The sequence below is a fragment of the Carassius auratus genome, chromosome 17 (genome assembly GCF_003368295.1).
Source record: "Carassius auratus strain Wakin chromosome 17, ASM336829v1, whole genome shotgun sequence".
In the NCBI taxonomy this organism is placed as follows: Eukaryota; Metazoa; Chordata; class Actinopteri; order Cypriniformes; family Cyprinidae; genus Carassius; species Carassius auratus.
The window spans coordinates 21,064,045-21,136,133 of NC_039259.1; the positions used below are offsets into that span (position 1 = coordinate 21,064,045).

The window sequence follows — 72,089 nt, forward strand, 5'->3', positions numbered from 1 at the left end:
GTTACGTATTGCTCAAGATTTGGCAACAGCGTAGATACATTGCATTTATTAAAATCTCCAAGCAAGAAGACTGGGTCATCGGCAGAATTGCAAAGCGCTCTGTTGTAACTAGCAGCTATGCACTCGGCAGCAAGTGCAAAGTTTGGTCCAGGCACATAGACTAAGATAATTGTTATTTGTCAGAATTCACGAGGCAAATAATATGGCCTAAAAGACACAGTCTCACAAAGTGTTTTTCACGTACCGTAATATTATTGGCCCACCTGCTACTGACGAACATACACGGTCCTCCTCCGATTGTTTTGGTTGACTTGGCACTGTCGCGGTCCAGACAGATTAATTAACATGCCCATTTTCTTGGGAGCCCCCTGGGCACCGAAGTATGGAGGGCCGGGATCTGAGATACGGCTGTCGGAATGGAAAGCCCAGGTCGAATATCTGGCTGGGATTCAAGGATTGAGCGCCCCCCAGAAACTGCAGTTTGTGATAAATTCCCTAGAGGGGGAGGCCCAACGGGAAGTCCAGGCTGCCCCAGAGACAGTCCGAGCTACTGCACAAGATGTGCTGGACTTCCTCACAGGAATATATGGGGATGCGACCCCAGTAGCGGTCCTTCGGGCCCAGTTTTTTAATTGCAAGCAAGGGCAGCAACAATCCTTAAGGGCCTTCACACTAAGGTTGCGGGAGCAGTTCATCAGGCTGCGAGGTAAGCGGGACCATGGCTTGGGAGAGGGGGAGACTCTCTTAAGAGACCAGTTCCTGTTGGGGCTACGAGAGGGCCCAGTTCGTCAGAGTCTACGTGTTCAATTTCGTAGAGACCCAGCTATGATGTTTGAAGACCTGAGTGCCGAGCCTCTGGCCCTAGAAGCGGATCAGGTGGGAGTGGTGGATTCCCCAGTGTGTGCGGCAGTGAGTGGAGAAGTGGCAGCTGCCTCTGGAACAGGGGATTGGAAACAGGCCTTACGTTCTGAGCTCTTGAAGGATGTCAGAGAGCAGATGGCAGAGTTATCTAAAACCCTCCTAGAAGAGATGCGACGAGGCCCCCAACGCTTACCACCAATGTCACGGGAGCGGTCGCATTCCGAGGGAAGACGAGGTCTGGAGAGACGTCCAGTACGGGAAGCCCGGGCCCGTTTTCAGTGGGACGAACAGGGACGCCCCATTTGTAATCGGTGTGGTGAGCCAGGGCATTATAGTCGCCAATGCGGCTCTCGACGGGGTTCCGAAGGGGATTTTTAGGTCGGCCGGCCACTGTGGGTCAAGTGGCTGGGACCTCTGTGAGTGACCCAAATTGGATGAGCGCCCCCAGGAATCAGCTGATCGGGCATAGCCCAGTGGTAGAGGTACGGATCCGTGGGGTGAAGATACGATGTCTGGTAGACACTGGGTCTCAAGTCACCTTAGTCTCAGAGAGCCTGTCCAAGGAGCTGTTTCAGGGTAGCCAGGTACAGGGAACAGAAGCACCCTGGCTGACCTTACGGGGGGCTAATGGACTGGAGATCCCCTATGTCGGATATCTAGTTACAGATTTGGAGATTAATGGAATCACTGTGCCCCAGAAGGGGGTCGTTATTGTCCGAGATCATTGCCTAGGAATCCAAAAAGCCCTGTTGGGGATGAACGTAATTGCAGACTGCTGGGAGGAGTTTCAGGCTAGGCCTAAGAAGACCCTACCACCGGCAGAAAGACAAGAATGGGAAAGGATAGAGGCCGATTGTCGTCGGGTACACATGGCCAAGGCACGGGGGAGTCAAGAAGGTTTCGGGCGGGTTGCCTGCCGATACGCAGTTTCTATACCGGCAAGGAGTGAGGCCATTGTCTGGGCAAGAGTACCATTGCACGAGTGCGGGTCGTCAGGCTGGGTGCTGGTCGAGCCCCATATGGACTGCCAGAGTGTAGCAGTGGCCCATGGATTGGCAGTGGTTTGCCGAGGCCGAGTCCCGGTGAAGATACGGAACGAGAACCCTTACCCTGTCAATTTACATCGTCACCAGCGGTTGGTCCTGGTGACCATGGTGGATGCCCACCAGGTGCGAGAGGGCCGGGAAGTCAGCTTCCGGCAGGTGTGTCCTACGGTCGTAGAAGTGACCTTGGCTCAGGTGGACTCATCCCTGGAACAGCTCGGAAATGAGGTGCCTGTTCACCTGACCAGAGAGTCCCTGCAGGGAGAAGGGCTAGAGGAAAGCCAGAGTAAACAATTGCAGGATCTCCTTACCAAGTGGCAACATGTGTTCTCCAGACATGATGAGGACTATGGCTGTACCGGTGTAGTGAAACATCAGATCCCCACTGGCGATGCCCTGCCTAGTCGTGAGAGATACCGTCCAGTACCACCTACTCTGTATTCGGAGGTTCGTACTCTGCTGCAGGGAATGTTGGACAAGGGGATTGTCCGGGAGAGCAGTAGCCCATGGGCGGCCCTGATTGTCCTCGTCCAGAAAAAGACGGGAGCTTGGAGATTTTGTGTAGACTATCGGAAATTAAATCAAGTCACAAAGAAAGATGCTTTTCCACTGCCGCGGATAGAGGACTCTCTTGCCAGCCTGACACGGTCTGTATGGTACTCCACTTTGGATCTTGCGAGTGGGTATTGGCAAGTCCAGGTCGAGGGGGTCGACCGAGAGAAGACTGCTTTCACCACTCCCTTTGGGCTTTTTGAGTGGGACCGTATGCCCTTTGGCCTTTGTAATGCACCGGCCACGTTCCAACGGCTGATGCAGCGGTGTCTGGGTGGCCAGTTGGTGGACTCCACGCTGGTATATCTAGATGATGTCATCGTCTATTCCCCATATTTTGAGTCCCATCTGCGACATCTGGAGGATGTGTTTCGGGCCATGGAGCAGTATGGGTTGAAGCTGCAGCCAGAGAAGTGCCACCTGTTGAGGAAGGAGGTGAAGTTTCTGGGCCATTGTGTGAGTGCCTCGGGGGTCTCGGTGGATCCCGAGAAGGTGGCGGCTGTGCAGGGCTGGGAGGCACCGAAAACCGTGAGGCAAGTTCGGTCCTTTTTGGGCTTCGTCGGATACTATCGACGATTCATCAAGGATTTTTCAAAAATTGCCAAACCCTTAAATCAGCTGTTGGCAGGGACTGGGCGTCCTCGCGGCCGTGGGTCTCCCTCCATTGCTTGGAGCCCGGTGTGTGAATCGGCGTTTCAAAGGCTGAAGCAAGAGCTGCTCCAGGCTCCAATCTTGGGCTATGCGGATTATTCACAACCTTTCATCTTGTACACAGACGCCAGTAACCTCGGGCTTGGGGCGGTGTTAGCTCAGCAGCAGCAAGGGGTAGAGCGAGTGATCGCCTATGCTAGCCGAAGCCTCCACCCGGCAGAGAGGAATGATTCGAATTACAGTTCATTTAAGCTGGAGTTGCTGGCTTTGAAGTGGGCCCTGAGTGAAAAATTCAAAGACTACTTATGGGGTGCGAAAGTACAGGTGATAACAGATAACAACCCCTTGGTCCACTTACAGACGGCAAAGCTGGGGGCAGTGGAGCAAAGATGGGTGGCCCAGCTGGCCAACTTCGACTACCAGATCCAATATCGGCCAGGCCGAGAGCACACAAATGCCGACGTCTTGTCCAGACTCCCGGAGGCACATCAGATGGAGAGTGAACGAGAGTTACCGATAGGCCCGGAGGAAGGGCTGACAGTGGGGGTTGTAGAGGTACCGGGGGCTCCGCAGGAGGCTGTGCCAGTGAATTGGGGCTGGGACCCGCAACGATGGAGGGAGCGTCAAGAGGAGGACCAGGATTTGAGAATGCTAGGTCATTGGTTAAGACGGAGGAGGGGGCCAACGAAGGTGGAATGGCGAGCCCAGACTCACAAGGTGAGGAAGTTGTTGGGGCAGTGGGCACGCCTTGGCTTGAGAGATGGGGTGATGTGCAGGATGATTAAAGACCCGAAGTCGGGAGAGGAGGTCCGCCAGGTGTTGGTGCCAGGGGGCCAGGTGCAGGCTTTGTTAGAGGCCTACCATACACAATTGGGGCATCAGGAGAATGAGAGGACGTTGTCGCTTCTGCGGCGACATTTCTACTGGCCCGGGATGGAGGCCGCTGTGAGTTTGTTCATTCAAGCATGCCCTCGATGTACCCTGTTTAAGGCTCGGAAGGAGGTGAAGGCCCCGATGGTTCCGATACAGGCCAGGGCCCCATTGCATATCCTGGCCATGGATTATCTGACCTTGGGCAGGCCCATGGACCGCTACCAAAACATCTTGGTGGTCACCGACCTGTTTACCAAGTATGCTTGGGCCATCCCGACTTTGGATCAGACAGCCAACGTGACCGCCACCGCTTTATGGAGGGCAGTGATTCAGCCTTTCGGATGCCCAGAATTCTTGCACAGTGACCAGGGGCCGAACTTTGAGTCCAGAGTGATCAGGGAGTTGTGTCGGGTGTATGGATGTACTAAGACCCATACTACCCCCTACCATCCCCAAGGGAATGGGTGCTGCGAACGCTTCAACCAGACTCTGTTGAGCCTACTGGGTACGCTGGACCAGGAACGTCAGAACGATTGGGTGAGTAACCTTCCTGCACTGGTCCAGGCCTATAACAACAGCGTCCACAGCACTACGGGGTACGCCCCGACCTACCTGATGTTCGGGAGACATGTGCGGTTGCCGACAGACTTGGTATTGGGGGTGGCCACGTTGGAAGAGACCTTGAGTTTGACCGAGTGGGTAAGATGCCACCACCAGCGCCTTCACTCTGCCTATGAGCAAGTCTCGGGGAGGATAAATGCTGCCGCAATTAAGAACAAACAGATATATGATCGGACGGCCCGAGAAGCCCCGTTGTTACCAGGAGAGAGAGTGCTGGTACGGGACAACCGGCGACAGGGGAAAGGGAAGTTGAGTGACCGTTGGGAGCCTGTTCCATATGTGGTGCAGCACCAGCAGCGGCTGGGGCAGCCGGTCTATGTACTTCGACCTGAGGGGAAGGCTGGACCAGAACGGGTATTACATCGCAACTTGATTCGGCCATGCCCGAACTACCCTAGACCTCCCCTAGAGGCATTACCAGCTCCGACTGTGTGCGCTCCGCCGTTGCAAGCATGGGCCATAGTTCCGAGGCTCCCAGAGGCTGAACCAAGGGGACTGGACCCCGGATCACCACCCAGACGGTCCCAACGAGAGAACCAAGGACGGCCCCCCGAGAGGTATGGGGATTGGGTTGAACAACCACGTTCTAGGGACTAGAACGATTTGGCGGGGGAGGATGTCACTGGGTGACTAATCCGGGCGGAACTGTAGTGTGGGAAATATTTCCGCCCGGACTATTTTAAGTGAAACACAAGTTCTGTTCCGGTTGGCCCAAGGCGGGGAAAATTATCCAAAATACATGTCAGGTGTGGGAAGAGGACGTGCCGGATACCGATTGGAGGATCGGGAAGGATGCAGTGATATAAAAGGGGCTGGTTTATGAACAGGAGGGGAGTTTTTTGTTCTGCTGTTGTTCCACGTGATACGGAAGTGGCTGGTGTGGCGTGGATGTTGCGACTTACGGGCTGCAACGGAGAATCCAAGGAAAATGGATATTGGAAGTGCAGAGGAAGTTAAGTGATCGACCTTTTGTATGTTGTGTTTACCTCTCATTGTGGATTGAGTTGAAGGAGCGATCCTACGTTTGGAAGGCCCCTGAGTGAAGGAGATCATTGAATTCGTGTTGGGAGAGGACAACACTGTGCACTGGTGGGTGAAGACTTTATGAACATTTCTTGTATATTGTGGAGAGTGAATGACGGATGTGGAGGGAGACTAACTGCCTTTAAGAAAGGATTCCGACTGCATATTTCTCCGTAGCAGTGGATAATCCCCCCCCCCCTCTTGTGTTGATCTGATAATCCTCAGTGCTTGTGTGTTTACTCAGTGTTGATAGTAGTGCCTTGCGTTGGAGATCGCTGGGAAAGACGGAGAGACTCCGGTGTACGATATATCTGCCTGCTGTGGTCTGCCCTCCTGCCTTTGTCCATCTGACACGCCCTGTCAGGACTCTGAGCCCGAAACGGGAATACACCACCGATCTTCTTTCACTGAGTGTGTGGAGTGCGGTGAGTGCTGCTATATTGAAGTGTACACACGAGAAGAATTGTAGTGCCTTTGTGGTGTGTGGTGTTTGTCCGTGGTTGTGTCCCTGGTCGTAGGAAGAGGCCTGACGGAGAGGAGTAGTGTATTGGTGGCAACCACAGTCTTTACCTTAAGTAAGCTGGAGCTCGGACGTGTTGGAGGCGCCTCTGGAGGAGGTTGGATGACGTTGCCCACGCAGCAATCTCTGTAAGCTTTTAAATCAAAGCCTTATCCTTTTTATCCATGTGACGTTGTGTCATTGGCCTTGTCGGCAACCACCGGCCCTGTGCGTGTCGTCTGTGCTGTTTATTTGACGAGGGAAGCGAAGGACAACAGCCGATCCTCCCCCGTGTGCCCCCTTGTCAAGCTGGGCGGGAAGCCCAGTATTGTTTGCAGTCTCACCTGTAAGGCCCACCAGCCGTCAGTCATCGACTAAACCCGTATCTGCTTGGAATACAGACCTCTGAATATCTTCAGTGGTGAGTAGCACATTAACAGCCCAGCCCTGTGAATACCCACCTGTGTATCGAACACTGTATTTACCTGAGCGCTAGAACCCCTGCACGTTAACAGCCCAGCCCTGCGAATATCCACCTGTGTATTGAACGCTGTACTTACCTGAGAGCTAGAACCTCTGCACATTAACAGCCCATCCCTGTGAATACCCACCTGTGTATCGAACACTGTATTTACCTGAGAGCTAGAACCCCTGCACGTTAACAGCTCAGCCCTGTGGATACCCACCTGTGTATTGAAGACTGTACTTACTTGAGAGCTAGAACCCCCGGCACGCTAACAGCTCAGCCCTGTGAATACCCACCTGTGTATCGAACACTGTACTTACCTGAGAGCTAGAACCCCTGCACGCTAACAGCCCAGCCCTGTGAATACTCACCTGTGTATTGAACGCTGTACTTACCCGAGAGCTAGAACCTCTGCACATTAACAGCCCAGCCCCGTGAATACTCACCTGTGTATTGAACTCTGTATTTACCTGAGAGCTAGAACCCCTGCACGCTAACAGCTCAGCCCTGTGAATACCCACCTGTGTATTGAACACTGTACTTACTTGAGAGCTAGAACCCCTGCACGTTAACAGCCCAGCCTTGGGTCTTGAAGTCCACCCCCCCCCCCCCCAGGGCCAGAAAGTCCCTGCACGTCAACTGCCTAGCTCTTGCTTTAAACTTACCTGGAGTGGAGTCGGCTGGAAAGTAAGGGCTGAAGTGGAGTGTTGTCGAGGAAGGGCTGAAGAGGAGTGTTATTGAGACTGGAATCCATATTTGTGGATAAAGAATAGTTCGAGTCATCATTAGTTTTAAAGTTTCCTTTCCCCTTTCCCCAAACTTTTAAACAAATAAAATTGTTACATTTTAATCTTGGTTGTCCGTCCATTCATTGGGGTGTTGTGGGACCTCCTCGAGGTGGAAGTTAGAGGGAGGAGCGAGACCCGTTAAATTGGTGGTCCGCTCTGGCCTGTGACAAGTATCCTTCCAAATGTATGTTGTCAATCACCTCCGTTAGCCATGTCTCCGTAATGCAGATCAGGTTGGCTCTTTTAAAGTCTCTGTTATATTTCACCAATGCTGTAAGTTCAAGCATTTTATTTTGAAGCGAACAAGCATTAGTTAAAGTTATTTTAGGAAGAGGAAACCACCTGCCACGAGATTTAAGTCTGTTTCGGATTCCGCCTCTAGAGCCCCTCCGTTTTATTTTATTCTTTCTATTTGTAGTGTGGTTGCAACAAACTATTTTGGAAGGTTCATGAAGGAACTTTGGTGGGGTTCTAACATTGTGTCGGAATCTCAACAGATCTCCGCCAGTGTAAAACAATGTCCTCATTAGTCCGTTGTTCCTTAGATTTCCCAAATCCACTCCATCTCCCAACGCAGACACACAGTCTATAGTGCATTTTAGATTCCAGAACACAACGATTATCTTAAAAAGCATGTTGCTTTTAAAATGTGGCCTGTTTAGACAGTTTAAAACAAACAAACAAGCAAACAAACACACGAGCACACCAGCGTCTGGGGTCAGCACTTGCGCATTGCACATGCGCCCCCAAAAATTGATTCCTGTTTATTGAACAGAAACTTGTAATACATTCAATCCCAATGTATTTACTTATGTTTTTTTTGTTGCATTATTTTTTCCGCCTTTGTAATTGCAGGTTGTGTACATTAATGCAGCAAATAACTGGGCCTTGATATTCTACGAATTATTCTCAGAAGCAGTCCAGAAATTTGGTGAATGCATTTGTTGTGATGTCAGAATCAAGGACTCAGACATGCTGCACTTGCTGGAGGCCTAAGGACTGCTTGACTTATTGAGGACCTGTTTAGTGTACAGTAAACTTTTCTCTCAAGCATCCAGGCAGACTTGGACACATTTGCAGAAGCCTGGACTCTTCATGCACTCTCCTCAGAAGGTAGTCGAAGCTCAGAGCAGCTGTGGCACATTGGACTGATACACACAAAAACAAATCTGAGAGATATGAGGTATGGAGACCCTGCTTTCTTTACTCTTGTCTACACACTGCTGTTCATGCATATGTCCAAGTTAATTTTTAACTATGTATTTTATGGCGTTATATTTTAGTCAAAATTATGAGCGTGTAAGACATGCTCACGAGCACATTATGTTATTTCACACGCGCAAAAATGAACCTTCAGCTGGCATGATAAAAGTACTCGCGCACAAATTCAATAACCGAGAGGTATACATGTAGCTGTGAGCGAGCGCCTGGCAGACTCGCATAGGTTAACTCTGCTTGTGCAGTGGAATCCTGCTCGCGGAGTCCTGCTTTGCTCGCGCAGTGGATTTCTGCTCCTCAGCTGATTTCTGCTTGCTCGAGTCTACATGACTTTTGACAATTTGGGGGCGGAAACCAAGGAGGGCACTGACCCTCTTATGATTGGTCACTTTAACACAGTGACATCCTTGTACCTTGATTGACAGCTCTCATTACATGAAGCACGGAGTTGGGTTAAGTTACCACCGAAGAAGAGTGGGAATGAATTAGAATGAGTTTTCTAATATACATTAAATGTCTCTGCACGTATAAAATGCTGCACAGATCATAGTTAAATCAGTTACCATCGATGTATATATTTGCAAACGATGAAGCCTACGTTTTGTTAAGTAAGTTAACATTGACGTTACATATTTTTGAGCAACACATAACGTAACTAGCTAGCCTATTCGTTCTGTAGCTAACGCCTTAGCCAACACTTGTGATGATCGCCTGATCGCCAGACACTCATTTAAAAACTTTTAATCTTTAAAAACTGCATCTTAGACAACTAACGTTAGGCTAACTGAATCATAACATAATTGTTTTCACATGTAAAAGTACATGTGAAAACAATTATGTTATGTTTCATTCAGGAAATATGTAACGTTAATGTTAACTTTCTTAACAATTGAGGTTTCATCGTTCGCTAATACACTCTAAAAATGGCTGAGTTAAAAATAACCCAATTGGCAACCCAGCGCTGGGTAAATATTATACAGAACAGCATGCTGGGTTATTGAGAAAACCCAAGATTGCAATTTTTACCCTTTGTGTGTTTGCATTTTTATGATTCTGGGTTATTCTTGCTGGGTCATTCTCATAATTTCACTTTTGCTTAACAAAGCAATCAGGGATTAATAAATAATGAAGAATACAGGTTATTTAGACTGTTAAAAATAATTTTAATGGAATCTGACATTCACAAATTTGTACCAATGACAAACAACATGCAATTTTCCCTTTTTTTTTTTTTTTGTTTCCAGCAAATCCAAAAAAAAAAACAAAAAAAAACAGTTGCAATAAATAAGAAAATTATTTCTGAATGGCCGGTGTCTAGCTGTTTAACTGTTACATTTTTACATGTTTAGCTATTTAAATACACAGTAAAATGACATTGACAATTAACATTTTTTACATTTAAATGTAAAATCATTTAAAGATGTCCTAAAATGTATATTATAAATTGATATCATGTCGTTACAAACCCGTAAGACCTTCGTTCATCTTCAGAACACAAGTTAAAATATTTTCGATGAATTTCGAGAGCTTTCAGACCAGGGTGAATAATTAATGACAATTTTCATTTTTGGGTGTACTATTGTCAAACACTTAAGATTTGAAGCAAAGATCTACACCTGAGAGCAGTATACTCTGTTATAGAGCCTGTCTATGGAAGGACAATTTTCAAAAGGAATAGCAAATTATATTTTCTATTGCGTTTTCCACATGTGACACATCCTGACAATCCAAAAACAATTGCAAATCTAGAACAAAAACACTGTTTCAAAAACACTGAACAAAAATTACTGTTTCAGTTTTCATGAATGCACAGGGACTGCCAAATTTCAAATGGAAAAGCAAAGTCCGTTTGCAGCTGTATTTTCCATGTATTATGACTAATAAGCCTGTCATATTAAACAAATACTGCATCATAGCAGCTTTACAATATTAAATAGGAAAATAGTGTGTAATAATGCAAAGGGACAACAGTACACACTCAGTTTTCAGTTAAAGTCAGTTCATCATTGATTCAGTGATGTATCGTCCCTCTGTGCAATCAAGTCAATGATATCGCTTGATATTAATTGTCTCCAACTAAGGAAAACCAAGGAACCGAAACTCCATCGGTGACAGAATGGAGAGAAAAACTTTGGGAGAAACCAGGCTCAGTTGGGGGGCCAGTTCTCCCCTGACCAGACGAAACCAGTAGATCAATTCCAGGCTGCAGCAAAGTCAGATTGTGCAGAAGAATCATCTGTTTCCTGTGGTCTTGTCGTGGTGCTCCTCTGAGACAAGGTCTTTACAGGGGATCTGTATCTGGGGCTCTAGTTGTCCTGGTCTCCACTGTCTTTCAGGGATGTAGAGGTCCTTTCTAGGTGCTGATCCACCATCTGGTCTGGATACGTACTGGATCCGGGTGACTGCAGTGACCCTCTGATCTGGATACAGACTGGATCTGGTGGCACATGTTACCTGCCAAAGCTCAAATGGAATTGCAATTACTTTAGCATCTGAATTTCCAATACCTCACATTGAAAGCTGTCAATTTTTGTCAAGAGGTGGGACCATACTATGGAGAGTGTCTGTATTGGGAGGTGATGTCACTCAAAGACAATTGTGCAAAATGCTTTTCACCTGATGAATAAAATATAGGTCAAGATGCAAATAGGTAAATCAGAGTAGAACTGCAATGTTGCTTTGCTGACGTGCATCAGAGTGGAAACAGTGAGAGATTTGGGGTAAAAACTACAAAATATCTCCCAATACAAACATGCCCCATAGTATAGTCCCAGCCTTGACACAAATTGACGGCTTTCTGTGTAAGGCATCTGAAATTCAAATGCGTTTCAATTGCGTTTGGACTGTCACAATGTATGTGTCCACATGTGGAAAAATGCAATTAAATATACAATTTGCAATTCCTTTTGAAAATAGTCCAGAATATCCTTACCTGTCCATTGATTATGATCAATGCCTGAGAGATCTGCTGGCATTTTTAAATCGCCACGACAATTGGATGGGGTTTTGTGTACTCTGCTCAGTTAAAGAATTCCATGTTTGTTCCAACCTATAAAATAAAGTAAAAGAAAAAACAAAGTGTTTTAATTTGTTAACTGTTAATAACAGTGATTCAGTTCAATTAACTGTGTGAAGTTCATCATGAAATTGAGTCCATCATGTTTATGAGTTAAATTCACCTATGAGTTGGTCTACAGAAGCAGAATATGCTCTAGTGATTAGCTGAAAAGGTGTGCTTTCAAACTGTCTAATCAATGGGATGTTCCTGTCATTATAAATCACAGTTTTATGTTAATATCCTGGCTTTATCAAACACATAGTCACTGGCACAGTAAGGGAGATCACACTGAATGCGCGCACACAGACAGTTCTATGACAAGTCACGCAGGTACTGGGTTACTCCCCAGCTTTAAAACAGTCCATATACACTTATAGGTGTACCAAAGTGATAAGGACAAGTAAAAAACACAATCTGGAAAATGGGTATATGACGTTTACGCTCATAAATTATGTAATCTGAACATAAAGTCACATAAAGTGCAGCTTTATGCACGAAATAAAAATGTATGTGCTTTTAAGTTAAGTGAGGGTTAACGTTAGTTGATTATAACAGACAAACAATTATGTAAAATGTATAATAAACAAGAACTTACCGTTAGACGCCTCAATAAGACTGAGCTCGAAGAGTTTTTCTCTCACAAGTGTATCCATGTGCTTTTCTGAAAGGAAAAAACAACATTTTGAATTATAACTTGTATGTAAAAAGTCTTTATAAACCACACAAGCATTAAATCACCTCACTAACCCGCCTACGTCCGCTGTGCGTGCGCCACTTTGAAATGCCCTGAGACATCGATTCTTTTCCGGGAATCACTTTGTTAGAGAATTACTGAACCGGTTTATTTGAACCGGATCGTAATTTGTATGATTTACATGTCGATATGGACAACTGCAGGCGTTTACATTAGAGCAGATAGTCGTATTCACTTATTTGAACTCATTTGACTCACTTAAATGTTAAATTCGCTTTTCAGTGTCAGAAACGACTTTTTCCTCTATTCTCACAGATATTCGCATATTTCAGCAATCCGTCACTGTCTGAAACTTAATAAAACTGTATTAATCTGTCGTCTTAGATACCTTAGCATGATTATGTGAGTAACGTTACGTAGGTTGCCAATTTGAGGTAAACTGTTAATAATTTAACGTAAATAATGTTGGCCTATAGAAGTTTAACAGTAATGTTGCAGCAAAAAAAGTTAGAATTCTGCCAATTTAAAATAATTATTAAAGAAAACATTAAATAAACTTACCTTAAAACCGTTGAAAGCCGTGGCTTTGCCCCGTTGTTCTTCCAAAATTACAGTTGGGGAGCGATTTAAACATCTTCAAGGCGCGTTAAATAACCCAGCGCTGACCTGAAACAACCCAGCGACGCAACCCAGCAGGTTTAACCCAACACGTGGTAAATTTGAAACTACCCAAAAGTGTTTAAAAAGAAATAAAATAACCCAACAAAATGACCCAACCGTTTCTAGAGTGTATATTCATCGATGGTAATTGATTTAACTATGATCTGCGCAGCATTTTATATGTGCAGAGACATTTAATGTATATTAGAAAACTCATTCTAATTCATTCCCACTCTTCTTCGGTGGTAACTTAACCCAACTCCGTGCTTCCTGTAATGAGAGCTGTCAATCAAGGTACAAGGATGTCCCTGTGTGAAAGTGACCAATCATAAGAGGGTCAGTGCCCTCCTTGGTTTCCGCCCCCAAATTGTCAAAAGTCTTGTAGACTCGAGCGAGCAGAAATCAGGGGGCAAGGAACTCGACCGGAAGTTGAAATCGGGTGGGGGCTGCCATCTTTTAGCAGAACTTCACTTGCGTTAGCATTCCCATTGACTCCCATTCATTTTGGCGTCACTTTGACAGCGAATAACTTTACATCTGAGGCGTTTAAAGACTCCGTTTGTCCATTATTTATTTCTAAAGATACACGACAATGTATAAAGGGCTCCATTACCTTCTATGTTACATTATGGCCCCGTATAAACAGTTTTTGTAAAAAATAGGCTAACGATTGCGTCATAACCACTCGTCTCTCTGTCGCATTACCGTACAGACAGGAGGAGAAGCTCGCAGGCAATGAACTTAATATGGCGTACTGGCGTTACATTTTAAAATACTATACAAAATAATTAATCAGAATACTTACTCCTGCTCACTCACGACAAAGAACTCCCCGCTCAAGCTCGCCTTCTCTGCAAGATTAACGATGGCAGTTTGCACACACAGCCACTTAGAAGATTTACATCCGTCAGACAGGTTGCTGACGTCGTCTAGCTTCGTTTGAGTCTGCGCGTCAGAAAAGGAAGTGCTAAAAAACGCTAAAAATGGGCTTCACTTGTCTCAATTGAGTTCCAATGGGGTCGCCGTTTCCATTTCTTTTACTGTCTATGTCAGAAATCCACTGTGCGAGCAAAGCAGGACTCCGCGAGCAGAAGCCCGCTGCGCGCGAGCAGGATTCCACTGCACAAGCAGAGTTAACCTATGCAAGTATGCCAGGCGCTCGCTCGCAGCTACATGTACACCTCTCGGTTGTTGAATTTGTGCACGAGTACTTTTATCATGCCAGCTGAAGGTTCATTTTTGCGTGTGTGAAATAACATAATGTGTTCGTGAGCATGTCTTACACGCTCATAACTTTTGACAAAAAAATAACGCCATAGTATTTAACTGCTAAATCATTAAGATTAGAGCCCGACCGATATATCGGCCGGCCGATATTATCAGCCGATATGAGCTAATTGCATTTAAATCAGCATCGGCGTTTATAACGGCCGATGAAACATGAAAAAACAGAGTCTCATGCTTCACTCATGTTATGAGTGTTGCATACTTTGCCCACCAGAGGGCGGTCTGCAACTCCAGAGTTGACAACAGCGCCAGAAATTCACTACAGAAGAAAGCGATCAGCCAAGCCACCCAGGTGAGTCTGTCGTTCGTCATGTGAAATGATTGTAGATTTAGTTCATACACTGTATATAAAAACGGTGTGGTAGTTCTAGCTAACGGTCCTATCGTTATCACTTCTAAATATTCTGCAACATCACTTACAGCCGCTCATGCATTGCTATATTAGATTAGCCACAAAGCTAATACCATGTTTATCAGTGGAAGAGCGCGAACGTTAATAAGAGGTCAAACTATAACGTTAGCATTTAAATTATTCTTATTCTATTGCGGTGTGTTTCCCACATAATGACCGCGTAATGGTCCTTTCACACAGGACGCGGTATGCTGGGTTCAGCGTTGCCCTTCAGATACAACGCGATTTGCGCTGCGCTGCGCTGCGCTATGGCGTTGGCGGAGTTTTAAAAACTTTTAGCGGGAGCTCTTTCATAGTCTGTTGTTCCTCCTTTCGGTCAGCAGCAAACATGTATCTGTCCCGTTGTAAGAAGCGAGCGATAGCGCTAGTCCAGCTGATGATAATTAAGAGAGAAGCAAGGAAGAAGAGGCTACCCTCAGGTCCAGAGAAAATTTGGTGAATTCAGGCTGGTTACGTTACTCTAACGCTAATATAGCTTCCTTTTTAGCAGGCCCCTTAAATGCTTGCTATTAACTTGTTTGAAGGTGGTTCTTCTCAAAATTGACAGCAGTGTGTTCATGACACTATCTTTAACCATTCAACTTCGAATTGATTCCGTAATCTTCCGGTAACAGTAGGCTAACTTTACGTTCGCCAGCGCATGACGATGTTTTGATTCAGACTGCACAAAGAGAAGAGGAAAAGATATACGGGTCCGTTGTGAATGTGTCTGTGAGAGCAAATATAGTGTAGTTACAGTAACTACAGTAGGTGCGTCAGAAATGATTAAACCAGAGGGGACATGTAAATAAATGTGAGTTGAACACGTGCTTTTTTCTTTTTTTTTTTTTTTTACATATTGTTTCAAAGCAGCTTTACAGACATAACAGGAAAATGTTGAAATAATATAGTTAAATATAAGTTGGTAATACCTATTGCTTGACAAATAAAATTTTTTATAAATTTCTCATTTTTGCCTATGTAGGAGATCCCTGTTTATTATAATTCTAATTCTAATGATGACATGAGTAATGATACATGGTGATATTATTAATACACATGCTTATTCTTTCTCTGTCTCTCATTCTGCCTACAGATACCTGAAAAAGGTGAATGCTGTAGCAGCAAAGTGTGGGACTACTTCTGAAAATACTTTAACTTTAGTATTATAATTTATTTACACACACAGACTGTTAAAACCAGCTTCAACTGGAAGAAAGTAAAAGTGTTAAATGTTTAAAACCAGACTGTTTTTTGATCATTAAAAAATATATACTTTTGATGTGCAATTGTTTAGTCATTGAGACCATAATCTAAGGATTTTTTTTTTTTTTACATAAATCCCTTCTGGAAAATGGTTTATACAGCCCACATACATAGAACAGGCAGATATTTTGCTATTGAATGTTGTGTAAGTGCAGTTTATAGGAAATGGGTATAATATCCAGTTTATTTTCAAAATCAAAATATCGGCTTATAAATCGGCTATTTTCGAGTTAATATCGGCATCGGCCCCCAAAAATCCATATCGGTCGGGCTCTAATTAAGATATTGAAGATCTAAATTTAGATGTTGACATTTAGTCATTTAGCAGACACTTATCCAAAGTGGCTTACAGATAAGGACAATGGAAGAAATTAAAATCAACAAAAGAGCAATAATACATAAGTGCTAAAACAAGTCACAGTTAGGTTGATGCATTGCACATAGCAAGTTTAAATATATATATATATATATATATATATATATATATATATATATATATATATATATATATATATATATATATATTATAATAAAAAGAAAACAGCTCGAATAGAAAAAAAGAGTAGAAGAAGCTAGTGTTATAGGCCTTTATGCATTTTGTCATCAGAGCAGTTGTTCAAGAATGTTAATTCTCTACGAGTTTGGATGGGTTGAGGACACTCAAAAACCTGCTGAATTCAACTGGTGCTAATTTTCCTGTCAAATAAATGGATTTGCTTTGTCAGGTTTTTTTCTACAAATATGGGGTAATAAAAAATGTAAATTAAAAAAATAAATCACAGCTATGACCCAGTCTAGATATGGCTCTTTGATGTCCTGACGATTTAGCAGTTAAATACATAATTAAAAATCCACTTAGATTAAAACATAAACAGCAGTGTGCTGAAAGGGTAACTAAAAGAGGGTCACTGTACCTCATATCTATTCATCTTTGATTATGGACACTTTTACCAGATATGAAACTATTTTGGTCTGTGCCTCTTGAAGAAAACATGAACCTGGCAATCTGTACATCCTCCAGTCCTTGGACTCCCTTGACCCTGGTTTAAAGAAAATTTAAATGCTTTTTTCTTTACTGTACTTGCCTTGACAGTATACCAAATTTCTGGACTGCTTCTGAGAATAATCGGTAAGATGCCAAGGCCCAGTTATTTGCTGCATTCATGTACAGAAGCTGAAAAAAAAAATGCTACAAAAAGAACATAAGTAAATACATTGGAATTGAATGTATTAAAAGTTTATTTTCAATAAACAGGAATCAATTTTCATAAACATCATAGTGAATGGACTGATCTTGATAGAAGATGACTAGTAACACTGTAAATCAAATGCAATCATGATGAAACTTGCGTTTTATAGGAACACAAACTAAACTAATCTTCAAATATTGCGATGTATCTATTTAAAAGATTAAAGATAAACACTTTTTAAACACTTCACTGTCATTCATTTAGCATTATATATATATATATATATATATATATATATATGTATGTGTGTGTGTGTTCACTTATACACAGCACAAACTCTGAGTATGGTACACAATTCTTAGCCACACATTACATTACTTTATGAAAAGCAGATAATACGATGGTGTTAATGTCTATTTAATTGCACAACATTGATCCACTTGTCCATTCTTTGACACAGATGCTTTGAAATTACCTTTACTCTATTCAACTCCTCCTTGACCTGCCTCCTGTACTGTCCTATGAAGTCACTGTTTACGTTCACAAACAATCATCCATATTAAGTACGCCTATAAAAATGAAAATGTTTTATGAAGTCAAATGCAGCTGACATATGAAGTTGAACTCAATCTTTGGGATGCCTGTATTTCTTTACACAATCCTTCTTTTCCATCAATTTCATACAAAAGCAGAAACATATTTATGCAATATGATAGGAGACCCGAAGTACCCACTGTTATTCAAGGATGGAGCTATAACTATCGGAGCACTTTTTCCAATCCGAAGCATAGAGACATTACCTTCATTTGTGTTTACAAAGAAACCTCAGCCTCTGTCATGCTCCAGGTTTGTTACATTTAAAACTAGACTTTTACACAGATACACACACACACACTGCAGCAAAATAATAATTGTATTTGATATCATTTTTATTATTATTACTATTATTATTATTATGCATTTTTCCTACTTGTTTAATGTTTCTACAGCGTGAATCTAAGAGATTTCAGGAGGGCACAGACCATGATTTTTGCCATTGAGGAGATTAACCGAAGTGAAAGTTTGCTTCCGAATATTTCTATTGGCTACAGAATCTATGATACCTGTGGTTCAAGACTGTCTTCTATGAGTGCAACTATGGCATTAATGAATGGACAAGAATTTGCAGCAGAGGACACATGCAATGGGCAGTCTCCTATACATGCCATCATAGGAGAAACAGAGTCATCAGCCACAGTGATTCTGTCCAGAACTACAGGACCTTTTAAAATTCCAGTGGTAAGGGTCTGCCTATACAGTAATTCTGATAATGATCTCATGACAATGGTATCACTGTCAGCTTTTTTTTTTCTTTTTCAGATAAGTCACTCAGCCACATGTGAATGCCTCAGTAATAGGAAAAATTACCCCTATTTCTTCAGAACTATTGCTAGTGATTACCACCAGAGCAGAGCACTTGCATACATAGTCAAGCACTTAGGCTGGTCTTGGGTTGGAACTGTGAATACCGATAATGACTATGGAAACAATGGGATGGCCATATTTCTCAGTACAGCCAAGGAGGAGGGGATTTGTGTAGAGTACTCTTTAAAATTCTACCGAACAGAGTCTGACAAACTCCAAAAAGTGGTAGAGACAATTAAAAAAAGCACATCAAAAGTGATTGTTGCATTTCTTACTAGTTACGAGATGTACAACCTACTTGAACTTCTAAGTATTCAAAACATTACAGGCCTCCAGATGATTGGTGTGGAAGCATGGATAACAGCAAAGCGTTTGATCACTCCAAACAGTTTTCATATTCTGGGAGGGTCACTGGGTTTTGCAGTGAGACAAATTTATATTGAAGGTTTTGAAGATTATGTTACAAAAGTTTTCTGGGAAACAGCTTTTCCTTGCTTACACACTGAGCAAAAAAATTATTCTCAATATGCAATAAATTGCAACATATATCAGGACCTGCTTGTGCTAAAAAGCTTCAGTGATGATGTGCCTGAACAAAGATATGCAAGTAACGTCTACAACTCAGTTTATGCTGTTGCTCATTCATTACACAGTCTACTCAAGTGCAAAGATGGCTGTGAAAAAGATCTGTTAATACAACCACAGCAGGTAATATTATTTTAAAAAGACAGCATTAGACAGATGGAACATAAGCAGGAGAATAATCCTTTTTCTGTTTAAGTGTGTTAAATTGCTTTTTTCTCAATAGGTAGCTGAGGCTCTAAAAAAAGTACATTTCACTGTAAAGATGGGAAATAGTGTGTGGTTTGACAGCTCTGGTGGCGTAATAGCCCAATACGAAGTCATAAACTGGCAGCAGGACTCTGATGGATCAGTCCAGTTTAAACCAGTGGGATACTATGATGCCTCACTGCCCCCTGATCAGCGGTTTTTGCTTAATGCTGAAAACATAATCTGGGTTGGAGGACAGCTGGAGGTAATTGGCACTTACTTGTTTATTCTAAAGTTTATATATATATATATATATATATATATATATATATATATATATATATCATTATTATTATTACTTGTGGAGCAAAATGTATACTTACATCGACCAATAAAAACTAAATAAGAAAAATAAATACATACAATTTGGCCAAGTATCTGTTTAAATTCAGGACAGAAAATGTTGTCCAAACTCATTAAACGCTCACTACTGTGTCCAACTGGCGTTTTAATTTAGTTCAAAAGTATAATTTCCACCATCATTTCTTGTTTGTATGTGGTTTTATTAACAAAGTTCGGGAGAAGCACGATCAGATAATCATCCAATTTGGCACAGGTGCATCTCGTTTAGCTAATCATCTTAAATAGCACGCAAGCGTATATATATCCAGTCTTCCTACCTCCTGTCCCACGACAGTTTTTCGGCATAGACTGTCCGCATTCGGTTCGCTCTGTCCGCATTCGGTTCGCTCTGTCCGCATTCGGTTCGCTCTGTCCGCATTCGGTTCGCTCTGTCCGTCATCTTATCACAGGCCCAATCTTCCTTCCGACGAAGATATCTATCCGCCGAACACCAACAAGCGTCATCGCGTCAGCTGCTCTTCTCGCCAAGCCACACGTTGTGGCCAAAAGCTCGTGCAAATCCTTGAGCTCGCCTCACTCGACAACACGATTTTCTCGCCAGGACCGGGCTCTCTTACAATGCTGGATCGCAGCCGTGCTCCAGTTCTCAGCGCAGTAAACCTCTCTCGCTTTTTCAGCCGTGGCGCAGTTCGATGCTGCCTCCACTAGCGGCGAAGACCGTGCGTTGTTGTAGTGGCATGTCGTTCGTGAAAGAATCGTTTTTTCGAATGAATCTTCTAGGCGAACGAATCGTTCTCAGTTTACACTAATTCATGAAGAATTTTTCAGAGTTGTCATCCACAATGAGCGAGTTTCATATGAGTCTCAGAGATCGAGAGCTCTCATTCGTGAACGAAAGGACTAAACCGGTATACATGTCGAGTTGATTAAACGGATACATGTCGTTCGTAAACGCAATGAACTGGTACATATCTTCTCTTAACAAAATTGATGAGAGTAAACCGGGTCATTTAGCATGTCAATCTTGCAAAATGTAAAGCGCAGTTATAGGTACTGTGCACATATTGTTTACATATTTAGCATACAAAAGATAAATTCCACGTTTAATCCCCGATTTATGAACGTGAATATATAGATCAATATATGAACCGTCTGACCAAACAATTAAAATGCTAATCATGCAAGAAAACCTCGTGATTTGCTCATCTGAACAATTTAAATAGACGTTATATATAGAATGCGCTTATGAAGACGCAAAAATTTGTTAAACGGCGTTATGACTTAACTCTGTCCGATGACGATGCCACTTTTTAACCACGAAGCAAAGGCTTTTTGCAGAGTTGTCATCCACACCGAAATGTCTAAAGACATTACATTTGCTTTACTGTGCATGTTTAAACCTCACTGAGAAGATACAGACATAAGTTTCATGCAATTATTCCGGCAGGATCGATTATTTAGGGACATATTTCACCATTTACTGGCATGATTATTCAGAATTTTTCAAAAAAACGCTACTGCCTCGTGTTTGGCTGCAGAACAACAAGTGTGAGTAAATTTTCTATCGTCTTTTTAGGACTGTTATATGAAAAGCATGCAAAGTAAATGTCTTTAGAAACGGCTTGAATTTGAATATCACATTACTGCAATTAACGTTACTGCCATAGACATGTCTATTGGTACAATGGTTTATAAAACTAAACATGCTACATCGTTTCAAAGCCTCTATTTTCACAGTCCATACTACAACAGGAAAACGGCATCCCAAAATTTATCTGCTCTGGAGGCTGTTTAAAAGGGCCCGAAGGCCAAAATAAGAGGAAAAGATGCTTTTCCAACAGAACTGTATTAATTCAGACAAGGTTTGACCAATTGTCAAATCAGCCAACAACTACAGCAGCCAAAGCAAGCATGAAGCTACTTTTACTTGCAACACGGACCTGCACATCTCAGTATTTCCATCCTGTTACTTCTGCTAGCAGTGCAGGCTACACAGGTTCTTCAAGACATCACACACCCCAGCCCCTTCCCACGACCCACAGCTACAGCAGCTGAAGCAAACGTGAGGCCGCCTCCATTCGTAAACGCGCCCTCAACTCTTCCGCTCCCTCATGCTACTAACCATTTTTCTGTTCAGTGGCCTCCAGCTCCAGATTTGCCAGAAGGCAGAGGGTACCAAGACCTATTAGTGGTCAGGCCGATTATTTTATTTATTTATATATCTATCTTGAACCCTCTTCAGCCAACCCCTCTAACGCCAGCTCATCCCCTTTCACTAAAACTCCTAATCTACCATAGCTAACTCTCCTAACATGCCCTATCTATCTGTAACGGTCAATCCTCACTTCAGCCATCCTTCCGCAGGAGCTTTCTCTGTATCTCCCCACCGCTGCAGCATTGTCCGCTCCCGCAGGAGCCTTCTCTATATCTCCCCACCGCCGCAGTATTGTCCGCTCCTGCAGGAGCCTTTTCTGTTTTTTCCTCACTGCCGCAGCAGTGTATGCTCCCGCAGGAGCCTCTACCTATATTTCACCACTGCCGCAGCAGTGTCTGCTCCCGCAGGAGCCTCTACCTATATTTCACCACTGCCGCAGCAGTGTCTGCTCCCGCAGGAGCCTCTACCTATATTTCACCACTGCCGCAGCAGTGTCTGCTCCCGCAGGAGCCTCTACCTATATTTCATCACTGCCGCAGCAGTGTCTGCTCCCGCAGGAGCCCTTTCCATCCTTCCCTACTGCCGCAATTCTCGCTGCCGCAAGAGCCTCAAAAAAAATAAATAAATAATAAATAAATAATATATATTTTATGTCCATTCTCCAATTCAACCTCATCAGGCTCGCTTTTGTCTAACTCCGGAACGCCCAATCTAAATTCACGATGGACCCTCCTTTCATCAACGAAAAAAAAAAAAAAAAAAATCCATCGATTAATCGAGTAATAAAATGCGTTTTTGCTTAATTATACTGATGTGCGCATGCACAGTAAATCTGATGGGTAGGATAAAATGTCAGGACCCCGGACTTTTATTTAGTCGGGTTGACGTACCTTTTCAGTTCTGTGTATGTGATGTGACGCTAGTTTTACTTAAATCAAATGGTCAAATGCTCATGAACTGACTGTCAGAGCAGTTCTGGAGATGTTGTTCAAGTCCTTATTTAGTGAGACCGCAGACGCAGAAATTACCGTGAGCGTAACGCGCGCTTCAGTGTGTGTGTGATAAAGGAAGTCGCGCTCCTGCTCCATTCATTAACAGAGACACACAGAACATGCAGGATTTACATTTAAATACTGTTCCGGCTTAATATTTAGAGATATTAATTCGTGAATTGGATGTAAGTGCAATTACCTATTTTGATTAATTCATTCATTCATTCAAAAAAAAAAAAAAAAAAAAAAAATTATTAATAAAATAAATAATAATAATAATAATTGGCAAGTTCTTTGCCATTCCGCGTTCAACTGTAAATTCCGTTTTTGTGACTGGATTCCGCAATCCCCTCCACGTTTTCTGCATCGCGGAAATTGTAGGGCCCTAGTTGTGGTATGCCAGCTCTATCTTGCAATGGACACATGCCACAACGTTCTCTTTACGTCCTCAAATCAAAACACTGCTGACTCCTTGCAGTACGTGATTTTCGGACGCAGCGCTTGTCTCCTTCCGCCAACAACAACCCAAAAAAAAAAAAAAAAAAATGCGTTGTCACATTTTAAAAAATAAAATAAATCATTGCGAAAGAACCTGACGTGAGATTTAGAATAAATTAAAAGAGGCTTCGAAGCAGAGGAATTTGCCTACATCATTTTTTGTAATCGCGTTACTCGAGGAATCGTTTCAGCCCTAAACTTAAGCAGCTCAAAAGGGGCCTCTCACATAATCCGATAGATGCCCTCGGTTGTTGTTCATCAGACATTTAAAAAAAAAAAAAAAAATATTCCTCCTTAAATCATGTTGTGTACTTGAATAATAGAAGCCTCTCAGTTATCGTTTCTTCGGCCAAAGTAAGGGCCCTCCAGCCATCGTTACAATCTCCTTGCCTATTTCAGCATCGGACAGGGCTCTCCCTTCCGGTGCAGCTGGGCAGTGGCTCCCTTCGGTCGCAGTGTGAGCCTTTCATCTGTCATTGAGTTGCGCTGCGCGCTCAGCGGCAGACGGGGTTATCCCTCCCGGTGCAGCAGAGCCACAGGCCCCCTTCGGTCGTTGTGACAGCCCTCCATCCGATGCATCAAATTAAGCCTCGTATACAGTCGCAAGGGGGACTCTCCCTTCCGGTGCAGCAGAGCCGCAGCTCCCTTCGGACGCAGCGAGAGTCCCTCCATCAGTCGCGTTTTCTTGCCTACTCCGTATCGGACGGGGCTCCCCTACCGGTGCAGCAGACCCACGGCTCCCTTCGGTCGCAGGGTGAACCCCCCCGTCTGAGTTATGTTGCATGCTCAATGGCGGACCGGGATCTCCCTCCCGGGGGAACACAGCCGCTGGCTCCCTTCGGTCGCAGCAGGAGCCCTCCATCCGATGCATCAAACCGTGCCTCGAATCTTCTTGCCTATTCTGCATCTGATGGAGCTCTCCCTTCCGGTGCAGCAGACCCACGGCTCCCTTCGGTCGCAGGGTGAACCCCCCATCTGAGTTATGTTGCATGCTCAAGGGCGGACAGCGTTCTCCCTCCCGGGGGAATAGAGCTGCTGGCTCCCTTCGGTCGCAGTGAGAGCCCTCCATCAGACGCATCAAGCCATGCCTCGCATCGCAAGGGGGACTCGCCTTTCCGGTGCAGCAGAGCAGCAGCTCCCTTCGGACGCAGCAAAAGTCCCTCCAACAGTCGTATTCCAGTTAGCGTCAATCAGGGCTCTCCCCTCCGGGGAAGCACTCCTGCTGCAGAGTTGCGAACCCCCTACGGAGGCTGGGAGAACCCTCAGAGGCAAAAAACAAAACAAAAACAAAAACAAAAAAAAAAACGTGCCTCCATAAACCCGCAATGGGGGACTCCCCCTTCCGGTGCAGCAGAGCCGCAGCTCCCTTCGGATGCAGCGGGAGTCCCTCCAACAGTCGCGTCTCTTTGCCTTCTCAGCATCGGACTAGGGCTTCTCTTCCGGTGCAGCAGACCCACAGCTCCCTTCGGTCGCAGTGTGAACCCCCCATCTGAGTTATGTTGCATGCTCAACGATGGCTAGGGATCTCCCTCCCGATGGGGTACAGCCGCTGGCTCCCTTCGGTTGCATTAGGAGCCCTTCATCCGACGCGCCAAACCGCGGCTCGAATCTCATTGCCTATTCAGCATCTGACGGGGCTCTCCCTTCTGGTGCAGCAGACCCACGGCTCCCTTCGGTCGCAGTGTGAACCCACCGTCCGAGTTATGTTGCATACTCTATGGCGGCCAGGGATCTCCCTCCCGATGGGATACAGTCGCTGGCTCCCTTCAGTCGCAGTGAGAGCCCTCCATCAGATGCAACAAACCGCGCCTCGTACTCCGCCGCAAGAGGGACTCTCCCTTCCGGTGCAGCAGAGCCGCAGCTCCCTTCGGAGGCAGCAAGAGTCCCTCATTTCTTGATATCAGGCATCGTGCTCCTCCCATAAGCGGCACGGAGGGCTCGCTGGTAAGACGTTGCGAGCCGCAGCTCTCGTCGAACACTGCACGGCTCTCCCGGTCGCTCTGCATTTTCTTCCCAACACGCATATTTTGGGGGGCAACTAAATTTTAGCTCTCTGGCTGCTGTCCTATGGCTTTAAGCTTCTTTTGGGGAGTTATTTGGGTTCGGGCTATGCTCCGGGCCCGGACCCCTCCCCCAGGACAGCACGCCAAAATATGCCTACTATTTGCCTTCAGATTAGATGTAAGGGTGAACTCGTGAAATGTGGTTTTATTAACAAAGTTCGGGAGAAGCACGATCAGATAATCATCCAATTTGGCACAGGTGCATCTCGTTTAGCTAATCATCTTAAATAGCACGCAAGCGTATATATATCCAGTCTTCCTACCTCCTGTCCCACGACAGTTTTTCGGCAACCCTCCTCCACCCCAACTCCTCACTTCTAATCTATTTATCCCAAATTAGGGATAGGGGGAGTTATTTGGGTTCGGGCTATGCTCCGGGCCCGGACCCCTCCCCCAGGACAGCACGCCAAAATATGCCTACTATTTGCCTTCAGATTAGATGTAAGGGTGAACTCGTGAAATATTACAACAAAAAAAAAAGAATAATAATAATCTCGTAACATTATTCAGTGCAATTGCATTTTCTTTTTTTAATTTTTTAGTGTAAATGATTGAATTTGATAACGTAGAGATAACAATAAACACATTGTTATAATCAATGTATAGATCAAGTCTAAGAATTTGAAATTAAAGATGAAGTATTAATGAGGTTGGGGGAAAATGTCCTCTATAAATGTGAAACATGCCCATTGGATTATATATATATATATATATATATATATATATATATATACATACACACACACACACAAATCACTCTCATGGTTTATTGCATAAATTATAAAATACTCTTTGATCAATAAAACTGGTGATTGTATTTTTGTTCTTAAGAGTCAGTTAAATAGCACTGTATGCTATTAAAAACATATACTGTATTTTTACATGTAGAAGCCAAGGTCTGTGTGCAGTGAGAGCTGTCCTCCGGGTACAAGGAAAGCTACACAAAAAGGAAGACCTGTCTGCTGTTATGACTGTATTCCATGTGCAGAAGGAGAAATCAGTAATGAGACAGGTAATCTTCAGTCCATCTCACAGCATCTACAATTTCTGCAACCAGAGACTTCATAAATAAAACCATTATCTTTTTATTTTCTGTAATGATAAATTTCTCCTTTGCAGATTCGAATGACTGCAAGCAGTGTCCAGATGAATACCGGTCTAATGCTGAGAAAAATAAATGTGTGTTAAAGGATGTAGAGTTTCTCTCATTCACAGAAGTTATGGGTATAGTGCTACTTTTATTCTCACTTTTTGGAGCAGGATTAACTGTTCTGATGGTCATCCTGTTTTACAGTAAGAAGGACACCCCCATAGTAAAAGCCAACAATTCAGAGCTGAGCTTCCTGCTGCTCTTTTCATTGTCTCTGTGTTTCCTCTGTTCACTTACTTTCATCGGTCAGCCCACTGAGTGGTCCTGTATGTTACGTCACACTGCTTTTGGAATCACTTTTGTCCTCTGTATCTCCTGTGTTTTGGGTAAAACAATAGTGGTGTTAATGGCCTTCAAGTCGACACTTCCAGGAGGTAATGTCATGAAATGGTTTGGGCCTGCACAACAACGACTTAGTGTTCTTTCTTTAACACTTATACAGGTTCTTATCTGTGTGCTTTGGCTAACAATATCTCCTCCTTTTCCCTACAAAAATATGAAATATTATCATGAAAAGATAATTCTTGAATGCAGTCTGGGTTCTACTACAGGTTTCTCTGCTGTGCTGGGTTATATTGGCCTACTGGCTTTCTTGTGCTTTATTTTAGCTTTTCTGGCTCGCACTCTGCCTGATAATTTCAATGAAGCTAAATTCATTACATTCAGTATGTTCATATTCTGTGCTGTATGGATCACATTTATCCCAGCTTATGTCAGTTCTCCTGGAAAATTTACTGTAGCTGTGGAGATATTTGCCATTTTATCTTCAAGCTTCGGTTTACTATTTTGCATATTTTCACCAAAATGTTATATTATGCTGTTTAAACCTGAACAAAATACAAAAAAACATATGATGGGAAAGGTTCCACCCAATTCCTACTGAGAGAAATGTTTATATTAACATTGGAATTTTTTTTAAAACATTTTAAAACTTAAAACATTTTCAAATGACTTGCTTAAAAATAAATCAACCATTATACATTTATAGCTGTGTAAATAATTTCAACAACAAACAAAATGTAGGTGACATTACTACATTTGTGACATATCTCCCCCTTACCCCATAACATCCATATGTGCTTCTTTCCCCAAGTATATAAGCGACACGATGGAAATATGAGTAAATAAAAAAAGTGAATTTAAATTAAATAAATAAAATAAAACTGAAAAAATCCAGGAGTTTCCTCAGACCAGGGGATGGCCCACTAGATTACTGAGACGTTACTGCATCTCCAAAAGATTTGTTATCCAAAACTGAGGCTAAACAGAATCTATACATGATTACAGGGGTTTTCTCTATAAATTATTTATTAGTTTATCACAGAACAATTACAGTTTCAGAATAAACGTTGTAGAGTTTCAGATTCAGAATTACAAAAAGAACATTGTGGGGAGATGTCTTCTATAAACATGCTGCACAGCTCCTTGTTCAAGCTCTTGTTCTGTCCAGGCTGGACTATTGCAATGCTCTCTTGGCAGGTCTTCCAGCCAATTCTATCAAACCTTTACAATTAATCCAGAACACGGCAGCAAGATACATTTTTAATTAGCCAAAAATAATACACGTCACACCTCTGTTTATCAGTCTACACTGGCTACCAATAGCTGCTCGCATAAAATTCAAGGGCATTGATATTTGACAAATCGACAAGCGGTAAGGCTTGAAAACATGAGAAAAAGATAAGCTTTCGTGATGATGCGCAGTGGCCCGTCAACTGTCCTGATCATAATTTTAGGCTGGCCTCAGCCAGTAGGTTTTATTACTATCAAGGTGAAAGTCATCATAGCTTGCTTAGTATAGACCCAGCTCTCAACCCAACTTTGAGAATAGATTAACGGCGATATTTTTTTTATCGCCCGATAAGAGTCTCGCGTTAACGCAGCACGTTAACGCCGATAACAGCCCACCACTAATATATATATAGTAAAGACCTCTAACACTAGTTTGCTCTATTCTTTTTTTTTATTCTATCTGTTTTGTTTTTATTTATTATATTATTTAAAAGCCCACGCTACATGTACTGTTAACCTTACCTGACTTGTTATTGCACTTATTTTATTGCTCTTTTTGTTGTGTTTGATTGCTTCCACTGTCTTCATGTGTAAGTCGATTTGGATAAAAGCGTCTGCTAAATGAATAAATATAAATGTAAATTTATTTTAATAGTAAAATGGCGGCCCACCTGCAATAACATGCCGCGCCCCACAGATTGAAAACCACTGAGACAGAAAATAATACTCAATACTCAATAAACATACACAAACAGTGTATAAGCACTTTGTTTCCTTTTTAGTACACTGTTAGCAATTGATGTAATTTTTACAATAAATTTTACAACAACGCACTGTATTCATGTTTTTGTTGTAAATCCAAATGCATGATGGGAAATTAACGGACATTCCTGTAAAATTATTGTAACTACACTGTAGAAGCATTTTTTTACAGCAACCGCATAGCATTGTGGGATCGCTGCTGTTTGAATTTTGAAATTACGCGGCCAACGGACGGTACCAGAAGTATTTTAACATTTTTTTGGAAGAAAGAACATGTCTCAGGTATGTAACATAAAATTTGTTTTATAAGTCTTTATATATTAATACTGGTGATTTGAGTGAGTGCTGATTGTTTCATTTGGTATAATTCAGTGGAATAGGGTGAAGTTAGTTAAAATCGCGTCTTCATACTCTATCCAGATTTACATCGCAAGAACTTTAACGTTACCCAGAAACTATGGACTTTGAGCTGGAACTCGGTGTGCTTCCACCGCAGCTACCATGATCTAAATAAAGTTCTGGGTAAAAAAAAAAATGCCCCTCAGAAAGTCCCTGCTCGCGAGGTATTTGTTCAAAGGTAACGTTACTGAACTTTCGGGAGTGGCAATGCAGCATTGTAATTTCAATTCAATGCGTCTATTAAAAAATGTGTTTCGCTGATGTCGGAGACGGTCAACTCCACGCGATCAGCGGGAGCTCAGTGATCATTAATCCGTCGGGAGCACTCTCAACTCGGCTAGACCTTCTGACATTTGCCGCTGGCTCTGATGTCTCTTTAGTGGTAAAGCATAAAATATAATTCGTTTTGGGTGAACCGAACAGGTAATCTTTGGTATTTATTCAGTTAATCTTTTAATATGTTAAAATGTAAAAAGGAAACAATAGGCTACTGTTTGGTATAATATTTTGTTTTATATAATGTAGGCCTAACGTTACACATTTCCCTGAACTTCATTTCTGCGGCTATTAATATGTTTAACGAATGAAAATGAGAACGAAAGGAAGCAGTGGTGTTTATCATATTTCGTCTTATTGAAATGAGGTGGGGTCGGTGGAAACGCTGCATAACTGTACCACGGTCATGAACGGTCAAGGCAGAAGGAAAAGACTGAGCGGGAACAGCTGTAGACCGTCCGCAGGATCAGCTGCACACTGGCTGCTAGATGGAACATACGTTTGCTTGCTTTAAGCCCTGTTAATAATTGTCATATGGTTATATGTCAAAGAAGAAAGGAAAGGCTGTAATTCAACATAATCCTATTGCATCCTTAAAATGCCTAGTCTAAATTAGGAAAAACCATACCATAACTTTGTCTCCCACCTGATAAAATCGGTAACGTTACTTTTGCCCATTCTGCCAATACTGCCACTCATGTGTGTGTAGTGAAGCATTCTAGTGCTCTTTTAGTTATCATATTGTGTATGCATTTCAGGAGAGGCACTAAGTGCAGACAAATGGATGATGTCTTTGGAAGGGACAACTGTGATGGGGCCCCACAACAACCTTCTGAATGGAGTGCAGCGACCTTCGCTGTCTACGTGTCTAACTAACAGTATCCTAAAGAGGCCTCAAGCACTAAAGGTATGTTAAAACTGTTTGCACACTTATAAAGAAAATAGACTCTATGATATACTCTATGCATTGATGTCAAAAGACAGGTTTCCATCCAATTGCTTTGCACCTTTTAAGCGCATTCGTAGAAATTTGGCAAAGAAACCCTATAACTGGAGAGCATTTCCATCAGATCTGTTATGTAAATTAGAAATGGACAGGAGAGTAGTCATGAAACGCTGTGGGATCAAAACTTAAGGGGCAACTTAAAACAGCCGATAGAGTTGCAACAAATGTGCATTGTTGCATTTATTAGCAAGTCAATCCACATAAAAAAGTTTTATTCACATTAGAATATTTTATGTGAATTTGAACCGTTTCCATTCAGGATTTTTTTGTTTGTTTTCAAAATGTTAAAATGTGCATTAAAAAGCTGGATGGAGACAAAGCTATTGCTATTAAGTGTCTAACATACACTGTAAAAAAAAAACACGGAAAAAAACGAGCAAATGCATGGCAGCACAGGGTGCCAAACGTTTGCCATTAATGAAAATAACGGTAAAACCCCATGAACTGAAGTAACATGCTTACACAGCAACAGGAAAAAAGAACATTGACCATACAGTACTATAAAATGTTTAAAACGTAATCTGAAATAACATATTTTGTCTGTATAATTGCAAATACATGCATAGACCATTAAATGTAATGGCATTATTTGACTGTAAGTTCACGTAACATGTTTAAACCCTTATTTAATAAAACATGTTTTATCTGTAAATGTAAAAACTTGGTGTAGCAGTTGTTTAACTAAACATGATTTGAATGTAGATACAAATGACATGTTGACAACATTACTTTATAAAGCATGTTTTGACTGTAACCTGAAATCATGTTTTGATCATTATTTAACAGTTTGACTGTAAATTGAAATAACATGTGTTGACCGTTATTTGAAAAAATGAACTGTGATGGACCATAATTTTGAAAGGGATGTACAGCATTTTGATTTTGATTATGGCTCACAGATAATTTTATATGTAGTTCATGAAATGTATGTTATATGTCACAAAAAGTAATTAGAGAAAATAATTTGTATTTTTCCCTCTTTATTTTCTTCTGTTACAGTAGTTTCCATTGTAAATAACAACAATATTAAAAACTTTAAACAGTGCTACAGTACCATCATCTGAACATCGCTTATATGCTTAAAATACAACATTGACAATTCAAATTAATTTCATCATTGCATCTTCCACAAACTACAATTCGAACAGAACAATGGTCTCCAATTCAATCTCCATGTTGATGCCTTTAAAAAATAAGAGAGAAAATGGTTATATATCATACATCACATATCTATATTCATTATCATGTCTGATCATGTTACTCTTTTTATATGTTCTTGAGTTTCGTACATAAAAAAATATTGTTTTTTTACTTAAAACATTTTTTTGTTCATTAAATATGTAATGCACTTACAAATTTTATGATGGTCCATGACACCTTACTTCTTCAGACAGTTTAGTGATGTGACCTCACCCACTGACAAGGCAAAGGGTGCACTGCAACAGCAGAAACAACGTAAATACAGTAACACTTGTTGATTACAATTTTATATTTAATATTACTTGCCAGCATATTTACCCAGTATGATGACCTCACAATGTCGCAGGAAATTTCCCCTTTTGCTTTCTATGGTAGACAATTTTTGGTGTGCGTTTCTGCACTGTTTTGACCTTTCTTGTTAAGTCCCGCCCTACGCACGCCATTGGTCAAACTGCTTCTCAATCATTGGCCTCGGCCCAACGGCATCAGCCAAGAGACAAAGCAGCAGCCTGTTGACTGCAGGTGGCACATCATGGCTCCAAAACAGTGTACAAATACCTCAAGGAAAAAATCTCTGTGTTTTTGTTTTGGTCGGGAAACGTGCTCATTGACATGACAAATAAGCTAAAACACGGAGCGGAGTTGGGTTCGCTGGAATATTTACAGGCGTCAGTTTGTTTTCAAAAATCGTAAGTGATTTTGTTAAGTAGCTTTGTGAGTAAACGTGACCGTTTAGGCAACATATTCTGCTGTATGCATGCAATAGATAACAGAATGTCAACAAAACAATCATGGACCTCGATGTCGAGTGGTGAATGGTAAGTGTTAAAAAAAATCTGTTGACGTATCATCCAACGTAATTTAAAAGTTAATTGGCAACAGGTGAATACAATTACAATGGCTAATCACATACGTTTTGAAATCTTATTCTTAATGTTTGACGCAAGTTGCATTAAAAAGTATAAATAGGTTTCAGAATTGTGTTGTTTTAGAACGTTGCTTTCACAATCATTTAAGAACACTCATATGCATGGACAACTGATTTCATCTTATGAGGTGTGTTACCTTTAACCATATGGATGATGATGTATTTGTGCAAATTTTCCATGTTGCTTCCCAGAATGCAAATGTAAATTCTCAAAATACAATGCTCTCAAAGCTCATGTTTGTCGCCATCACAAAAGACCACATACTCATTTTGATGATTCGACGGGCACGTTTGTTTGCAACAATACAGACTGTCAACAACAATTTACAGACATGAACAATGTCCTTTCTCATCTCAGGTCACATTTAGCCAAGGGAGAGGTGGTGTGTTGTCCTTTTGAAAAATGTGACAAAAATTTCAGTTTAAGATCAAGTTTCACTGCCCATGTTTCACGAAAGCACAGGACTCTACATTTGCACAATTACGGATTATGGATACTTTATCTGAGCAACCTTCTTCAGCATTTTTTGATGTTACTGAGGATGAGGTTGATGAAAGTGAATTCACAGACTCCCTGACAAAATGTAACGCAAAGTCATTGTACATGAAAAATCTCTGCCTGTTTTATATGCAGCTACAAGCAAAATACCTGGTGCCATCGTCAACCATTCAGATGATTGTGGAGGAATTCAGTGGTTTAAATTATATCTGTTATCAGTACACACAGAAGATGTTCAGGGAAATACTCAAGTCAAAAACGGCCCTCTCACAATGTGATATTGAATCTGTGGTGCAGACTTTGCAAGGCCAAGATTTACACTCAGCTTGTAATTCATTACTTTCCACAGAATACCAAAGAAGACAGTATTATCAGAAAATTTTTTCGTACGTGCATCCACAAAGTATGTGTCTTGGTCGTGATGAGAACCGAAACCAACATTATGCACAGTATATTCCATTGAAGAACACTTTAAAAACCATGTTAATAGACCCAGTGGTGTGGGAGCAGTGTGCCAGACATCAGCATGTACACTCTTCTGTGTTCTCTGACATCTGTGATGGCTCTGTATTCAAATCCAATGACTTGTTTAAGCAGCCTGAGATTACAATCCAATTTATCTTGTACCAGGATGCCTTTGAGATTGTGAATCCCCTTGGGTCAGATAAAAAAAGACACAAAATGATTGGAGTGTATTTTACACTTGGCAACTTTGAGCCATTTTACAGATCATGCATTGATAACATTCAGTTATCACTTTTGTGTTATGAGAGAGACTTTAACTATTTTGGTCAAACCAAGATTTTTGCTAAGTTGTTGGCAGATGTCAAAGAACTTGAAGAGCATGGATTTGTGACAGCTTCAGGTGACATAGTACGTGCAACAATAGTGGCTATTATCTGTGATAATTTGGGGTCCCACTGCATCAGTGGGTACTCACAGAACTTCAGTACTGCCAAGCATTGCTGTAGGTATTGCTTGGTATCTCGCAGTGAACTTCAGAATGTGTATGTAGACTTTCCCAATCGCACAGTTGAGTCCTATAAGGAGGCAGTGGAAACTCTAAGGACGACCGAAGAAAATGTTGTTAATGGGTTGAAGTTTGACTCCATTTTCAACTCTCTCAAGTATTTTCATGTTGCTCAGCCTGGCCTTCCCCCATGCCTTGGCCACGATTTGTTTGAAGGCGTTGTAGTTATTGATCTTGGCATTTTCTTGGAATACTTTGTAAAAAGGAAGTGGTTTTCATATACACAGCTGAACAGGAGACTTGCACAATTCAAATATGTGGATTCTGATGCTGGTTCTGCCCCCTCCCAGATATGTGAAAAAGGCAGAAAGTTAGGTGGTCAAGCAGCTGAGAACTGGTGTCTCCTCAGATTTCTTCCTGTCATAATTGGAGACCGAGTAGAGTCACAAGACCCTGTATTGCAACTGACTGTTAAGTTAAAAGAACTGGTTGAGCTAGTGTGTGCTCCCAAGATTACCACAGCACAGATTGCATATCTCAATGTCTTAATACCAGAATATCTGGAAACAAGAAAGGAGCTGTTTCCTGGTGAAAATTTGAAACCAAAACATCATTACATGCTTCACTATACGTCACTCATTTTAAGTCTTGGACCTTTAATTTGTTTGTGGTCATTGAGATTTGAAAGCAAACATTCCTACTTCAAAAGAAGTGTGAGAAGAACACAGAACTTCAAAAATGTATGCAAGACATTGTCACACAACCATCAACTTCTTCAAGCATATCTTCACTCACGGTCCTTTTTTTCACCAAAGCTTAAAAGTGTTGACTTGGCCACATACTCTCCTCATTTGTACAGTTATGCTGTGTGCAAAGCTGTTAAGACAAGCTTGCTTAATGAACCAGACTTTGTTTCCACACGTGTAGAATACAAGGGTACCCTGTACAGGAAAGGAAACTTAATTTGCCTTAAATGTGAAGAGGAGTATTCTATTTTACAGTTTGGACAGATTGAGCTGATTTTCGTGAAAGATGATGAGGTGACTTTCCTTGTGACTCCCCGCCCCTCAGTGTATTTGCATGATTATGGACTTTATGAGATTTTGTCTGTGACAAAGGAATTAATTTGTGTAAAAGCTGAGGAATGTCTGGATTATTATCCCTTAAATGAGTACAGTTTTATGGGACTGAAGGTCATTACTCTGAAGCACAGCGTTGTTCATCTGTAAAAAGGATTAACTGTCCTCTCCCAACAGAAATGGATGCATTGTTGATTTTTATTGAGAATGTGTTCCCAAACCCTATAACTTCAAAGCTAGCCATAGAGGGTTTGAACAGCCTAGGTGTGGAGACCATAGATGACCTACAGGTTTGAAAGATGATGATCTAGGTGGCTTTCTGTGACCGATTGAAGCAAGAAAACTAATAGCCCAAATCCCAAGTAAGTTTTCAAATCAATGGTTGTTTTTACATATACACTAGTCAACATTTGAAGCGGATCAAAAAGTTAATTAAGGTCACAAGAACAGGTATTGGTTTTAAGACAACTATTATGAAAGGTTTTGATCCTCTTAAAATTTTGACTAGTGTAGTTTGATGGTACAAATCAAACTGTGATGGCACGGGGCCTCAAAACATTGATTTTGGAAATTGCATACATTGTGATCCGTACATGTGCCACTGTGGTGATTACATGGTGCATGAATGGCCAAAACGTCTCCAGTTGAGTCCGCAGCTTATGCCAGCGGAGAGTGAAGACTGTTGTGCATTGTTCAGAGCAACTACAGGGCCACAGTGCAGCAAATCACCAGCAACACGTTACATGTGCCCATTTCATGCTAGTGATTTGTTGCACTGTGGTCCTGTGGTCCCTGTGAAAAATGCACAACCGTCTCCCCTCTGACAATAATGCACTGCGGACATAAAACAAGTCTGTGCACCACTTTAAATGCATACTATATATAGTGGCACATGAACAACCCACAAAGCCCCATGCCATCTCTGTTTGTCCGTTATTAAACTTCTATAAATCTGCAGCTTGGGAATAGGCAATTTTGCCAAAAAATTACAGCTGCATGAAAAGTGTTCATCCTGTAACCTGTGGACATTGGCTTATCTTCTAGGTGACAGTAGCTGTGAAACTTCGTTTTATGACCATGACTGGCATTATAGTTTTGATGTTCCATGGCAAAAAATGCCAGCAAGTTTTATGGGAAAGTTGCAAAATGGCGAAAGGCCAAGTTGCTCTGAGAGAAGACAGTTGGTCCGCATTGTTGCTTCTGAGATCCTGGAAGTCAGCAAATGTCCAGCAAAAAAAACATGTATCAGAAATAGCCCGACAAATGGTGATTGCATACCCAAAGTCTTTCAGAGATGAGATTAATTCCCAGGTTGTAGGAAGTGGATATGATTCTCTCCTCAAACAACTGGTGTGTAGAATTGACAATTTGAAAAGAGCAAAAGCTATTAGTATACCACTTTGTGGTACTCTATCAACAAAGAAACGAAAATTGTTATATGGTTGTATAAATTCTGATCCACAACTGCTAGTTGGAGAAACATCCGAATTGCAGCAGGAAAAGAAAGAGAAGTTGGTAGTAATGTTTCATAATAATGAAAGTGATGTAAAGACAATCTATGACTTAATGACTTCTACATACACCCCTCAAAGAAACAGCATCCAATCTGGAAAGGAAACCAAAGATTTACTTGATGAGTGGCCATATCTTTTTCAGCCAGCAGGAATGAAAGCACACTTTAAAGAGCTCACTGGCATTGACATAAACAACAGCTTTGAAGAATCTGCTTCCAGTAAGTTCAGAAGAATATTGGACTACTTTCAATTTCAGTGCACAGAAAGAGCAAGCAGAGCAGGGAGAATCCTCACAAAGTATAGAGCTGGAGGGGATCATGTTTGTGGGGCCGTGATGTTGCTGCTAACCCATTTCAAAAATGACCAAGACCACTTTCTTGTGATGGTAGAAGACACCTCTGTTCCAAGTGATATATGCTCAGAACAGCTTCCAGCAACACCATGTATAGTAGTGTGTGGTGGGTATTATTTACTATGATCTTGCAACACAATAATTCCTGGTTTTGGGTGATCAGAACTCACATTCTGTTAAATATTATGTCTTACTGATTTTGTGTTTGTTCAAAGGAGAGAACCCACTGACAGCCAGTGTGTACATAGTAGCAGTAGACCAGATGATTGTAAATGACCATCTCTTGAGTTTTACAGAAGCCCTGTATCTGATGTTCTCTCTTTACTATATATTGAACATCAGTTACCCTGTAGAACTGGGAGCCACACTAGAATTCTTGCAAAGGTATTTCATAGACTGCATTCCTTTGGTTAAGAAGCATACAACAATTATTTAAGGATATTGTTTGTGTTGTGTTTTAAAAGTGCATCTTTAGGATAAATCCTCATAAAGGTACCAATGTGGAAAAGAGAGAGAAAAAGAGAGCGTACTCTGTCAACCCCAGAGTATTGAGTCTGACATCAAAAATTGCTGCATTTGATTGGGGAGAGTAACAGGTATAGAAGATCTGTTGTCTTGTATAGTAGTGGTAGACTTCATCTTCTGTGTTTATCATTCATCGATGATAAAGTGGACCAAAGGACAATCATTTTTAGAATTAACTCCAATAAATGTGATGTAATTGTCTGTGGCCAAAACTGAGAGTATTTGGTTAAGGCTTGTTGCTGTCTCTGCTCTTCTTTTGGTTTGGGTTTTAATTGTAACTGTTTGTGTCCCCACAGATGTGGTCTTTCAGAAGATTGGCATTTCGCTGAAGAACAGGACAGACCGACTTTTTGTACTTCAGTGCAGCGCTTTGTTGCTTAAATCATTTTTATTACCTTGTGACGTGATTAGGATTTAGTTTAAATTTATTTATTTATTTGATTGGGACAGTGCATGTTAATGAACAAACATGGAATACATGCATATAAACATGCTGGATTGTAGCCAAAGGCTAATTTCCATCCGTAGTCCCACGGCTAAAATCACACTGGTCACAAAACATTACATAATAAAATTTACATCTACAGTTAGTACATTGTTTATCAATAAATTAGCTAAAGCCCCGTATACAATATTCACGTAATACTTGAAATTCATTCAACTTCAAAATTATCAGAATCCAGGCCCAGTGTTTTTGTTTCTTTTAAACACATTTGTGTTCTGAAACATGCTTTATCCATTTTCTCCATGTGACATGTTCAGGATTATCAGAATTAATGTCGATTTCTTTGTTTGTTTTTTTTTTGTTTTTTTTGTTTTTTAATTGAACAAATTTGTTTTCTAAAACATGACTTTTGCTGGGAAGTGTTTTTCCATTGTTTGATCTTGAAGGTTTGCTATATAATAAAAAGCTGAAGTTGTTTACAGCAATACTCTGGCTACCATAATTTATTGTAAAACATTTTACAAAAATTTGTGTTTCAAGAGTATTTTTAATTTGTTTTTAGCATTACTTCTGTCACACAGTATACAAAGATGTCCCTCTACATTTGGTTTAAATAAATAAATTCACTAGAAAAAGATTATGGCATGAAAACATGTAAGCCCAGATTTGCTAACTATTTGTGGCAGTGCACACTTTCTGAACGTGTCAGGGTTTTCAGAAGACATGATAGAAAGGCATGTACAGTGATTATTGCATCTTTATTGGATATGCATTTTATTCTCACAACAATGTAGCATCCATTTAACAATTTTAATAAATATAATCATTTGCACTCTGATAATTATTGGATCCTGTTAATCTACAAAAATAGTAAGGTGCAACTATCTGCCGATATAGATAGCATCTAATTAGTATTTACACTTACTGCAAATTTGATAATTATATTTATTAAATGAAAATTATTTACACCTAATGTAAATAGCATTACGTAAAAATTAATTGGGTTGTAGCTCGTTGTCTAGGTGACTGTGATTTTAAATAGGTGTCGTTTGTGTTTTAACGTTTAGCTCAAGAATAGGGAAGTTCGAATAGCCTATGTGAATATTACCAACTTCACTAAACTCCTTCTTGAGTTAAGAACTGACCACATTTCTTTATATTTGAGTCCAAGTTCAAACACTATGAAACGCTCCATTAACGTATACGGAGCTCTGAAACACTGCCAGCGGGACATTAAACAGGAAGGGTCTGTCCGAGCTCAAAACAGGTTTACGAACGCAAAGTTTCTCGGGGGAAGGCAAAAGATTTGCAAAAAATTTTCCACCACCACGTCCCTTTGAGGGCTCCGTAGTAAATAGCATCTACTGCTGGTTATTTCGGATTTTGATATGGAAATCATGACAATTAGCTTACCTTAACAATAAATGGTTTTCCAGAAGTGGTGTAACAAGTGGGTTGGACAGGAGTGTGTGTTTGGATGAGGATACCAATAAGTGAAACGCATACTCGAAATGTGACCTCTTTAACCCATCCCAGTGAGTGGTGAGCACACACACCCCCGGAGCAGTGCAGGGAGCAATTAGGATAAGTCGCAACACGCTGACCGTGAGACTCGAACCGGCAACTCTTAGGTTACAAGCCCGACTCTCTAACCACTAAGCTACAACTGACCCCACAGTAATAAAGAAAACAACACAGTATAAAACAACACAGTCCAGCGCCAGATCGCCTCTTTAACAAACGAACGATATGTATGATATGCATAACAACAATAGTAGACAATAGTAGGCTAAACGCTGACTATAAATCAAGGAAACAACATCACCAATGGATCACCAATAAAGTTTAGAAAAGATGCGTAATTTAACCTAATGTCTTCAGTGGCACAGGCACTAGTGTGGAAGCCTCGTTTGTTTGATGCTTGTTTCAAAGTCCTTGGTTCGAATCTGTATTTTATACCTTTTGGTATCACAAATCACATCGAAAAGGCATTTATTTTCAACAAAAATGAAGTAGAAATAAAGTGTCTTACGAGTGTTTAATAAAACACTTTATACTATTATTGCATCCTGTTAATGTACACAATTACTGAGATGCAAACAGAATCTGCCAAAATAGCATCTAATTACTATTTACACTTATTGCAAACTTTCGTGACATTTACATGATGTAAATAGAATATATAGCTATTTGTTTTTAGTGTAAATCACAACTGTTGCTTTTTGCACTTAGTGCATAGTCACTGCCTAATTCAACTGGAAAAATGTAGGCTATATTTGGTGTCAATGTATGCATTTTTAGTGGAATTTCACCGTTCTGATGAAAATGAGAAATGACTGTGAAATTCTACTGGTTTTCTCTGTAAAACTAAATATTTTTCAACTCTGACCAAAAAATATACAGGAATGTTTTTTTAAGGACATGTCAGGATAACAATGGACAACAATTACTGTTATTTAAAGGAAAATTAAAATTTTTTGCAGTAACAAATTTAAATAGTTAAAAAACAGGGAAAATGTACATTAGATGTAAAAGTTAGCATTTTTATGGAATTTCACAGTTCTGGTCAAAATGTCATAATACTGTTAAATTCTACCGTTTTTTTCTGTAAAAATACATTTATTTTTTACAGTGTAGAGTTGGTATTGCCCTGCAAGACATTTATGTAAACACAGAGAAGTCTGACAGACAGCAGTTTAACATTACAATTTTCATGAAGTAAATTTTGGGGGTTAAAGTCATTAGATGTGATTTTACTTTTTCCTTTCTCTTTGGAGTGTTACAAGCTCTTGGTGAATGAAGAAGATCTGTATAGGGTGGCCATATGCGCCGTTCATACGGGACACCTCCCCGCCAGGATTTTAATATTGCCTAACACATACAGGTCGATCGAGAGCTAAAGAGAGCAGAACAGACAGCTCCTTATGCTTTTGAAATTGCTCTCATGTGTTTGTTCGTTCGTTTGAATTGAAGCGTCACTCTTAAACGCTGTTTCTTTAAAAAGTGAAACTACTTTGTTTGGCCTTCCAAAAGAGAACACGACTAGAAATCATGTTTATATCACATTTATAATGGGTTTTGACATTATAATGAAATAAACATTATATTTAAATGTTTGTCTCGTTGCTTCGGCCGGACAGGGCACAGTATGTTAAGAGGCATAACATTTCAGTCACATGATAGATAGATTGGAAAGCTGGTCAATCAGAGCACACTTCGCTTTTCAGAACGATGAGCTTTGTAAAAATCAACACGTTTCAGAAGGCGAGGAGAGGAGTACTTGTAGAGGAGAAACAATAATGTGTTTTTTTAACCTTAAACCGCTTAAACATTTCATTACACCAAATACACAAAATAATTAGCATATGCAATTATAATATTAGCATGTTCCCCCTGATGATAGACTGTCTGGACGTCTGGAAGTGAGCTAGATTCTTCAGTGAAATTGTAATTTTGTTTGTATGAAAAAAAAAAAGATAAAATAAGTTTGTAATATGTGATGTTGCATAGTGTGTTAATAAAAAAATAATAATAAAAAGTTGCCATTGTTTTGGTTTTAATTTTGGAAGATGGAAAATCACAGTATTTTATTATATTTAGAAATTACAATATATTTTGAATTACAATATTGTAATTGTCTCCTGTAAAATTACAGGAAATTCCTGGCAACTGAGTTGCAGTAAATATACAGTAAATTAAAATAAATTACAGCATTTTACTGTAATAATGCTACTTTAATCACATTAGCACTGCTGTAAAAATACAGGACTCTATTGTATTAAAAAAACAATATATTACCTTGTATATTACTTGCTGTAAATTCACGGCAATTAGTTGCCAGGAATTTCCTGTAAAATTACAATAAATTTTTAACAGTGTAGCTATTTCTCTCACCGATATAAAGTGACGTTTGATGTTGGAAGTCGGACAGAGATATTCAGCCACAAAGTAGAACTGAACACACAGCGCAGTTTGTTTTAATTCTCCACAATTTGTTTGCAACACATAAAGTCTTCAGCAGTAACGCCCTATCGCTTAGGCCAGCTAGGGATCGTCTACAAAGTACATGATAATGAAAAAATGAGAATATTTCCCAACGGAATGTTTTTTCATAATTATCAAAACAAGAGCAATTTGTGCACCCAAGGTCTTTGAAAGCTATAAAGACAAGCACTTATGGCGCTCTCTTAAATTTAAATAAGAAATATTGTAAACAAGATATTTGATAGTGTTTATTATTATATTATTACTATTACAGTTTTTCTCAATTGCTAAAACACAATTTCTGAAACCTTGCTCCATTTTCTGAACAAATTGAACACAAAACATAATCTTCAAGCACTATTTACAAAACCTCTGATTCCTCTTGCGAAATGAAACTTTCGCCTCAAAACAGTTTTACCTGTGTTCAAAATCACACACTGCTCTCAAATCATAAACAAATTGATCAAAATGATATACACTATCAAGCAGTCAGTAAACAATACACCAACAAATAGAAAATACATTGTTCAAAACATAGTTCTCAGGGAGGAGTACATTTTTAATCTCAAAACAAAGCTAATATTTTTCCGTTATTTGACTTTTGATAAATGAGAACGCATAGTATTATAGTAGCAAAAATTTTGTCAGTAATGACTACTCTGCTTTGCTCTTTGCATGTTTTTTTTTGGTTCTTCCTTCTTCCATTATTAAAGTACTGTACCCAGCATCTCATAAAATTGGCTAAATCCATGGCTTGCAGCAGATTTACTCTTGTGAAGGGTTGTCTATCATAAACCTTCCATCTCCAAGAGGAGAAAAACTCCTCAATCGGATTCAGGAAAGGTGAGTATGGAGGAAGGTACAGGTTCATAAACTGCCCATTGATGTTAGACCATTACATTTACATTTATTTACATTTATTCATTTAGCAGACGCTTTTATCCAAAACGACTTACAGATGAAGACAGTGGAAGCAATCAAAAACAACAAAAAGAGCAATGATATATAAGTGCTATAACAAGTCTCAGTTAGGTTAACACAGTACACGTAGCATGGGATTTTAACTAATATAATAAATAAAAAGACAACAGAATAAAAAAATAAAAGAATAGAGCAAGCTAGTTAGAGGTCTTTACACATACACACACACATACATATACAATTGCATAATAAATGAAAAGAAAATAGAATACAAAAAGATTAGAAAGGTATTTAGATTTTTTAAAGAATAGAATTAGAATAGTAAGTGTTAAAGTTAGAGGGTCAAATAAAGATGGAAGAGATGTGTTTTAAGCCGATTCTTGAAGATGGCTAAGGACTCAGCTGCTCGGATTGAGTTGGGGAGTTCATTCCACCAGAAGGGAACATTCACTTTAAAAGTCCATAAAAGTGACTTTGTGCTTCTTTGGGATGGCACAATCAAGCGACGTTCACTTGCAGAACGCAAGCTTCTAGAGGGCACATAAGTCTGAAGTAACGAATTTACGTAAATGGGTGCAGAGCCAGTGGTAGTTTTGTAGGCAAACATCAATGCCTTGAATTTTATGCGAGCAGCTATTGGAAGCCAGTGCAAATCGATAAACAGAGGTGTGACGTGTATTCTTTTTGGCTCATTAAAAATTAATCTTGCTGCCGCGTTCTGAATTAATTGTAAAGGTTTGATAGAATTGGCTGGAAGACCTGCCAAGAGGGCATTGCAATAGTCCAGCCTGGACAGAACAAGAGCTTGAACAAGGAGTTGTGCAGCATGTTCCGAAAGAAAGGGCTTGATCTTCTTGATGTTGAATAAAGCAAATCTGCAGGATCGGACAGTTTTAGCAATGTGGTCTGAGAAAGTCAGCTGATCATCAATCATAAGTCCAAGGCTTCTAGCTGTTTTTGAAGGAGTTATGGTTGATGTACCCAACTTGATGGTGAAATTATGATGGAACGATGGGTTTGCTGGAATCACAAGCAGTTCTGTCTTGGAAAGGTTGAGTTGAAGGTGATGGTCCATCATCCAGGAAGAAATGTCAGTTAGACAAGCTGAGATGCGAATAGCTACCGTCAGATCATCAGGATGGAATGAGAGGTAGAGTTGAGTGTCATCAGCATAGCAGTGGTATGAAAAGCCATGTTTTTGAATGACAGAACCTAATGATGCCATGTAGACAGAGAAGAGAAGTGGTCCAAGAACTGAGCCCTGAGGCACCCAAGTAGTTAGATGTTGAGACTTGGACACCTCGCCTCTCCAAGATACTTTGAAGGACCTATCTGATAGGTAAGACTCAAACCATTGAAGTGTTGTTCCTGAGATGCCTTTCGCCAGTAGCGTTGATAGGAGGATCTGGTGGTTAACCGTGTCAAAAGCAGCGGACAGATCAAGCAGGATAAGTACTGAAGATTTGGATTCTGCTCTTGCCAGTCTTAGAGCTTCAACAACTGAGAGCAAGGCCGTCTCAGTTGAATGTCCACTTCTGAAGCCAGATTGGTTGCTGTCAAGGAGATTGTTGTGTGTGAGAAATATAGAGACTTGTTTGAACACAGCTCGTTCAAGTGTTTTTGCAATAAAAGGAAGAAGGGAAACTGGTCTGTAGTTCTCTAAAAGAGATGGGTTGAGGTTGGGTTTCTTAAGTAGTGGAGTTATACGTGCCTGTCTAAATGATGAGGGAAAAACACCAGTGTGGAGGGAAGTGTTGATGATGTGAGTGAGTGCAGGTACAACTTCAGGAGAAATGGCTTGAAGGAGATGAGATGGAATTGGATCAAGCGATCCAGCAGTGATTAGAAAGGATGAGTTTTGACACTTCTGCCTCAGAGTGAAGAGAAGGATGTAAATGAGTGTAAGTTTGCTGGTGATATGAGCTTGACTGATTGTGGTGTGGAAAATTGTGCACTTATGTTTTTAATTTTATTAATGAAAAACGTTGCAAAGTCGTCAGCTATTAGAGATGAAGCAGGAGGAGGACAAAGAAGTGAGGAAAATGTTTTAAAAAGCATGCGAGATTACCCGAGCAGCTTGGTGAAAACTGATATTGTCCCACAATATCACATAGGTGGGAATGGGATTCTCATTTAGCTCTTGACCCTGCTGCTCGTAAACCTGCTGCTCAAATAAAATAAATAAAATAAAATCTTAGATTTGCAATAAATCTTAAAAGCTGGGTATTATATGTGACATGGTGATGCAGAACACCATGGTTGCTGACAGCAGCACAGATTGTGACATTGCCACCTCGTTGACCAGGGACTTCAACAATAGCCCTGTCCATTCATGTTTTGGCCTCTATTTCTCCTCTTCCTCTTTCTTGCCCTCCTCCTCATCGCCCAAATCAAATATGCACTCGTCCTCTCACATTGTTTCTTGTATCCATTTTCAGACTTTCTCCTTCCCACCTTCAACAACCTGTTTGCTCTCTAAACTGGCTTATATTGGTTGTGTCACATCATTTGAAACAAAATCAATGATACATGTTCTCTATTTGTATTAGATTGTTGCCACCAATTGTGTTTTACCATGTAAAATGGTTTAAGGTATTGACAACAGACTGACCAATTAGTTAAATAAGTTCAGGCAACTGAGAACTTTGTTCAGCCATTGGGTTTTTGTGTTTTAGCAATTGAGAAAAACTGTAATAAATATATTAATAAAATAAAAACAACATTAAAAGCATTAGTATTCCATAATCTGTGGTTGTGCAGTAGGCTGATTCTAAGTCCGTGTGAGAACATCTTTATATATATATATATATATATATATATATATTAAGGAAGTATGACATCAAATAAGTACACGCTATTGAAATTAAAACCAATAAAGAAATTAATAAAAAAAAAATACACTTTCCTGTACCAACTTAATGGTGTTTGTCTTGTTATTGTTTTAAAAAGGAGAGTTTTTATATTTGTTTTAGTCACAGAACTATGTTATTGAAATTCAGCAAATAAGACAACACTGGCAAAGAGTGTTGTTTTGCAGTTGTTTTGACTTGAGTTTGTAAATCTACATTTTAATAAATTAATTTATAACAAACGCATTTTTACTACCCAACTTAAATGGGTGTGGCTTGTTACATATTAGACAAACATTTTGATGGTGGTTTTAGCCATAGAACTATAATAGAACTCATACTATTGAAAATTAAACCAATACATAATTTGGTTTCAAATAAATGCAGTCTTCTATTCGCAATCTTAATACGAGTCACTAAAAATGCACACAGAAAAATTAAGGCGCTGAATTGCCTTATATAGATTTAAATTAAACAACAAAACTGAAAATAAGGATTAACAAAACTGGAAGAGAAATGTACAAGGCCTATTTGCCCCCAAATTACAAATCATGAATCAAATAACTAAATTAAACAAAAAGATTTAAAGAGATGCAAAAGCAAGACAATGGATTTTAGTTTACAGAAAAATAAACCAGATTGATCTCAATCAAGTTACAATAATTGACTAAGCAGCAAAACAAAATACAAACTAGAAAAATACAAAAGAAAATGGAAAAGGTAAAACAATCAACACAAAACAAAACAAAACAGCAATGTTATCTGTGGGCAGGACGTGAAATGCGCCCAACTAGCAGTCGCAGCAGCAGTGCGAGATCTGCAGGAGAAACTAATCCATTGATTTGAATCATACGAGAGGGAATGTTGATCAAGCAATCAGCTTACGCTCTACAACGTTTCAGGGTGAGCACCTGGAATAAAATAGAATTTCACCATTTAATATTACTGTTATAGAGCCTCACCCGACCTTAGTAAACGCTGGTTAGACCTACCAATGATGAATATGATGTGTGCATAATCAGGAGCGCACACAACCAACAACTGTAGTCACAGCAATAATGTGTCACCAGTCTCAAAGTCACCAAGCGTTCCTACCTCTCTAGTGTCCACACCTAATGCCGGAAGCAGCCACAGTAAAGTGTTTGCGGCGTGTCAGTGACGTTGACAAATGACTTTGACCTAAAGCACAGGTCTATCGCACTTTATATCCACATGGTGACAGCCAATTGGCTTACAATCCACATATAATTGTAAGGGAAGGTAAAGGGCTTTTCCACCACAAGTGCATTCATTTCAAATCAATAAAGTCTTTATCTCAATTTCAAAAAGTGTGTCTTGTTACCTGGGCCTAAAATAACATTTCCTTGCAGGTTTTACTCTCATTTGTAATGCAGGATACATGCTATTGAACTAAATTCAAATCTGTTAATAAATTCATGTAAAATGCATGCAGTGTTCTTTCTCAAATCTAAGGGGTGTGTCTTGTTACTGGTTCCTAGAAGAACATTTTGATGGTGGTTTTAGCCACAGAACTATAATAGAACTCATACTATTGAAAATGAAACCAACACACAATTTAGTTTCAAATAAATACAGTCTTCTATTTTAGCTTCAAAGGCTGTCTTGTTACAGATTTAATAAATAACATTTTGCAGCAGTTTTCATTTTCAAAAGCGATGGAGAAGTCATGCTATTGACTTTCAAAAATCTCTTGTGCAGCCTTCCATCGAGTCTCCAGTATTACTGCCCCCTAGAGGAATGTGCTGCAGTTGTTCTGAACCAGTATGACATTCAAAGTTATAAATTATTTAAAAATCAATAAAGTCTTCTATTAACTTCAAAAGGTGTCTTGTTTCTGATTTCTAAATGAACATTTAAATTAAGGTTTTACACTCATATGTAACAAGACACACCATTTGACGTTGAGATGGAATACCATGTTTTAAAAATTAGTGTTAATTAATTCAAATTTAATTCAATAGTATGCATCCTGATTTATATAGTAAAACATGGCTGTGAATATTGTTCTTTGAACAAATAACAAGAAACACCCATTTAAATTTACATATCAAACTGTATGCATTCTAAATTAATTTATTTAAACTTCTGAATGTCAGACTTGGTCGAGACAAGTGCAATATGTTCCTCTAGGTGGTGGTAAACTGCACAATGCTTTGCAAGCATTTTCTCAATAACTTTCAATAACTTTTGTTATGCTATAGTTATGTAAATAAAACCAACAGCTAAATGTTCTTTTATGAAAACATAATAAGACCCACCCCTTTGATTTTAGATGTATTATTTATACATTTCACAAGTGAAACATAGTTTTGCTGTATACTGTCTGTAACACACTAACATGTTCATGACATTAGACCAAAAATAATACTCAATACTGAATAAACAAACATAAACGGTGTATAAGCACTTTCCTTTTTAGTAGCTTTTTCTCTATGTGCTCTGTCGAAAACTATCTTTATCAGCAATTTAGTTGTCTCTAACACGTGGCAGATGTACAAAACATATATGTTACAATAAACAAACAGAAACTCTTTTATAATAACAATATCAACTCTTTCATAACAACGAGTGATTTTAATAATATATTCTGAGGATATTAGGCACTTGTGTCAATGCAACACGCGGCCTCCACCTACGCAGCAGCGTCAGCCATCTCCCAGCCGCGATTGCGCAGTCCATCGCGCAGGTGTGGCCGGCTGCATATCAACCGCTACATTTATTGATTATATATACAAAGTCATCAAAATAACACAAATAACTAATGTATAAACACTTTATAAACTCAAACTGCGATGCTACATCACTCATCTTACCTGCAGAAAAACACATAAACAAAGTACTAATCTTTCAAATGTGTATCAGTGACTGCCAGAGTGGCTTCTTAATATATAAAAGAAGCTCTATGTCCTGCGGCTTATGATCACCCTCTAGTGTCACCCGCCAGCATCTACAGGTCTAAGTGATGTTCAAGTCAGCATTACTATACAGTATTATATACAAATATATTTTCATATAAATTTAACGCAAGAACCATATTTAAAAAATGATAACTAATAATATTAATGAAAAGAATACATACTGTACTGACTACTTGAGTCCATATCACTACAATTAAAATCACCTCTATTTTCCATGTGTCCAGTGATGTATAAAGTACCTAAAAGTCATACTCATGTAAAAGTACAGATATCTTACCAGAAAATTACTTTGGTAGAAGTTTAAGTCACCGTTTAGAATATTATTTGAGTAAAAGTCTTAAAGTATTTGATATTTATTGTACTTAAGTACGAAAAGTGTATATATATATTTTTTATCTTAAATGTACTTAAGTATTGAAAGTAAAAGAACAAGTAAATGCAAAATAGAAAAGAAGCAAATAAATAAATATATAAAAATGTTTGTACACATCTTGTATTTATTCCATTTTGTATTTTTGGGGAGGACTTCATCTGTACTTAAGTGTTTTTCATCCCAACATAAGAACACATTTCTGGAATATGCATCTGAAATAGTATTTTTGAAATATGAAATGTATTTACACGGTTTATGTATCTCATGGGGTATGGGATATAAATTAATTTAAACTGCAGTTACATATGCATAAATAGACTTAATGCTATTTTGAACATAAAATGTTGAATACTGATATTTGAAATAATTTAAATCACACAGCACTGCAAACCGATCGCAGTCTAACTTGAAGCAGTGCATGCCAGTTAGATATTTTGTCTGAATTGAGATGGTGCCGATGCCACATGACTCAGCCGCCACAGTTTCTCCAGAGCGGCTGCAGGAGCGCTGATGACGACACAGCTGCTTTCACAATTGGACAAATTCATCGCATGACAACAATTGTGTGTGTTTTGGGTTAATTGAACATTTTCAGTTCCAATAATGGCCACAAATCTGTGTTTTTAGGAAGGTAAAAGCTTTTTTACTGTAGTCACACTGTTGTATTAAGTCACGTTTATCATACAACACTGATAAAAGCATATATAGCCCACTGTATTTAAACAGTATCTGATTAAGTTGAACTTTATTCTTGAAAATATGATTTCTTTTGCTCATGAAAACATTTCTAAAGCGTCTGTGTTTTTCACAAATATTGCATTCAATTCACTTCATATGTGATAAAGTATGCAAACATCACGTGAATGTCTCTAACCGGAGCTGAATGTCCACCCCCGAATGCAAGCAGCTGCTCTTGTTGATCGCTGTCTGTAGCCATGCTTCAAGTCAAACACGCCCAAAGCATTTAACCGTGTTAAAGGAGTTCACTTTAAAAAAACTTTTGCTGATAATTTACTCACCCCCATGTCATCCAAGATGTCCATGTCTTTCTTTCTTCAGTCGAAAAGAAATTAAGGTTTTTGATGAAAACATTCCAGGATTTTGCCCCATGTAATGGACTCTAATGGGACCCAAACGGTTCAAGGTCCAAATGACAGTTTCAGTGCAGCTTCAAATGGCTTTAAACAATACCAGATGATGAATAAGGGCCTTATCTAGCGAAACGATCGGTCATTTCCAAAATAAATAATAAAAGTTTAAGTTTTATAAGCACAAACGCTGGCCTTGCTCTGTACTGTGATGCGCGTTGAAGACGTCACGTAATACGCAATTACGTTGAAAAGGTCAAGCTTGACGTAGGCGGAAGTACCGTGTCAGTGTTTACAAGTTGAACGTGCAAAGAAAATTAAATGCCGTTTACAAAAAAAAGGAAGTTAAAAGGTAAAACAACGATGCCGGACGATTTTGAACTTAGAAGAGAAGATGAGATGGAGTTTTTCGCCCTGCCCTACCTTTTTGAACCGGAATACACAGAGGAAGAAATTAGGCAGATGGACGAGAATGCTGCGGCGACACACACCTCTCAAGCATGGGGCAGACGAAGATCTAACGAGACGTGGTGGTGCACATGTGGCAAATGCCAACCATTGCCAACAGAGGAAGAATCTCAATGCTGCCACGACTGGACCATTTCAATCCCGCCATTAGAATCAATCATTGAGTCAGCTGGTGAGACCCTGTTTACATCTCGCTGCATTACCCAACAAAATGGATTTCCACCGTTACTGAGCAACAGCGTGTTAGAGGTGTTTTTTAGTTTGCCCAAAAATAACTGGAGACGCCGTCTGAGGCCCCAAGGACCTGGTGGCACCCTAACAGTTGAGTAAGTATCGCGTGTAGTATGATTATTACATATACATATGTTATAATTTTTCATATTTTAACGTTATATATTTAAAAGGGATTGACTGCACACATTTCTTTTATTTTACAGTCAATATAGGCTGGTGGCATACCGGATAGTTCTGGAATGGATGCTGAAAGGGGAGAGATTGGGAAGACGCAACAGGAGGGTTCTTCCATCCTGTGTTGTCAGTGCCATCAGACTGTCATACCCTTTTCCATCAGGACAGTATGTAGGCTTCAGAGAAGCCGAAGAGGCTTTTGGTCTTTTGTAGGAATAATAATTTGAAATACAATTTGAATTACAAGGTTACATTTTTTATATACATTATAATTTGTTGTGGCTTGTTTGTTACTGTAATAGCTGTATTTTTATTTATTTTTTGCATAGTCAATGTTATTTGTTGTTGTATATACATCAACACTACATACTTATTGATGTCTCACACAAATGTTTATTTTGGAAGAATAAAACAAATTTGAGAAATACATTCGTTGATGTTTAATTCCAACTGATGTGGGGTACCATCAGTAAGGACCATATATTTCACACTAACACCATAAATATTTTGTTTGTTTCACCAACAGTGTTTTCTGTTTTTGCCCCAATAAAAAAAAAAATGTATATAACAGACTTCAACATTTTTAAAGCAAATTAGTGTCCAAATCTTGATAAATGCTTTGCAATTACTTCTTGCTTGTCAGGCCTTGGTGTTAGGGCTATGTTCTGTGGCAATGGGTGATGATGAGTCAAACGACAAGAACTTTCCTTGTAAACAACGCTGGTGTCCAGCCGCCGCTGTACAACTTTCTCAACCAGAGACTCTCTGAATTTTTGAGTGGTTTGTGTAAAAATCGTTTTGGCTACCCATTCTTTGGTATGTTTGGGGAAAACCACTTTGTACCGAGATGCACCTATAATAAAAGAAAATTGATGAAACATAATAAATTACACGATTTGTATTGATTACATTACTATAATAGAATGTTCACATTTGATTCTCAACTTGATTAACTTAGATCTATTGTCATCACACACCATATTGAAAAATCTTTAGTAGTTACACACAATATGTTGTTTTCAACTTACCAGTAGTGGTTGTTGCTTGCTGACGACCTACATTTTCATTATGGTCAAGGATAGCGAGTTGTGTTCGTGCAACCATGGACACATAATGAAAATGCAGGTTCTTTGGGCAGTATTTCAGTAGGACAGAATGAAACACCTCCAGTTGTCCTAAAGATAAAAGAAAAAAATGTATACGGTGTACCTACATGTACATGTGTATGTACATTACCATGTGTATAGAAATAACTTACCAGTGTGTTTGAAAAGAGCCATTTGCCTCAAATCCTTTTCAAGTCCTTTGTCCAGGACAAGACTCTGCAGTGTGTGGAAGGCATGTGAGTCTTTTCCAAGCCATTTTTTTCTGCGTTGCTGTTCTGGACTGAGATCATTGTGTACACATTTTTTCTGCTTTCCTTCTTTAAACCAACTGTGCACACCTGTAATGTGATAAAGTATGGACTTCCAATTTTCGATCAGTTCCTGTATAAATACATGAATACTCAAAGTAATTATTATACAAATGTATAAATTATAAACATAGAAAAATAGATGTTTATGGTCCAGCAACCCCAATATTTAAAAACTTACAAAAAAAAACAAAAAAACAAAGCTTTCTTTAAAGAACAAAGTAAAATTTGTGCGTGTGTATAAAGAAATTAAACTTAATATTAAAACATTACAGAACTTACGTTAGGGTCGCCTCCACAAGTTGCAGAGCAATACCATAAATGGTTGCAAATACTTCGTGTCCATGGCTGAAGCTCTCGATGTCCATGTATCTTGACATGGAGCACAACTTTTTGGAAAGTCCTTAAAAAATATAATTTTAATTATAAAATAATTAAAAAGGATTGACAATATAGTGCATAACAAGGTTAATCTAGTACTTCACGGTTTATTGTAGCAATTTTTTAAATGCATGTAAACAACACATTGTATATTCCTACATAGGAATAAATAAGTTTTAGACTATGTTGCCTTTTGGATAATTCATAATTAATATCTCTTTCTCAGTCTCTTGTGAGACAGTTACCTTTGACTACATGCCAAATATCAAATTTGTGGTGAATGTTGGGATATTCTACACGCATAATCTTTCTAATAGATGGCGATCTGTCTGTGGTCAGCACGTCGATTTTGATTCCTTGTTCTTGTATTGTGTTCACAGCCCTCTTGAATCCTACTGGCTCCATGGCCACAGTACTGGATGCTTCTGTAACCTGAAATGCAATATCATGATAGATAAACAAGGAGTGTGTGTATTTTCATTGATGTTCAAAACAAACAAAATATTATTTTTTTACTTTTAAAACCATTTTATATTGATCATAACATTGTAAAAACTGCCGGTAATGTTACTGTACTTGACTTTAAAATACTGAACACCCACTAAAGTTACTTAAAATTAATAACATACAGGATGTAGAATTATGTCATGTAAACTGACCTGCACCAGTTCAAAGTGAACAATCTTGTCTGTTGTGTCATCCATGAAACTGTACGTGTTGTATTTGGCCGAAAATCCAGGTTAGTACAAGTACAAAACTTGTTAACATTTTTTACAATTGTCAAAAAAATAAAATTACTACATTTACTTGCCTGTCTGACCTCCCATCTCCGGACAAATAACTGGATTACAGAGTTCAGTTTGTAAGTGTAAGTCATTCATTGCTGCTTTCTGTTGTTCTTTATATTCTTCATTGATGACTGGAATAAGGTAGGAAGACTGAATGTCAAAGTAAGTGAATTTATGGGGTATTTGAAGGTTGAGCAAAGTGGCCCAATCAGCGATGTCTGTATATGTTGCTCCAGTGAATAGTGTGCATGCAGAAACAAGAAGATTATTAGCTGGCATTCCTCTAACATCACTGCATGAACTCCACTTTCCTTTGTGTTTTTTTCACATTCCCAGTGAACACGGAGAACACTTCCCACTGTTGCTTTTGCGGTCTTTGTTATTACTGATCCACATTCTTGACATCTTTTGAACAGCTCCATGACATTGGGCTCATTGACAATCCATTTTTTCTGTTTCCGATGCATTTCACATTCCTCTTCTTCTGAGTTTGTGGTAGACGTTGATGTTGAACTCAGTGGCTGAAAGCTAAGATCTTTCTTGTCCGATTGAGGTTCTATGGAAAGCAGGCTAACATCAAGCGCCAAACTTTCTTCTAATTGCTCTTCCATCTGTTCTGGTTGATTATACACAGGGGGCTGTGAAATTAAATGGATTAAATTTAGTTTATAATAAAACTGAATATAAATTTGTAATGTAAATAGTATGTTTAATACATTTATTACAGTATATCTGTGCATTTTTAATGATACAACATCATCAAAATATTAAATACTACATTTTATGTAATATATACTAAATTATATTTTTCCCAATGACTAACACAAAAGCATAATTTACCATAATTTCATTTTTGTAAACAGGTAACAAATTATGGTACTTACAGTCTGGTTGGAGTGTATTGCAGGTTGGGCAAAATATATTCCAGATGATGAGGGTGTTTTCCTGTTTCTAACACTTTCTAACACTTTCTAACACATGGAATTGATGTTGATAGTGTTGAAATTATTCAGCCAAGTGATGATATCTCAGATCATTATTTAGTTCTGTGTAAACTTCATATAGCCAAAATTGTAAATTCTACTTCTTGTTACAAGTATCGAAGAACCATCACTTCTACCACAAAAGACTGCTTTTAAGTTATCTTCCTGATGTATCCAAATTCCTTAGCATATCCAAAACCTCAGAACAACTTGATGATGTAACAGAAACTATGGACTCTCTCTTTTCTAGCACGTTAAATACAGTTGCTCCTTTACGCTTAAGGAAGGTTAAGGAAAACAGTTTGACACCATGGTATAATGAGCATACTCGCACCCTAAAGAGAGCAGCCCGAAAAATGGAGCGCAGCTGGAGGAAAACAAAACTAGAGGTATTTCGTATTGCTTGGCGGGAAAGTAGCATATCCTATAGAAAAGCATTAAAAACTGCTAGATCTGATTACTTTTCTTCTCTTTTAGAAGAAAACAAACATAACCCCAGGTATTTATTCAATACAGTGGCTAAATTAACAAAAAATAAAGCCTCAACAAGTGTTGACATTTCCCAACACCACAACAGTAATGACTTTATGAACTACTTTACTTCTAAAATCGATACTATTAGAGATAAAATTGCAACCATTCAGCCGTCAGCTACAGTATCACATCAGACAGTGCACTATAGACCCCCTGAGGAACAGTTCCACTCATTCTCTACTATAGGAGAAGAAGAATTGTATAAACTTGTTAAATCATCTAAACCAACAACATGTATGTTAGACCCTATACCATCTAAGCTCCTAAAAGAGGTGCTTCCAGAAGTCATAGGTCCTCTTCTGACTATTATTAATTCCTCATTGTCATTAGGATATGTCCCCAAAACCTTCAAACTGGCTGTTATTAAGCCTCTCATAAAAAAACCACAACTTGACCCCAGAGAACTTGTTAATTATAGACCAATCTCGAATCTCCCTTTTCTGTCCAAGATACTAGAAAATGTGGTATCCTCACAATTATATTCCTTCTTAGAGAAAAATGGTATATGTGAGGATTTCCAGTCAGGATTTAGACCGTATCATAGTACTGAGACTGCTCTCCTTAGAGTTACAAATGATCTGCTCTTATCATCTGATCGTGGGTGTATCTCTCTATTAGTTTTATTGGATCTTAGTGCTGCGTTTGACACAATTGACCACAACATTCTTTTGCATAGACTTGAACACTTTGTTGGCATCAGTGGAAGTGCATTAGCATGGTTTAAATCGTACTTATATGACCGCCATCAGTTCGTAGCAGTGAATGAAGATGTATCATATCGATCACAGGTGCAGTATGGAGTACCTCAAGGCTCAGTACTAGGGCCGCTACTCTTCACGCTTTATATGTTACCCTTGGGAGATATCATCAGGAAACATGGTGTTAGCTTTCACTGTTATGCTGATGATACTCAGCTCTATATTTCCTCGCAGCCCGGTGAAACACACCAATTTGGAAAACTAATGGAATGCATAGTCGATATAAAAAAATTGGATGATGAGTAATTTCTTACTGCTAAATTCAGAAAAAACAGAGGTGTTAATCATAGGGCCTAAAAACTCTGCTTGTAATAACCTTGTAATAAAGAAATGTTAATCCATGCATTTATGACTTCAAGGTTAGACTATTGTAATGCTTTATTGGGTGGTTGTTCTGCACGCTTGGTAAACAAACTACAGCTAGTCCAAAATTCAGCAGCAAGAGTTCTTAATAGAACCAGGAAGTATGACCATATTAGCCCGGTCCTGTCCACACTGCACTGGCTCCCTATCAAACATCGTATAGATTTTAAAATATTGCTTATTACTTATAAAGCCCTGAATGGTTTAGCACCTCAGTATTTGAATGAGCTCCTTTTACATTATACTCCTCTACGTCCGCTACGTTCTCAAAACTCAGGCAATTTGATAATACCTAGAATATCAAAATCAACTGCGGGCGGCAGATCCTTTTCCTATTTGTCGCCTAAACTCTGGAATAACCTACCTAACATTGTTTGGGAGGCAGACACACTCTTGCAGTTTAAATCTAGATTAAAGACCCATCTCTTTAACCTGGCATACACATAACATACTAATATGCTTTTAATATCAAAATCCGTTAAAGGATTTTTAGGCTGCATTAATTAGGTAAACTGGAACCGGAAACACTTTGCATAACACCGTACTTTCTACATCATTAGAAGAATGGCATCTACGCTAATATTTGTCTGTTTCTGTCTTATTCCGAGGTCACCGTAGCCACTAGATCCAGTCTGTATCCAGATCAGAGGGTCACTGCAGTCGCCCAGATCCAGATGGTTGATCGTGTCCTAGAAAAGACCTCTACTGCCCTGAAAGACAGCCGAGACCAGGACAACTAGAGCCCCAGATACAGATCCCCTGTAAAGACCTTGTCTCAGAGGACCACCAGGACAAGACCACAGGAAACAGATGATTCTTCTGCACAATCTGACTTTGCTGCAGCCTGGAATTTAACTACTGGTTTCGTCTGGTCAGAGTAGAACTGGCCCCCCAACTGAGCCTGGTTTCTCCCAAGGTTTTTTTCTCCATTCTGTCACCGATGGAGTTTCGGTTCCTTGCCGCTGTCGCCTCTGGCTTGCTTAGTTGGGGTCACTTCATCTACAGCGATATCGTTGACTTGATTGCAAATAAATGCACAGACACTATTTAACTGAACAGAGATGACATCACTGAATTCAATGATGAACTGCCTTTAACTATAATTTTGCATTATTGACACACTGTTTTCCTAATGAATGTTGTTCAGTTGCTTTGACGCAATGTATTTTGTTTAAAGCGCTATATAAATTAAAAAAATAAAAATAAAATAAAGGTGTCCATTAGTGGTCTCACTTCCCCATAGTCACCCCACTGCAGGCACTACATTTCCCACAAAGCCTTGTCCTTTCATCACTGTTAATTGCACACCTGTTATTGCACTCAGCTGTCTCCACTTTCTTCGTTATCACCTGTCCATATATACCAGCCTGACTCATTCTGTTTTCATGGAGTCCTTGTTTTCTGTCACCCGGTTTTCTCACGTTCCCTTGTGTTCTCTTGTTTCTTGTTTTTGGGATTTTGTATCCGTTCCCCAGCCACCATAGAGGAGCAGATGGGAAGACTTTCAAATTTAACCACCCTCCGTCAAAAGAGGAGTGAGATGGGTGGCTTGGCACAAATGTTCTGGACCATGGCGGTAGGAACGGGGTATAATGATGAGGCCCTGAAGGACTTATTCAACACCTTCCTGGATAACCTTGTGCTGGAGTTGGAGATGAAGGAGCTGGAGATCCTGGATTTTTGGGGGTTCACCATGTACCTACAACATCAGTCTCAGTGGGACCCCCCAGCCAAACCTGTCTCCCCAGGTCCGATGGCCGACTCTAGACCTGTGTCTCCAGATAGGAGGAGTGCCAGCCCAACCCCACTGCACAAGGTGGTCGCCAGCCCAGCACCACTGCACAAGATGACCGCCGGCCCAGCGCCACAGCACAAGGTGGCCGCCGGCCCAGAGCCACTGCGCAAGATGGACGCCGGCCCAGCCCCTCTGCACAAGATGGCTGCCAGCCCAGCGCCACTGCCCAAGATGGCTGCCAGCCCAGAGCCACTGCGCAAGATGGCCGCCAGCCCAGCGCCACAGCACAAGATGGCCGATGGCCCGGCGCCACTGCACAAGATGACAACCACAGGTGACCGTCCAAGTTAAGTCAGGTCCCCACTGGCCAGGTCCCCGTGGTCCCTCCAGAGTCAAGTCAGGTTCCTGTTGATGCTCCAGAGTCTAGTCATGTTCTCGTTGAGACTCCAGAGTAGAGTCAGATCCCCGTTAACCCTCCAGAGTCAGGTCAAGTTACCATTAACACTCATGAGTCAAGGACTACCACAGTTAGACCTCAGGAGTCAAGTCACCACTGATCTTCATGGGCAAAGTCAAGTCACCAATGATCTTCATGAGCAAAGGCAAGTGACCAATGATCTTCACGAGCAAGAGCAAGTGACCAATGATCTTCATGAGCAAAGACAAGTCACCGTTGATCTTCATGAGCAAAGTCAAGTCACCGTTGGTCTTCCTGAGCAAAGTCAAGTCACTGTTGGTCTTCCTGAGCAAAGTCAAGTCACTGTTGATCTTCCTGAGTCAAGTCAAGTCACCGTTGACCTTCCTGAACGAAGTCAAGCCACCGTTGATCTTCCTGAACGAAGTCAAGCCACCGTTGATTTTCCTGAACCCAGTCAAATCACCACGGATCTACCAGAGCCTCTTCACATGTCTGCTGAACTACCAGAGCCTCTCCACATCTCTGCTGAACTACCAGAGCCTCTTCAGGTCTCTGCTGAACTACCAGAGCCTCTTCACGTCTCTCCTGAATTACCAGAGCCTCCTCACGTCTCTGCTGAATTACCAGAGCCTCTTCACGTCTCTGCGGAACATCTAGAGCCTCGACACATCTCAGCCGAACTTCCTGAGTGCTAGACCTATCCTGTCATGGCCGAGGAGGCCATCCAGAAACTCACCGCCAGCCCTGTCATGGCCATGGAGACCATCTACCATCTCATCAGGGCCACACAGGCCCCCCTTAACCTGTTAATGTTCTCTATTTCAGGCTTACCTAACCAGATTTGTTTTCCTGTGCCATCGATCCCACTGTGGTGGTCTTCTGCGCCACCCTTGTGGGCTTTTGTCTCAACAGCACGGCTGTGGTTGTCATCTGCGCCGCCGTGGTGGGCTTCTGTCTCGACCGCACTGCTGTGGTGGTATTCTGCGCTACCCTGGTGGGCTTCTGTCTTGACCGCACGGCTGTGGTGGTCTTCTGCGCCACCCTGGTGGGCTTCTGTATCGACCGCATGGCTGTGGTGGTCCTCTGTGCCGCACTTGTGGGCTTCTGTATCGACCGCACGGCTGTGGTGGTCTTCTGCGCCACCCTGGTGGGCTTCTGTTTTGAAGAATTGTTAATTTTTGTGTACCCCCTGTTGATCAGAGAAGTTTTAGTGTTTTGATTGTGTGGTAAAAGAGAAACTCACAAAATGTTTAGAAAGAATGCTAGATTGAACCCCACAACTGAAAAAGGTGGTTTCGCGACTCCTTTGTGGTCAGATAGCAAATTCGAATCACTGTTAGAAGTACAAATGAACCTAATAGTCACTGAGAAAGTCAAGAACTAACTCAGAAATATGATATCCATCAAGACAAGACTTGGTCTGTAGATGAATGTAAAAGGGTACTAGGAGCATGTATTTGCAAAAACAATGAGAAAGGCATTATCTGCTGCCACAGAGAATTTGATTTAGCACTAGCTACGCAATATTCTCAGCGTACCTCAGAACTAGAGGAACAGAACAGAGAGCTCAGAGCTAGAGTATCCTCTTTGACTAAGAAATTAAACCGCAACAAAGCTGCAGCAAAAACGTATGTGGAAGAAGTTAGTTAGACTGATAACAATTATCCTGACTTACAATCTTTCTTTGAAACAGATGTAGCCATCCAGTCAGTAACTGATGTGCCTGTAGATTCAGTGAAAGTATGTGGTGCGAGGAGAAGATCTCAGAGAATTGAGGGAACTGAAGGTGTTCCTCCCAACTCTTCTGTTGTTCAAACACAAGCTGTTGCCAAAGCAATAAGACTAACTAAACTAAAGATATAGAAAGACTATCCCAGAGCTTACCCTCTGCACGCACAAATTTTACTGAATTTAGAAGAGCATTGATCAGCAAAATGCGTCTCTATGACATGTCGTTAGCAGAAGTCACACAGCTGATGTGTGTCTCAAATTCTAACTGAATCTGAATTCAACAGTTTTGAGTCTGTAGTTACTTCTGAACTACAACATGCCAGTAAAGATGAAATGAGAGAGGGAGTTCTGAGAGAGTTAAAGAATATTGTTGGACCAAAGGTGGATTGGTCAAAGGTCACTAGTTGAGTACAGAAGGAGGCTGAAACTGTGAGTGAATACACTGAAAGATTTTGTCAGTCAGCAGTAACTTACAGTGGAATAGTTGATGATCCTGAAAGTGTGTTAGAGGACAAGGGACCATTAGTTCGCATCTGGTCAGATGGCCTTGTAGCTGAGTACAGAAAAGCTTTGCCATTCTTAGATCTAACTTGGTCTAACAAAACTCTCAAAAGTAATCTAGACAGTTTAGCTACTTGGGAAAGAAACTCTGATGTCAAAGCCAGAGTAAAGATTGCAGCAGCATCTTTTCAGGTCAAAACAGAGAATCGACAGAAACGTTAAAGTCCTAAGAAGGAGGGCAATTGCCATTTTTGTGGTAAAACTGGACACTGGATGAAAGAGTGTAAGAAGACATTAAGAGAAATGAACAGCTTTACTCAGCTCCTACTCAGTCTACTTACCACTATGAAGCTGCCCCTCCCCACGTCACCTAACTATTGGAGCAGCTTGCTCAGGTGTTAACTGTAAGGGGTGTGAGTGCTTAACCTCCGCAGTAATGTACAACAAAGATGAATCATCCTTTGTAAATACGTTGACTGTCACTTATTTTCATTGAGAAAACATTAAGTAAACTCACAGCCTTCAAAGCTATGCTAAAGCACACTCCAGTCACTCCTATTCTTTTTGGGTTATGATGTCTTGTTATGACTGATGTTTCATTAGAAGATGGAGATGTCACACAGTAAAGTTCGTACACCAACTACAGGGACAGATTAGGAAACACACAGACCAGTGAGGAGTAGAGGTTGACCGATATATCGGGCCGATATTTGTCATTTTTTAATATATCGGCATCGGCCGATATCCGTGCTTAGTAGCGCCGATTTAAAGTGAGGCACATCGGCGGGCAGCCCCGTGTTATTTGGCGCGGTGGAAAGTGCTGCTGCTGCCACTGCATGTGAAGCACCCCAAGCCAAAACTTTTGGAAGATTCAACAACAGACCTGGGAGACAAAGGTAGTCAGAGAATTTCACTCTGTAGATGAAGTGGAGAAGTTGGCAGCTCTCACAAACACTGCAGCGTGATTGAGTGCTCCGTTACTCCGCCCCGCTCACAGACAGCACCGTGCTCGGAGAGACAGTTGTCCTGGAGCTGCCCAAAACCGTGAATCACATTTGTTCGGAAGCATGGTTTGATGCAGACAATAACCAGTTTTTCATCCAACTCATTTGTATTTAGGGATGTCAACATTTGATAATTTCCATGATCGATCGTCGTTTAAATTAACAATCAAGTGATAACCTTAATTCTGCGAAATGCGTCTGCAGCAGTATTATTATTATTATGTCAAAAGCCACTTGGAAAAAAAGCTTTCTCACAAGAATTAAAGGGGTTTTAGTCTGAATAAAATGCTAGTAGCAGGACTGCAAAATGAATAAATGTGATTATGATCATTTGATAAAATGAAGAGAGCGTGCCATACGTTTAAGATTATTTTACTTTGTTGACCGTTTCCCGTCAAGGAGACCGCTGAATGCACCTATTTAAATGGTTTCGTGGTGCTCGTTTTTCATGTATTTTAAAACGCAGTGTTTTCAAATGACACTATAGTAGTGGTGCAACGGATTATCATTGATCATCAATATCTTCGGTTCGCGGACCCACGGATTGAATTATAAAAAAAAAATAAAAAAATGTTCCACATGTTCAGTCCACACTCGGAGCGGAGGAGCTTGAACGCCCCACACATTTTGGCTTCCCTGTCAGATATAATGATGAAGGAAAGAGGTCAGAGTGAAAAGATTGTGCCATATCTTTATGAACAGGAGAAGAAAAAAGTTGTGGATGACCTATCCCGAGCATCCCCTGTTGCGCTCAGGGGATTGAGAGCTATGTGACGATAACTGCTTACTTCATCACAGCAGACTGAGAGATGAGAAGTCGGGTTATTATGTTAAAAAGAAGATATTATGCCATGTGCACTAAGTTGATTTCATATATTTTAATTTAATAATTTAATGTTAATAAAAAAAAGACAAAACGTATGTTTATTTGTCTTGGCCTTTTTTGTTTTTGCTTGATCCGAAAAATGATCCAATCCATACGAGGACGAGCGAGCGCGGGTTTGACTAGATGTATTTGGAGGTTATTGCTCACGTCTCGTTTTGCACATATCCAAATGTTTCCATATTCGCAGTGTATCTGAATGTTAAACTATAATATATATATATTTAATGTAAACTAGACGGAACAAATCATCCTCTTCACATGAGCAAAAACGTCCTTGGCATAACAGCAGAGAGGACCGGTATACGGTGTATTTAAACTGACCAGTGTTACCTTTTAAATATTTGGTTGACTGTACTTTATTTTAATAATGAACAGACTGCGATGTAAGTTCGAAATTAGAATGCCCTTTAGATGTTCTGTGTCATTTACACCAAACACAAATGTTGCAGGTTGCTAGTGTGTTTGCAGCACTACTGTTATTTATTTTTTATATATTTATTTTTTTATATTTTTCAGTTTAATTGATTTTTATTTCTAAAATTTTATTTATTTAAATGTATATTAAAGTTTGCATTTATGTTCCAACTAACTTTAAAAATTCTACTTGATAAATGTAAATGCTCTAAATCTTTTATGTAAATGATTGACCTATATATATATATATATATATATATTACCTATTTTATATATTTAATACTTGGTAAGTTTATTGATTTGTTTGGTTAACTTTGGACACATTTTTTATTTTAATACCGTGCAGTGCACTAAATTAAGATTCAAGAGATGGTTCAAGTCAGTGCTCAATAAATGATGATAAGTTTAGAAAGGTTGTGCATCCACTTATTATTAGTGTGACATTTTAGCATGCAAATGAAGGGGAAAACTCCAAGATATCGGCCCTAAAAATCGGCAGCACATATCGGCCATCGGCTGACCCTGACCTCTAAACATCGGCATCGGCTATAGAAAAACCCATATCGGTCGATCTCTAGTGAGGAGCCCAGGGAAGCACCGAAGTGCAACAGGCCTTGGGGGCCAACCCTGTGGTGAAGACTTTCTCATAGGTGTCAAATTACTTAAAACTAGGTTGAGAAAAACTATATGATCACCAGACTTAAAACCACTATACGATCTACAGAAGTTTAAAAATGTCTATGCATGAATACTGCTGGTAAATAAAATAAAATGTAAATAAACTACAATGTCTTAAGGAAAAGTTAGACTTTTGATAACTACAGAGCCACGCAGAGCATTCTCAATAAATAATTCTGCTGAAGATTACCCAAGAGTCTCCTGGTCTTCGTTTCTGAGTTCCCAACAGTGTCAAGTGCCCACTTTTTTTCGCAGTCTTGCTGTTCCTTTCTCTGCCATTGCAGGTCGTTGGCTGCTTTGGGCTAAAGGATGTCCATCACAATTATCTGCTGGGTTTCCAGGTGGTCCTGATGAGCTGGCAGGGCTGGATGTCTGTGGAATGTCTGCAACATACTGGCACACTTGTGTGAACACCTAGAGAGACATAGAGAGATTTTGAGTAACTTTGTTGATGAGATTGTAAGCAGGGGTCATCTAATGACCTGGCCATACATGTGGTCAACCTATTACTCAAAGTATTTGTGGTTCACAGGTTTGGTCACTATGAACGTATCAAATAAAACAGAAATAAAATCAGAAAGAGACAGTGGGCTTTCCTTGTTTAGTTAAAGCTAGGAGATATGACTAAGCGGTTATCACTTGGGAATGTAGCATGGTCATGAAACCTAGGGAGACTGTTAGTTGCGCTAGCAGGGACACATCATACACCTCAAGCTAATAAACAGAAACAATAGGAAATATTTCTAGTCTGCTCAGGGGCCTAGTGTAAGGAAGCTAATAGATATGAATTAGACAACTAAAACCTGTACCACTCATTAAGGGGACAACAGTTGCTAGAACTGCTCTAACCTATGATGGAATGATAAAAATAAATACATTTATTTAATTAAATCTCAGATTTAATTAGAATCAACTTAGCTGAATCTGTACCTTCAGTATAAAAAGTAAATAAAATAAATGGAATCACAGAGAGGTAGAAAAAAGTCAAAAGAAAAATAACACAAATAGAACCAACATATGTGAAGAGGGACAAACCTGAGTCTGTCACAACCGGGGCTAGAACCCAGAATGTGTTGCAGGTAGCCCAATGCTCTAGCCACTACACCACAGAGCAGTGTAGACCCAAATTGCAGAGAACCACACAAGGCAGGATTGGAGAAAAACAAACTGTCTTTACTTAGTGACTTTCTTGAATAAACATGAGAGTTAAACTCTGAAGCATGGCTGAAGAAGGTACAGATCCACAAGGCAAAAAGGTTCAAAAAACAAAGTAAAGCCTCCAAATAAGCAGGTCAAAGTTCTGAGCTAAAAGTCTCTCAAGGAAATCCAAAACATAGGGCCAAAGGATCTGTCTGAACAAAAGAACTTCAAGACTGAGCAAAGATACAAATAAATGCAGGCCTTATATATGCCCACACACAAACACTAACAAGCCAGGCACAGGTGATATCATTGAGCTAATCATTAACAGGAAATCACGAGGAAGTTGTGGAAGGTCTTGTGCTCAAGGTTTCCCTCTGCTGGACAGACCGTGGTGTGACAGGGCCCCCCCCTTTATGGCCGGCTCCAGACGGCCCTGGACGGTCAGGATGCAGGTGATGGAATGTTTTGATCAAGTCTGGGTCCAAGATGTGTCGTGCTGGCACCCAGGTACGCTCCTCAGGCCCATATCCCTCCCAGTCGACCAGGTAGTGAAAACCACGGCCACGGCGTCTTGAGTCTAACAGCCTCCTCACTGTATACGTGGGGACACCTTCTATAATACGAGGGGGGGGAGGGACGGGACCTGGGGGAGACAAAGGAGAGGTTACTACAGGTTTCAGTTGAGAAACATGGAAGGTAGGTCTTACTCTCATCGATCTTGGTAGAGCAAGCTGGTATGTAACGGGATTGACCCTTCTAGTGATCTTGAATGGGCCAACAAATCTTGGGGCAAGTTTCTTGGACTCAACTCTTAAAGGCAAATCCTTAGCTGAGAGCCAGACCCTTTGTCCAATTCTGAAGTATGGGGTCACCCTTCTTCTCCTGTCAGCATACTTCTTGAAACGAGCTGAAGCACTTTTCAAGGCTAAGTGAGCCCTCTTCCATGTCTTCCTGCAACGTTCAACAAACTTTTTTGCACTAGGCACTCCAACCTCTATTTCTTGACTGAAGAACAATGGTGGCTCAAATCCAAATTGACACTTGAATGGAGAAAATCCAGTGGAGGAGCTGCGTAAGGTGTTGTGTGCCAGCTCTGCCCATACCAGGAACCGACTCCAAGAGGATGGCTGATGGGAAGTGAAGCAGCGAAGATATTTCTCCAACTCCTGATTCACCCGTTCTGTTTGGCCATTTGACTGAGGGTGGAAACCTGAAGAGAGACTGACAGAAGAGCCAAATAGAGACCAGAATGCCTTCCAATAACGAGACATGAACTGGGGACCCCGATCCGTAACGATGTCCACATGAATTCCATGGATCCTTACAACATTTTGCAGGACAATGTCAGCAGTTTCTTTAGCAGAAGGAAGTTTAGGTAACGGAATGAAATGTGCAGCTTTAGAGAAGCGGTCCACCACCACCAGTACAACAGTGTTACCTTCAGATACTGGCAAACCCGTGATAAAATCCATGGATATATGAGACCAGGGACGTTGAGGGATTGGCAATGGGTGTAGAAGACCGGCAGGGCGCTGATTAGAAGCCTTCTGTTGAGCACAGACTGGGCAGGCTTGTACAAAAGATCGGACCTCTCTTGACAACTCTGGCCACCAAAACCGTCTTTGAATAAAATCCAATGTCCTCTCTACTCCTGGATGTCCAGCAAGGGAGGAGGCATGACCCCACTGAAGGACCTCAGATCTTGCTTCCTTGGGGACAAACAAGCATCCCGCTGGAACCTCATCAGGAATGTGCACGCCATGTAGCGCCTCACGCACAGTATCTTCGATGGACCGGCAAATAGGTGCCAGTATGCGGTCTCTGGGAATGATGAATTCTGGGAAACGGTCCTTCTGGGAGCCGTGATAAGGCATCAGCCTTTACATTCTTTGATCCAGGTCTGTAAGAGATCACAAAATTGAAACGGGTAAAAAAGAGGGCCCACCTAGCCTGACGGGGGTTAAGGCGCTTAGCCTGCTGTAGATAGGACAGGTTCTTGTGGTCTGTCCACACAATGAAAGGATGCTTGGACCCCTCTAGCCAGTGGCGCCACTCTTCTAGTGCTAGTTTCACAGCTAGGAGTTCTCGGTTACCCACATCGTAATTTTTTTCTGCTGAAGACAGGCGTCTGGAAAAGAAGGAACATGGATGAACCTTGTTATCTGTAACGGATCTCTGCGAGAGAACTGCTCCTACTCCCACTTCCGACGCATCCACTTCAACAATAAAAGGTAATTCAGGGTCTGGGTGTACCAAGATTGGGGCAGAAGAAAACAGTTTCTTTAACCTGTCAAAAGACTTTAGAGCTTCAGCAGTCCAGTGAATATGAGTGGGTGAACCCTTCGTAAGAGCGGAAATGGGTGCTGCAATTGTACTGAAGTTACGAATAAACCTCCTATAGAAATTGGCAAAACCAAGAAATCTTTGTACCTGCTTCAGTGTTTTGGGCTGGGGCCAGTTTGTGATGGCAGATACCTTCTTTTCTTCCACCTGGATGCCTTCTTGAGATACAACATACCCTAGGAATGAGACTTGAGACACATGAAACTCACACTTCTCAAGCTTTACAAAAAGATGATTCTCAAGTAGCTTCTTCAGAACTTGTTGGACATGGTGAATATGTTCCTGTAGAGAGTTTGAGAAGATTAATATGTCATCTAGATAGACAAACACAAAACGATTCAGCATCTCCCTCAGGACATCATTAATGAGAGCTTGAAACACAGCTGGGGCATTAGCCAATCCAAAGGGCATGACTTGGTATTCCCAATGGCCAGTTGGAGTACTGAAGGCTGTTTTCCATTCATCACCCTTCCGAATACGTACCAAGTTGTATGCATTCCGCAAATCTAATTTTGAAAAAATCTTAGCTTTCTGAAGCAGTTCAAATGCAGATGACATGAGTGGGAGAGGGTAACGATTCTTAATAGTTATTTTATTGAGCCCACGGTAGTCTATGCAAGGCCTAAGGCTACCATCTTTCTTAGGGACAAAAAAGAAACCTGCACTAGCTGGTGATGTTGATGGGCGAATGAAGCCAGTTCTTAAAGCATCCTGAATATATTCATTCATGGCTTTAGTTTCTGGGGCAGAGAGGGAATATAGATGACCTCTAGGAGGGAGTGTGCCAGGAAGGAGGTCAATAGCACAATCATATGGTCTGTGAGGTGGTAGTTTGGTAGCACATTGTTTGCTAAACACTTCTCTCAACTCATAATATTCAAGGGGCATAAGTGTCAGATCTGGTAGATTATTCAATGAACAGACACTCACCTCTTCAATAGCTGCCAGAATTTCTTTATTCCCAGCCACAAAGGAAGCAGGAAAGGTGCAGGAGTCCTTACATGCTGAACCCCAGTCAAGAAGAGTTCCCGAGGTCCAGGAAAATTGAGGGTTGTGAAGCCGCAACCAGGGGTAACCAAGAATAAGGGGTTCTCTGGAAGACTCAATAAGATAAAAGGAGATTGTTTCATGATGGTTAGCTTCAATGGTTAAACACAGAGGAACGGTTCTAAACCTGATCACTCCAGACCCAATAGGTCTGCCATCCAGGGCTTCAACTTTCCAGGATGCAGGACAAGTCTCATAGGGGATACACATCTTTTTTGCCAGTTCAATGTCCAAAAAATTGTCAGCCGCACCTGAATCCACAAATGCCTTCAATGATATTCTCTTATCTTTCGCATCCCCCCAAGTAATGGTAGCGGACAACAGTAAACGGGAGTGAGGAGTGTTAAACTGGGCAGTTCCACTCGCTAAGGTCCCCACACACCCTAGCGAGCCTTGGCTTTTAACGCTAATTCAGGGCAGGAAGAGCGCATGTGGCCAGTACCTCCACAGTAGAAACAACGACCCTCTCTCATGCGTCTCTCTCTCTCTTTAGGTGATAGACGAGTCCTGCCCAGCTGCATTGGTTCTTCCTCTGTCTGTTGACTGAGATGGACGATTTCTGGAACATTTGTAGGTGATAACATGGGCATGACTTGCGGAGAGCAACGCTCTCTTCTCCTCTCACGAATACGGTTATCAATGCGGATGGCCAAGGTTATGAGTTCCTCCAGACTTGAACCCCAGTCTCTACTGGCTAATTCATCCTTAACATCTTCAGAAAGGCCACGGTAGAAGGTTGAAAGAAGAGCCTCTGAATCCCATTTACTCTCAGAAGCCAGAGTACGGAACTCAATGGCATAATCAGCCACAGATTGATGCCCCTGGCGTAGGTCAAGCAACCTTCTTGCTGCCTCACGGCCACTGACTGGATGGTCGAACACCTGTTGGAGAGTCTCGGTGAACACCTTTAGATCTGAGCAAACGGGGGACTGTTGTCTCCAAAGAGCTGAGGCCCAATCCAGGGCACGATCACACAACAGGGATATTATATATGCAATCTTAGCCTTCTCAGAAGCAAAGGAAGAGGGCTGGAGTTCAAAAATCAGAGAGACTTGAGTCAGGAAACCCTTACATGTACCAGGCTTCCCATCATAGCGCTGAGGGGCTGGGATCTTGGGTTCCTGGGAAATAGGTGCAGCTATTGGTGGAGGATCAGAGGCCGGTGCTGCTACAGGTTCTCGGGGCAAGCGGGCTTGTAGTTGTTGCAGAGATTCCCCAATCTGGTTAACAGCATCTGTCAGCCTCTGTAGCTGTGATGCATGTGTTCCAAGCAATACTCCCTGTTTGCTAAGGGCTCCATGAATCTGTTCAGCCTCTGCTGGGTCCATCATTTTGTGGCTCAGTCTTGCTGTCACAACCGGGGCTAGAACCCAGAATGTGTTGCAGGTAGCCCAATGCTCTAGCCACTACACCACAGAGCAGTGTAGACCCAAATTGCAGAGAACCACACAAGGCAGGATTGGAGAAAAACAAACTGTCTTTACTTAGTGACTTTCTTGAATAAACATGAGAGTTAAACTCTGAAGCATGGCTGAAGAAGGTACAGATCCACAAGGCAAAAAGGTTCAAAAAACAAAGTAAAGCCTCCAAATAAGCAGGTCAAAGTTCTGAGCTAAAAGTCTCTCAAGGAAATCCAAAACATAGGGCCAAAGGATCTGTCTGAACAAAAGAACTTCAAGACTGAGCAAAGATACAAATAAATGCAGGCCTTATATATGCCCACACACAAACACTAACAAGCCAGGCACAGGTGATATCATTGAGCTAATCATTAACAGGAAATCACGAGGAAGTTGTGGAAGGTCTTGTGCTCAAGGTTTCCCTCTGCTGGACAGACCGTGGTGTGACAGAGTCTAGACAGGGGCGTGTTCAAGTTCAAAACGGTGCGCAACGTTTTGCTACGGTTTCCGGGTTGAACGTCATGTTTCCTGGAAACGGCGTGCACCGGTGTTTGAGATGCGTTTTCTCATGTTTGGTGGGTGTGTCAGAACTTCAGTCCAATCAGCAGCAACATGTATATAAAGCACGTGGTATTAAAGTGAACTCGCACAATGGCTTCAAGGAAAATAGTGTACAAATGTGTTCGTTGCAGCTCGGTATACGCAACAACTGAGGATATTAGAAGACATGTTTGTCATAAGTTTTATTGTAAAAATATAGGATATAGACATAATGATGTAGTTGTTTATATTTTGTAGCATTCAACACATATTTATACCGACTTCATCAAGCTACGAAAATTCTTCACAAAGAACACAAAGAATGGCCTTCTCAGCTGCCATAGTTGCAACTCTTGTGACATCAGAACAGTGTGTTCAACGCATCACAAAAAATGTTGTGCAACGTTTTGTCGGGGCTGAACACAGCCCTGGTGTTAGCACAAACAGGAAGTGAAACCGAGAGACAGAGAGAGAGGAGTGGTTACAAGTTACACTTTACACACAGACCTATCTAAGTGTCAGCCAGATGCTGACAGCTAGCAGTTGAGGTAAAGGTATTAGATTAGCCTGTATGGCTGCTAAAAGAGTTAGCTCCGGCTACACACAGTTCTTTGTTTACACAAAGGTCTTTAAAGTGAGTGCTGTTATCAGATTAACCCGGAAGAGTCTGCTCACACTTCAGGGGTCACATGTTGCTAGGAGACCAATGCAAGCTCACATCACAGCCCAAGCGGAGCAACAATTCCCACATGGAAAAAACCTATATAAACATATATGTTTCAATATAGGTTTTGATATAGGTTTTTAATATATGTGACATATAAAAAATTGGCCGTTTTCCTATATTATATGTACATCTATGTACATATATGCACACATATATATGTACACATATATGAACATATATAGGTACATATATGCACGTATATGTTCACCTATAATAGTACAATTAAAATCCATTGCTGCTAGGCAACATAAATAAAAGTACAAAATGTAGTAATGTACATTATTTATTTACTCAAGATCAATCAAATAGTACAAAACAAAAAATATAGTACAAGAGCAAAAATAAGACAAAAAACCTGCTAGGCAACATAAATAAAAGTCCAAAATATAGAAATGTACATTAAGTATTTACAAGAGCAATCAAATAGTACAAGAACAAAAATAAGACAAAAAACCGAACATAATTTTTTTTTAATCTTTATTATTTTTTGTAGGTCTGTCATGACGTGCCTCATCATCCGCCTCCTCCTCCTCCTCTTCCTCCCTGCACTATCCAATGACGTTTGATAGGGTGTCCGAGATTTTTTATCGGCTGCCATTTTCTTCCACACGGATCTGACGTTTATATTTGAAAACGCCGCCTTTGCGTTTAGTCTGGATGGGGGATCCGTACATTTTCTGAAAATATAACGTCATCAGCCCACATCTCGCGCCTAGTCAAACACCACTACATCACATAACAGCAACAAAACATGAACAAACACTAAACGATTGTATTTTTTATTAACTATAATTAACACGGATTAATAAATGTATTGTTCCATGTTCATTTGTGTACCACGCGCAAGGTTAATCAGCAAATCCATGTCTTCTTGTCCGTTTTAAGTGTATCTCTGTGGCAGAATTACAGCGCCACATGCTGGTCTGGCATGTATACTATATCGGTTTCGTGTGGACACGGATATTTCTTGAGACGAGGGAAAAAAAAGATCGGGGGTAAGCTACGTCTCCGTGTGGACAGGGCCGAAGAAGTAACGGGTACTTACGGTTATGGATAGAAATGTAGTGGAGTAAAGAGTACAATATTTGCCTCTCAAATGTACTTGAGTAAAGTCATGAGTACTCCCCAAAAATGATACTCGAGTAAAATACAGATCCCTTAATGCAATGATACATAACACATAATAAGGCCTTAAATCGGTAAAATGAAGAGCATAATCTGAGATTTCTTCGTCAGAAGTCATACCCTCTACTAACATAGAAATTAG

The 72,089-nt window shown here is 40.6% G+C and overlaps 2 protein-coding genes across 4 annotated transcripts; both read left to right on the forward strand.

Moving 5' to 3' along the window:
* Window positions 1–17,739: 17,739 nt before the first annotated feature.
* On the forward strand, window positions 17,740–27,420 carry LOC113116897 (extracellular calcium-sensing receptor-like). Its single transcript, XM_026285195.1, has 6 exons — window positions 17,740–17,987; window positions 18,131–18,419; window positions 18,501–19,253; window positions 19,354–19,581; window positions 26,276–26,399; window positions 26,507–27,420. The coding sequence occupies exons 1-6, from the start codon at window positions 17,755–17,757 to the stop codon at window positions 27,418–27,420; spliced, it is 2,541 nt and encodes an 846-aa protein (XP_026140980.1). The 5' UTR covers window positions 17,740–17,754.
* A 6,638-nt stretch (window positions 27,421–34,058) lies between these two features.
* LOC113117588 (uncharacterized) lies at window positions 34,059–38,696 on the forward strand. 3 transcript variants are annotated; one of them, XM_026286366.1, is made up of 5 exons: window positions 34,059–35,530; window positions 36,213–37,140; window positions 37,250–37,418; window positions 37,498–37,630; window positions 37,856–38,696. In XM_026286366.1, exons 2-4 carry the CDS (start codon window positions 36,240–36,242, stop codon window positions 37,625–37,627), a joined length of 1,200 nt encoding a protein of 399 aa, XP_026142151.1. In that variant the 5' UTR covers window positions 34,059–35,530; window positions 36,213–36,239; the 3' UTR covers window positions 37,628–37,630; window positions 37,856–38,696. The 3 variants fall into 3 exon arrangements, 2 of the variants coding, with proteins under 2 accessions (XP_026142151.1, XP_026142152.1); XM_026286367.1 differs by lacking the exon at window positions 34,059–35,530 and having other exon boundaries at window positions 35,622–36,900; window positions 37,072–37,140; XR_003294181.1 differs by lacking the exon at window positions 34,059–35,530 and having other exon boundaries at window positions 35,622–37,140; window positions 37,499–37,630.
* Window positions 38,697–72,089: the final 33,393 nt, after the last annotated feature.

Bases quoted from the DNA above. Each gene is read 5' to 3' on its own strand.
- LOC113116897 (XM_026285195.1), top strand. From the start codon at position 17,755: ATGAAGTTGAACTCAATCTTTGGGATGCCTGTATTTCTTTACACAATC. The intron at 19,254-19,353 runs GTAATATTATTT...TTTTCTCAATAG, and splicing joins TGTTAATACAACCACAGCAG to GTAGCTGAGGCTCTAAAAAA. The intron at 26,400-26,506 runs GTAATCTTCAGT...TCTCCTTTGCAG, and splicing joins AGAAATCAGTAATGAGACAG to ATTCGAATGACTGCAAGCAG.
- LOC113117588 (XM_026286366.1), top strand. From the start codon at position 36,240: ATGACCATGACTGGCATTATAGTTTTGATGTTCCATGGCAAAAAATGC. The intron at 37,141-37,249 runs GTGGGTATTATT...GTTTGTTCAAAG, and splicing joins ACCATGTATAGTAGTGTGTG to GAGAGAACCCACTGACAGCC. The intron at 37,419-37,497 runs GTATTTCATAGA...TGTGTTTTAAAA, and splicing joins ACACTAGAATTCTTGCAAAG to GTGCATCTTTAGGATAAATC.